Here is a 72089-nt window from a genome sequence, read left to right as displayed (position 1 = left end):
TCACAGGTGTTATCCTATAGTTTTAGACCATCACTTCAAAGATATCTTTAGGACACTTCCCCAAGTGCAAGTGCCTAATGAGTGATTCTGCAAAGTTGAAATTCTTCTCTTCCAGAGATAGATGCCCTGGCAGGAACTGTGACTAAACAGCAATAGGTTGCTCTAAATTCCTGCTTTATAGCCTCTTCTTCTCATATTTGGTGTCCAGTGGTTATCATGCCATTTTAAGAGTCTGTCTCTCCAAACGATAAGAGACTCTTAATCTCACAAAACAAACTGAAGGTTGCTGGGGGGTGGGGGGAGGCATAGGGAAAGGGTGGATGGGTTATGGACACTGGGGAGGGTATGTGGTATGGTGAGTTCTGTGAAATGTGTAAGCCTAATGGTTCTCAGACCTGTACCCCTGGGGCAAATAATACATTATATGTTAATAAAAATAATTTTAAAAAAAAGAGGCTGTCTTTCTTGATCTTCTTCCTAGGAAGATGGATGAGGTGACAGGCTGGCTACCATAGGGATTTAAAGCATGAACTTTCAGAGTCAGTTGGCCTGAGTCCAAATCCTGACTTTCTCCCTTAGTAATTACTAAACCTCTTGGAGACTTTGGACTTCAGGTTTCATGGATTAAAGGATGGAATCGTGCATTCAGTTATTTAATCCATGTTTATTGAAGTGCTCAATAAATTTGAATCTGTTGCCTAATTACCTACTAAGTAACAGACCTTGTTCTAGTCATCCTTTGATTGAACAAATGCTGACTGTGCTAGAATAATCCATGGAATAAACACATGAATGGGTGTGAATGAAAGAGGCGTAATCTCTGGTGGGGAAATCTGCCCCTTCTACTTTATGGTGGTGACTACTGAAAGCACCAAACCAACACTGGTAATAGTAATAATACGTATTTAGTGTTTACCATTAGGAAACATTGGGCTCAAAGATTTTATGTGCATTGACTTGTTGAGTCTGTGCACAACCTTATGGCATAAGCACTGTTATTATCTGCATTTTACAGATAAAGGAACGGCCTCTCAGAGATGTGAAGTGAGTCAGCCATGACCACAGGGGTAGTACGATATGCATATGGAATTCAAATAAGTCACTTTGAATCCAGAATTTAAGATCTCAGTCACCAGGTCTGAGCCAGAACCAAAGTTGGAAAAGAACCCAAATGGCAAAATCCTTTCTTTTTGAGGAAAAACATAAATTCAGTGATTTTATGTGACATGTGCAATGCCAGTTCAAAAGATATTATTACACTTGCCATATGGGAGGCCTTGTACTAGGCACTGGGGTCACATAGGAAATAAGAACATATGGATATGACTTTCATGGAAGTTGCATCCTAGTGTGTGTTCAGAGCAGAGTAAGCACAGAGAAACCCATTAATAGGCAAGACAATTTCCAACAGGGGTAAATGCTTTAAGGAAAATAAAATGCTGTGGAGTGATGGTGTCTGATAAGAGGTCCCACCTTGGTCTGGAGAGGCCTCCTTACAGAGATGGTACAGGGGAAAACCAAAACCACCTGTGGGAAAGGATAGTGCACAATCTTTAAGTGGGAACTGGAATGAACCTGGTCTGTTGGTGTGTTCCAAGGACAAGAAAGTGGGCTGGAGGGCCTGAAGGGGACATGTTACACATGGGGTCAGAAACCTGGGCACTGCCTTATGACACAGAGCCTTCAGGAGTTTGAATGTTATTCTAGTGTGATAAGGAGTCGTCATAGTAGAGTTTCATTGTGGGAGAAGTGACATTAGACATATTGCTTTGGACAGATTATTCTTGCTGCTGATTAGACTTAGATAAGAGCAAGAATGGAAGTTGGAAGATCTTTGATGAGGCTCATGCTATCTTTCTTTCTTTCTTTTTTTTTTTTTTTGGCCATCTTTCTTTTGAAAGTTAACAGGGGCTTGAATTAGAGTAGTATAAGGGATACAGAGACAATGATATTTAGTTGCACTGTTTTGAAGTGGTAGTTTACAGGAAAATTGCTTTTGGTTTGAATTTAGGAAGTGAAAGAGAGCGAAAACCAAGTTGGGCTCCTAGATGCTTGTTCTGATCAACTGTGTGAATGGTGGGGCCATTTACCTGAGAAGGAGAAGACAGAAGAAGTAGGTCAAAATAAAGTACAGATAAAGCATATAAGACATTGCTACAAAACCAACGCTTAGTATAACTGACACATAAAATGGAGTTCAAAAGGCTTTGTAAGGGGCTTGGTCAAAACTGAAAATGGTGAAAAGCAAACTGCAATCCAGAGGGGTCCAAGGAGATAAAGACTGGATTCCTTCCTCCCCATTATAGAACTTCTCACAGAGTAAATGATCCCTGGAACACTCCTTAGGGGCAGAGACAAAGGGTCATCCAGCTGTTTGGTGCAAAAGCAAACAGAATCCAAACAACCAGGGCTCCCCTACCTGCTGATCCTTGAGCTGTTTAAACTAAGGAAGGCCAGTTGGAGTCCATCAGGTTGAGGTCAGCTGAGTCCTTCTTAGCCTCCTGCAGACATGAGCAGGCACCCTACAATGAGTCTACCAGCTTTGAGAGAGGAGTAGCTCTTGGGATTAAGATCTATTCCCATAAGAATCTCAAACAGTGGGGGCTTAGTTGAGTGCATAGCATTGAACTTCTCAGCTGACACCATTAAAATTTTTTTTCCAAGTTTCTATCCTTTAGGGAATTTACATCTTGTTTACTCCTATGAGTTTGAGGACCATCTCCAAATATCTTCTTTCCTGACAGTCTAGCTTGTTATTAAGGCAGCATAAGTAAGGCACATTTATACTTGTCACTCGAAACATTTACCTGTTTCTTACAGCTCCATTCAGCTCTATATACAAAGAGTGTGAGGCTCACCTGGATGGAGACCTGGCTTTGATTCATTTTGGTCACCTTCTTTGTGTCAGCTGGTAGTAGGCTTTGGCCCTCAATTCCAAAAATACCTTTGGATAGGGGCATTTCCTAGGCTTATAATATCATCAGGATCATTTAAGATGTTCTGTGAACAGGGAAAGGTAAGATTTAGAATGATACCAGCTTTATTGGATTGAAAAATTTCCAAAATGATTGATGCCTCACAATTTCTATATGGCTAAGGGATTTTGTTACAAAAGATGGAAGAGCTCAATTTATTCGATCATTCAACAGATATTCACCAAATACCTAATTTGATTCTGGTACCGTTCTGGGCACTGAGGGTCTCACAGTGAGCAAGAGATAAATTTGGACTCCTGATAAGTTCCTGCCTGTCAGGAAGTTTACATTCTGGTAGGTGAAAGATATGAAATACTATTGAAAATTATTAATAAAAATTTTGAGGGCATGTGAGGACCTACAGGTACATGATAATCTCTCTGGGTATGAAAATTACTAGAATATCAGAGCCAGATGAGAATTTAGCTACCTTCCTGTCTCCCTCTCTAGCTTAATTTAGCATGAGAGAAATCCAAGGCAGAGAGGTCAGAGCACAGAAGGTATTGTTGCCAGTGCAGTGGGAATGTGTTCTTGGTCCAGTGCCTAAGCAGTACTTGGCTATGGAGATAGGCATCCTGGGTTCAAGTTCTGCCTCCACTACCTATCACCTGTGTGACCGTGGCAAGTTACTTAACTTCTCTGTTCTTCTGTTTCCTCTCCTATAAAATGAGGATAATAGCGTCAATATTTTGGTGAGGATATTTGTAAGTGACCGACACAGAGTAAGTGCTAAGTACATGTTAGCTGGTGTTAGAAAAATTAATATTGCCTGAGCTTCCCAGTAATCTACAGCAAAGTGCCTGTGGGGGAGGACAGTGGGGACTGCGTTCCTTCCAGCTCAGCCACAGGAGCAGCAGGTTCAGGGCCAGGTAGCTGGGGCTGGTGGGGATGCCATTCTCCAGCAGGAGTCGTCCAAGTCCACATACATACTCTGGATAGAAAGACGAGCCCTCAAATGGGAACGTAAGAATCCTAGATGTGGGGAGGAGGGAGGCCGATTCTGCTGCCTAGACTCCATTTGCCTCCAGCTTTTCCAACCTCTTTTCCCTGTGGAGGCCCTCCTGCGAGGTCTTCTGGAGCCTGGCAGCCCCCTTCCCACACTGCTCGCCCCCTAACAGCCTGCTCCCTTCTCTGCAAACCCCGTATTCCCTTCTCCCCACACCTCCCCACTTCCCCCAGGGGCCTTTTCCCCCACATGGCTGCACCCCTAGGCAGTTGCCCTCCTGCTGTTGTCACCTATCCCCCCTTCTCCTCGCTCCCCACCTCCACATTACCCGCCTTGACTCCTCACCTTGTATGGTGACAAAGGCAGCTCCTGCATAGATGCCCAGCGACACCCTTGTAACTGCTTGCTCCTGCTATTTTTGACAGCCCTGGACTGTCTTAATTTTATCCTTCTTTTTAATTTATATCACTCTTGGCTTCTTTATAAAATTGCCAACTCCTTGAGGGCAGAACAATGGCATGCCCACATCCTATGTGCCTGCTGCCTGTGTTAATCACAGTACAGGGTCTCCACAGTTACTTGCTGGGTCCTCTGAAGCAGGCATCAGACTCCTTCTGCAAAAACTGCTGTCCTGGATAGTGCTGGTGGCTTGGCACCAGGAAATTGCATCCTCTGCAGGACCTCTGGGAGATGTGGTGGATGGCTTGAGGTGGAGAAAAGGAGTCCCCCAAGAAGGACTATCTACTGAGCACTACCTCTGGGCCTGCACCAGTAGACAAATAGGCTCAAATCACTGCTCTCAAGGAGCTAATGTCATTTTCCCATTCTCCTTCCACTTTATCAGTGACAAAGACACACTTAAATTCATTCACTCACTTAGGATGCACTCTTCTAGGTTTCTGTATTAAAACCTATATTCTAGTGAGATGAGGTGACCAACAAAGAAGACAATTTCAGATGGCATACATCTTATAAAGGAAAGAAAACAGGTTAGTGGTTAGGGAATGACAGGCAATGGTGATAGGGGAGGGCATGTGGATTCTGTGAATGAATTGGAGTGGCTAGAAGGTGGCCAGGATGATAAGTATGTACCTCTAGTGCAAATACCGGGGAGATTCCAGGCAGGTAGGACATCAAGTTCAAGGTTGCTGCTGAGAGAGAGAGAGGAGGAGAGAAAGCGAGGAGGACAGTCAGGAGGCTAGTACCGTGGCTCCTGAAAGGTGACCAGTGACAGGCCTGGTTCTGATACCGTAACATACGTTGTATTTTTAAAGCCCAAATACACTGGTCATTTGCGAATAAAAGAGGTAATCCCTAGGGAGGGGCAAACTCATGATCACATGGTTAATTCGTAGGTGTGTAACTTCTATTTTATTTTATTTTTTAATGATTTCGCTGATCTATTTGAGAGAGAGAGAGAGAGTGAGAGAGAGTGAGCAGCGGGGAGAGGGAGAAGGAGAAGCAGACTCCCCATTGAGCAGGACACCCGATGCGTGGCTCAATCCTATCCCATGACCTTCAGATCATGACCTGCGCCAAAGGCAGATCCTCAACAAACTGAGCCACCCAGGTGCCCCTAGAATGCATAACTGTTAAGACAACCTTAGTTTGGGGCTGTGGTCACTGCATCACTCTGGCTAGAAACTCCCCATTGGGCTTAGACAGCCTCACACTCTCTCTCTCTTTAGCTCTGCCTAGTCCTGCTCCCAATAAATCACGTATCGTTAACACTAATTCTTTTAATGTAAGTCAGTGTTTGCATTTGTCGCAGAGGGAAGGAGACCCAAACCACTCTTGTGCCACCTTTTCCAGTTGTTTGAACAGAGTTCCAAGTTACAGGCTTTAATAATTCCAGCTACTTGTTTTTTGGGTCACAGTGGATAGGGAGCACTCGTGTGGTATGACAGTTGGATTCTGGGCAGCAGTTACCAGGAATGTTTTGAATGCTTGTCTGAGGCATAAAGATTATTGACTGTTTTTGTCACCAGGTAGGGATATTTTGTGGATTTGATGGTTGTTCTTAATTGGAAGATTTTGTTGGTCACATGAACATGGTGAAGCTCAACTCACCTGAAGCCTAGAGTTTAAACCTTATTTTGGGTAGAATATTTGTCTGGCAAATAAACTACTTCCTCAGCACATCAGAAAGGGCTTGAAAGGTATGGAAAATTACTACCCACCCACCCATTCACCCACTTCCATTCTGGGACAAGTGGAGGTGTGTATCCTGATAGAAGGAGTGGGGCATCAGGGAGAGGGAGTTGGTAGGACTTAGGGTAGAGGGGAGTGGCTATTTACCAACTGATACAGAAGTGTCTCAGTCTTTCAATAAATGATACACCTGCGGGGACTGTTTCCTATTTCTTTCTGCAGGACCAGTAGTGAAATCCAGACATCTTCCTTGAAGTGGTGTAGACAAGAACTCTGGTGTAAACCAGAACTGATATGCTGGGACACCCTGATAGTCTGTGACCTTGATCCCCTCATCTCTCAGTTCAGCTGTGTGGGGCCTGGAGCACAGAGTTTTCTGGTGGGTTCTCCTACATGATGAGCATCCTATACCATTCACCCTTGTGTTTCATATGAATATTCTAATTTTATGTTTGTGCCATTATAGAAAAATTTTGGGGTGGCATGCAAATATAAAATCCTTATCTGTGTTTTTTATGAATGATGGCAAACTTGCAAACATTAGTCAAACCTTCCTTTCAGAATATAGTGCAACATATTTAGGGCACATTCTTCAAGCTGGATATTTTATGTTTTCTAGAGATGAACCGAACTCAACTTTGCAAATGGAAAAAATGTCAATGAAATGCAATGGGCTTTCCTCTCTGATGCCTTCTCTCAGTATTAGACTCATTTCCTAGCCTCTGACATTCCCTTATATTTCCTGCAAGGAATGAGCTAATGTCTTTTTTTTTTTTTTTTTTTTTGGTAAGCTGGTCCATATTTCCGCGCCCCACCCCCCAACTTGACTGAAAGTATCCTTAAGACGCTCTGTCAAAGCAAGTCTCCCCCTCTACTCTCTTTTTCGGTGAGCTCTCTGGGGAGTGTGTTTAAGTCGGCATCTTTTGCCCTTACTTTCCTTTCCAGGTTTTGCAAGGGCGTTTTCTCCAATTACTGCTGGCCATCCCCACGCAGATTTTCTTTCAGTACCACAAGCTCAAGGTGTTTAAGAGCAACCCTTCCCTTTTGCTTCGTCTTCTACTTCTTGCCCCTTGGTTAATGTCACCACGTACAATGTGAACTTTGAATTGTCTTTGGGCTTCCCTAATGTTTAATTATGTGCCATATTCCATGGTTTTGGTCTCTACAACATGTCTTATTTATTTCTTTCCATTTCATTATTTATCCCACCAGCCAAATTTAGGTTCTCATTATCTCTCACCCAGTTATTGAATTAGTCATCTTGCTGGTCTCCCCTCCTCCATGCCACTGATCTTCCAATCTTCTCTTTATGTGGTTCCAGAAGGTTCCTTCAAGATTCCAGTTCCAATTACACTGCTTTCCAGCTCAAAGATTCCCTGTGGATCCATGTAGTGTACTAAACCAAGCATAGGTTTTCCAGCCTGGCATTTTAGATTTTTTTCAATGTGGACTCAGTGTAACTTTGCAGGCTTATGTACCATAGCTGTAACTAACTAATTCATTAAGACACTTACTGAGCACCCACTCAATGCCAAACAGTGGGCTGGATTGGTAATAAAATGATGAGAAACAGCTCCCATGGCATTTTCAGTGTGGTGGATATACAGACAGGGATAAGTTGTATCAGTGCGGTGAACAGGGCGTTGGAGCTTATCAAGGAAGACTTAATCTGGTTAGTTAAGTCTAGGAAGATGTCCCAGAGAAAACAATGTTTTGTACAAATAACAGAAAATTATGTTTGAATGTTGCTGAAAAGCCAAGGTGAAATAGACTTTTGAAGAAATGAATTTGAAAGGAAAGTGAAGAGAGAACTTGGCACACTATTCTATAATCTCACAGGGCTCCCATTCTATTCTTTGAGCAGGAGCTTGTTCCTGCTGTTAGGGCCAATTTAATGTTAAAACCTGTTTAATTATTAGGGCCTGCTTAGCCAGAGCGACTCCATATTGCCTGGGTAGTCATATTGCTGTTTACTTCCATGGACTTCATTCCAGGAATAAACGCCCCAGTAGTTCCTGGTATTGGTTCCTGGTATCGATTCCAGGAGTAAACGCCTTAACAATAGAAGCCACGTACCTTGGGTCTGTACCTTGTACCTTGGGTCTGTGGCTATGCCCTATAAAATCAGGCTGTGAGATCGGGAGGGGGTCGCTCTCTTCGGAGGCAGCCCTGGCCGGTCAGTCTGACTTCTAATGCCTGGCATAGAATAAAGTTTCACATAACTTTCACTTTGTCTCAGTCTCATTCCCCTGGCTGGTCAGTCTAACTTCTAATGCTTGGCATAGAATAAGGCTTTGCATAACTTTCACTTTGTCTCAGTCTCATTCCTTTGATAACGGACCCCAACACCTGCCTCAGGGCTCTTGTACTTACTTCTGATTATTCTGCTTATCAGGATCTCATGGCAGGCTCCTTCACATCTTCTCACACTCAATTTCCCCTGACATCCTGTTTATCATTCTCTTACACAACACCCAGTTTATGTTCGTACATAATCTTGCTTTTTCTTCCACTTACTTGTTTATTGACTGTCTTCTCCAGCAGAATGTAAACTCCAAGAGACCAGGATCCAGCTTTTCTCGTTCACATCATCTGCCCAATGCTTGACACATGGTAGGGGTTTAATAACTGTTGCCAAATGAAAGAGGATGACGAGGATAAATGTGTAAGTAAGTGAAAAACAGTGAAAGATAAATGTATCTCCAATGTTTATTCTGTTTTGACTTAATTTTCCAGAAAGTTAACAATGTTATTTTTCTCTTATAGCAAAATTCCCTTAAGATTCATTGCAAGATAAAGCTACTCCACAATTTTCACCAATTCTTTATTGAAGAAGAGAAATATACTTTTGTGGTTAGCCTAATCTGGGCTTATTTTTAAAAGTAAGCTTCTTTAGATTTACTTTGGAGCACATACAAAAATCAGATGGATTAATGGACAGATAGGTGGATGGATAGGTGCGAAATGAGATGAATTTTCTAAAATGTTAATGTTCAATTTAGGTGATGACTACTCAGATATTCACTGTAAAATTCTCTCAACATTGATGTCTGTTTGCAAACTTCCACAAATCATGCTAGGAGAGGAAAAAGTCCCTGAGTATATTCTTTCCATCAAAAGGGTTTAAATTCAATGCCCTATACCTTCTGCATCTTTAAGGTTGATGATTAGCATGGGACTAGTCAAGAGAGTCCTTTATAATATACTGATGACGTAACAAATGGTACACTTGTATTGGGTATGATTTCCAACAATGACAGTTGTACCTTCACATGGTTAACCAGGATTCTGGATAAATAGAACCCCTGGCTCTCTTCTATCTCTCCAGCCCGAGATATGGATGCTGGTCCCAGGGGATTTAAGATTAAGAGATAAATGTGGAAGGTGACTCATGGGTGTTACTTGTTGCCACAAGAGAAATCATTTTCTCACTTGTGACTCATAAGCTTCTTATTTGGAGAAAGGTGTCCTGTCATTATTAAAACAATTTAGTGTCTTTCTATCCTGAGGGTCTGTGTGACTCTATGGCCTCTCTTGCTTTTGGTAGGTCTTGGATGGGAGGAACCTCATTATAACAAAATAACAATAATGAGCACGTGAACGGGTGTTCTCAGTTTATGAAACTATTACCTTACTCATTTGTCCCAACCATGCTATGATGCACGTAGACCAGGTAACAGTAGGAACTACACCTATTTCACAGACTGAGGTATGAAGGGAATAAATGACCTGGCCAATTTATTGTAGGGTGTTAAGGAGCTGTAATTAGAATCTAGGTTCTATTATAGGAGACTTCTATTCCAGTCACCCTTACTTAATGCCCAACTGAAAAGGCATGCAGGTTCTTACTGCATCATTTTACTAAGAGGAATGAGGCTTTAGAGGAAATACGGTTTCAGGGAAGGCCACATGAAAATAGCCACAGGGAAGATGAATTTTCTTTGACTGAATTCATGTTAAATCACCACAAAACCTCAAATCCATTTCTTTATCCTGTTCCTATAGGTTAATGCAGTGCCTGTCATTTCTGAAAACTTAGATCTCAGCTTGAGTACTCCCAAGTGATATTTCTCTGAGCAGCATACCCTTTTAGGATTGATGAGTAGCTGTCAGTCCACAGGAATCCTTTCTGAGCTGGTGCTTTGCCTGTCATGCTGCTCCAGCCTTCCCTTCCCTGGGGTGCCTGTTCCTGCTGAGGTGAAAAGCTAACTACCTTGATGCTTATTCCATCAGCTCCTGGCAAGCTATTGGAGATATTCCAGAAATGCCAACTGTCCATATCAATTAATGTAATTCTCCTTTGAATTTCTTGGCATGGAAATTAATGAGCGTTGACTATGGAGTCAGATATCCCTGAGTCTGAAACTGTTCCACCACTTCTTACCTGTGACATCAGGCAAGTTGTTTGGCCTACCTAAGCCCCAAGTTTTTCACCTGTAAAATGAGATTAATTATAGGACTTGCCCCATGGTGCTATTGTGAGAATTAAATGGAATAATGCCATGAAGGGTGTAGCTCAGTACTTATTGCTTGGTAGATGTTCTCCAGTTTTGATAAGAATTCTAATAATTCAGAATTGGATATAGAAGTGCTTTTGATATACTTGACAAAATTTACCTTTTGATCTAATTAGGAAGGATTACATTCATGTACTTCTTTTTCTTCCCTCCCCCCTCTCTCCCTACTTCCCCTCCTTCCACACATCTTTATTGTGTGTCTCTAACATGTCAGGAAGTTCTGACTCTTATGGATATTGCAAACATGGGCAGAAGAGAAAAAAAAATTAAGACATCACACAAAAGAATGTAAAATTTTACCTGTAGTAATGGCTACAGAGCATATCACAATAGGCATTGACTTTGTGGAGAGGTTGCCCTGAGACCAGCAGTCTAGTGGCACATAACCAGGTGAGAAGGGAGGGCAGGAGGGTGACAGAGATGTTCAGATACTGTGTTCAGGAACAAAAACCCTGTGGCAGAGGGAAAGTGATGACTAGAAGAAACCATGGGGTCTGAAGCAGAGGGAGCAAGGGCCAGAGTGGCATAAGGTGGGGCAGGGTGCATGGGGATGGCCAATGTAGGCAAAGTCTGTTGGAAGTCCTGGGGTTTGGTCTTTATTTCAAGAGCAATGAGAATCCATTGAAGAGTTTTAAGTAGGGCTGTGACTTAATTCTCAGGATTGATTGACTGATTTATATTTATTTCTTTTTCTTTTTTAAATTTAAATTGAATTAGCCAGCAATATTACATCATTAGGTTCAGATGTAGAGCTCAATAATTCATCAGTTGTGTATAATACCAATTGCTCATCACATCATGTGCCCTCCATCATGCCCATCACCCAATTACCCCATCCCTCCTCCTAGCCCCCCCTCCAGTTACCCTCATTTGTTTCCTATAGTTAAGATTCGCTCATGGTTTTCCTCCCTCTCTGATGACTTCCCAATCAGTTTTCCAACCTTTTCCCTATCATCCTCTGTGCTCTTTCTTGTGTTCCACATATGAGCGAAGCCATATGATAATTGTCTTTCTCTGACTTATTTTGCTCAGCATAATACCCTCCAGTTCTATCCACATCAAATTAAATGTTAAATATTCATCCTTTCTGATGGCTGAGTAATATTCCATTTTATATATGAATTGCATCTTCCTTTTTAAAAAAAAATATTTATTTATTTGACAGAGAGAATTTGACTTCTTTGCCAATTTGAATGTCTTTTGCTTCTTTTTGTTGTCTGATTGCTGAGGCTAGGACTTCTAGCTCTATGTTGAGCAACAGCGATGCAAATGGGCATCCCTGTCATGTTCCTGACCTTAGGGGAAAACCTCTCAGTTTTTCCCAGTGGAGAATGATATTTGCTCTGGGCTTTTCATATATTGCTTTTTTTTCATATATGGCTTTTATGATATTGGGATATGTTCCCTCTATCCCTACACTGTGAAGACTTTTAATCAAGAAAGTATGCTGTATTTTGTCAAATGGTTTCTCTGCATCAATTGAGAGGATCATATGGTTTTTGTTCTTTCTATTATTAATGTGATGAATCATGTTGATTAATTTGTGAATGTTGAACCAACCTTGTGTCCCAGGAATACATCCCACTTTGTCATTGTGAATAATCTTTTCAATGTACTGTTGGATCCTATTGGCTAGTACCTTGGTGAGAATTTTTGCATCCATGTTCCTGAGAGATATTCATCTGCAATTTTCCTTTTCGTTGGAGTCTTTGTGTGGCTTTGGGATCAAGGTAATGTGGATTCATAGAAGGAGTTTGGAAATCTTCCTTCCAGTTCTGTTTTTTGAAACAGCTTCAGAAGACAAGGTATTAGTTATTTAAATGTTTGGTAGAGTTCTTCTGAGAAGCCGTTGGGCCCCGGATTCTTGTTTCTTGGGAGATTTTTGAATACTTCTCTAATTTCTTTGCCCATTATGCATTTGTTCAGGTTTTCAACTTCTTCCTGTTTCAGTTTTGGTAGTTTATAAGTTTCTAGGAATGCATCCATTTCTTCCAGATTACCTAATTTGTTGGCATATAGTTGCTCATAATATGATCTTATAATTGTATTTTCTTGGTATTGGTTGTGATCTCATCTCTTTCCTTCATGATTTTATTAATTTGGGTCCTCTCTCTTTTCTTTTTGATAAGTCTAGCTATGGGTTTATTGATCTTATTGATTCTTTCAAAGAACCAACTTCAAGTTTTATTGATCTGTTCCACTGTTCTTTTGGTTTCTATTTCATTCTATTTCATTTTCTATTTCATTTCTTGCCTAATCTTAATTATTTCTCTTCTCCTGCTTGGTTTAGGCTTTGTTTGCTGTTCTTTCCCTAGCTCCTTTAGTGTAAGGTTATCTTGTGTATTTGAGACTTTTCTAACTTCTTGAGAAATGTTTGTACTACTATGCACTTCCCTCTTAAGACTGCTTTTGCTGGGGCACCTGGGTGGCTCAGTGGGTTAAGCCTCTGCCTTCGGCTCAGGTCGTGATCTCGGGGTCCTGGGATCGAGCCCCACATCGGGCTCTCTGCTCTGCGGGGAGTCTGCTTCCTCCTCTCTCTGCCTGCCTCTCTGCCTACTCATGATCTCTGTCTATCAAGTGAATAAATAATTAAAAAAAAAGACTGCTTTTGCTGCATCCCAAGTGTTTTGAATAGTTGTGTCTTCATTTTCATCTGTTTCCATGAATTTTTAAAACTCTTATTTAATTTCCTGGTTAACCCATTCATCCTTTTAGTAGGATGCTCTTTAACCTCCAAATACTTGAGTTCCTTCCAAATTTCTTCTTGTGATTGACTTCAAGTTTCAATGTATAGTGGTCTGAAAATATGCAGGGAATGATGTCAATCTTTGGTACCAGTCAAGACCTGATTTGTGACCCAGTATGTGATCTATTCTGGAGAAAGTTCCATGTGCACTGGAGAAGAATATGTATTCTGTTGTTTTAGGATGGAATGCTCTATATATCTGTGGAGTCCATCTGGCCCAGTGGGTCATTCACAGCCCTTGTTTCCTTGTTGCTCTTCTGCTATGTCCATTGTTGGTGAATGGGGTGTTAAATCCCCTACTATAACTGTATTATTATTAATGTGCTACTTTAACTTTGTTATTAATTAGTTTATATAATTGGCTACTCCCAAGTTAGGAGCATAAATAGTTATAGTTGTTAGATTTTCTTGTTGGATAGTCCCTTTAAATATGATATAGTGTCCCTCTTTATCACTTACTACAGTCTTTGGTTAAAAATCTGATTTTTCTGGTATAAGGGTTGCTAACCCAGCTTTCTTTTGATGTCCATTAGCATAGTAAATTGTCCTCCACCTCTCACTTCCAATCTGGAGGTGTCTTTGGGTCTAAAATGTGTCTCTTGTAGACAGCATATGGTTGGGTCTTGCTTTTTTATTCAATATATTACCCTGTGTCTTCTGATTGTAACATTTAGCCCATTTACATTCAGAGTAACTATTGAAAGATATGAATTTGGTGCCATTGTGATATCCCTTGTGTGTCTCTTTGCTTACAGGATCCATGTTAATATTTCTTGCAGGGCTGGTTTAGTGATCACAAATTCTTTTAGTTTCTGTTTCTCCTGGAAGTGCTTTATCTTTCCTTCCACTCTGAATGATGGCCTTGATTGATAAAGTTTTGTTGGTTGCGATTTTTCTCATTTAATACTCTGAATATGGCATGCCAGCACTTTCTGGCCTACCAGGTCTCTGTGGATAGGGCTGGTTGCCAGTCTAATGTACCTGCCCTTGTACATTAAGGACCTCTTGTCTTGAGCTGCTTTCAGGATTTTCCCTTTATCTGTGAAACCTGCAAGCTTCACTATTATACATTGGGGTGTTGATCTATTTTTATTGATTTTGAGGGGGGTTATTTGTGTCTCTTGGACTTGAATGACCATTTCCTTCCCCAGTTATTAGTTATGATTTGCTCAAATATACCTTCTGTCCTGCTCTTTTTTTTTTTTCTTCCTAGGGGACACGAATAATTTAAATATATTTTGCTTTATGGTATTGCTGATTTCTCAAAGCCTCCCCCATGGTATTAATTGTTTTTCTCTCTTTTTTCTTGGCTTCCTTTCTTTTTATCCTTGTGTGTTCTACATTGTGGACTCTCTTCTGCCTCATTTATCCTCATTGTTAAAGCATCCATTTTGGACTTCATCTCAGTTAAAGCATTTTTAATTTTGGCCTGATTAGATTTTATTTCTGCCTGAGATTCTCTAGTGTCTTTTATCCTTTTTTATCCCCCAAGCTCAGCTAGTAACATTATAATCATTATTCTGCATTTATATATTATATATATAATATATATATAATAAGACCTATTCTAGATCTTATATTTTACTTATGTCTATATTGATTAGGTCTATGGCAGGAAAGTATTACTCCTGGTTCTGTCTTTTGTTGTGACTTTCTCCTTCTAGTCATTTTGTTCAGAGAAGAATAGATGAATGAGAGAACAAAATAAAAAGTATTGACCACGGAGTGCCTGGGTGGCTCAGTGGGTTAAAGCCTCTGCCTTTGGCTCAGGTCATGATCCCAGGGTCCCTGGATCAAGCCCCACATTGGGCTCTCTGCTCAACAGGTAGCCTGCTTCCTTTCCTCTCTCTACCTGCCTCTCTGCCTGCTTGTGATCTCTATCTGTCAAATCAATAAATAAAATCTTAAAAAAAGAAAGTATCAACCACAACCCTAGCAAAATACACACTAGAGAAATCTGAAGAGGTCGGAAACCAAAAAAGAAAAGGAAAACAAAAAAAGGGAAAAAAGAGAAAATATAATCTCCCAGGTGGATAAAATAGGGTGATCCACTTGGTCCTGGGTGTATTTGGTACGTTTGTTAGAAGACTTTAAGTTCCAAAATTACGAAGAAAGAAAAAAGATATGTATACAAAAATAAAATTGAGTACCATGATAGGAAGCCAAAAATGAAGAATATATCTATAAAATGTAAATGTAAAAATGAAAATTAAAAAAAAAAAGACGTAAAAACAAAGAGCTGGTAAAATAAGAAATCAGTTGAAAAGGAAAAAGAAGAAAACAGAAATAGAAACAGAAAACTTGAAGCTGAAAGAGTAAAATCTCACGAGAAAAAAACCTCAAATTCTATATATTATTATCCTTAGCCCAGGAGTTTTTCAGTTCTGTGTGTTCCCTAGAGTTGGTATTTGCCTGAGATCCTGGGGTCTTCTGGGGGAGGAGCCTGTTGCATTGATTCTCAGGTGTCTTTGCCTGGGTGGAATTTCACCACCCTTTGCCAGGGGGTGGGGCTCAGTGTAAGCTGCTTGGGGAAACTCTATGTGGCTTTTGTTCCCTGAAACATTTTCCCACTGGTTTAGAGGATGAAGATAAAAGTAAAAATGGGAGCACCTGGGGGCTCAGTTGGTTGAGTGTCTGCCTTTGGCTCCGATTGTGATCTCGGGGTCCTGGGATTAAACCCCATGTTAGGCTCCCTGCTCAATGGGGAGCCTGCTTCTCCCTCTCCCTCTGTGATTTCTTTCACTCTTGTTCTCTCTTAAATGAATAAAATCTTTAAAAATAAATAAAATCTTTCAAAAAAGAAAAAGTAAAAATAACAGGACCCTGCTCTCCAATCCTGGAAGCCGAATGATCTCTGCCCCTATTCTTCAGTGATCCCTCAGGGAAAAGCAGTCAGTCTCTTTTGTGTGTGCCAAACTCTGTAGACTCTTTTGGTGCACACCTACACCAGTCCTCCCAGGGACCGACAGTGGGGTCTCACCACAGCCCAGCCACCTCCTGTGCCCCGGGTTGGGGAGCAGTTGCCACATCTCATAATGGTTGTTTCTTGCTGGACCCCTGCTTAGAGAGCCATTCATGGTTTAGGGCAACACCTGGGTGGGAGGCCATTCCAGGGTTTGCTGACTGTCACTGGCTTCCCTGCTCCAGTGCTTGGGAGCTCTGCTGCACCCAGGCACCCCTGTTCTTTCTGTGACCCTGGGAATCCTGAAATCCCCACCACACTATCCCACCTGGTATTCTGCCCCACTTTGCCACCCGAGCACCTTTCAGATAAGGACACCCTCACTAGGACAGATTTTAAGGTTCTGATTTTGTGCTTTGCTGCTGTATCACTTTCCAGGGCTGGCTTATGGAGGTTCCTTCTCCCTTGCAGTTTCCCTTCCGATATATCCCTTCAGATTCATGTCTCTGTATCTCCTACCTTGCAAAAAGTGGTCGTTTTTCTATTTATATAATTGCAGCAGTGTTTTCCTTAGATCACAGATTGAATTCACAGGTGTTCAGAATGATTTGATAGATATCTAGCTGAATTCAAGGGACCAGATGAAATGTGGGTCCCCTAATCTTCTGTCATTTTCCCTCCTCCTATTATATTTATTTGTTTTTTTGAGAGAGAGAGCGAGAGAGCAAGAGGGGGTTAGGGGCAGAGGGTAAGAGTGTGGAGCTTGATGCAGGACTCAATCTCAGGACTCTGAGATCATGACCTGAACCTAAACTGAGAGTTGGCTGTTCAACTGATTGCTCCTCCCAGAGCCACTTTCAGGAGTCATTTAGTTTAAAGAGACAGAAGTCTGGTCCACCTTCATTCATGTGGCCATAGAGTAGAGCCTTACACTCTGGAGAACAGCAATAAAATACCCTGAGTACTGACCATCTAGATTCTAACTCAGTGCTCAGTGGTCTGGGAAGATGTGAACATTATAGGGCTTGGTTCTCCTTCTCTAGGAGGCTTATTGTAGAAGTAATACAATAAAAGAAGTAATAAAATGCCTCCCCAAGTAAAAATACCAGTCAGCACAGGGTGAGGAAGAGAAATCAGTTGAGATAGTTTGTTCAAGAAAATGACTGTTACACTGAGATAAGACCCACAAAGCAGGTTAAAATTAACTCCATCATAAATTTGTATTCTTTAGCAAATTTCTTGAACTGATTTCACGTGTTTCCCCTAGATAATGTGTCTCAATCTCCCAGATTTGTTTAGTCCCATAGTAACCAACTTCATTTGGGCAACTGCCAAGTGAACTAGTTTCAGCATTGATGGAGGGATGTCTTTGAGGTAGTGAGTCTGTTCAGAAAGAGGTCTGGTTGCTATTTCAAGAGACAAGGAGAAGAAACAGTGCTAAAGCATCTCTGGGAGTTGGGCCAGATACAGCAGAGAAAACCAACCACTGTACCCCAGAACCACTTACAACCCTGACTTCATTCAGGCAGGAGAAATCACGTGTAGATCCACCAGCACGAGCAGTGGGGGTTCTTGCCACATCAATTCAGGGCTTATATCATAAAGAAACATGAAGTCAGCAAAGCCTTTCTTCCTTTCTATCCTCTGTCCAACTTCCCTGTTTGCTATCATTAGCATCTCTAGGTTTCTTCCTCCTGAGTAGTTCTTGCTTTCTGAGCTTTGACATACATGAGTAACTCCTCTGGACCTTTGAGTAACCTCATGTATTGTTCTTCACTGTCCTTCTTGTACCACTCTGGCTTCTGCTCCCAATGCTTTAGCATCAGGGGCTTCTTTCAAGTCATCACACTTCCTTCTGCCTTAGGATCTTTGCTTTGGAACCCAGGGACTTAATTAAGAAACAAAGAAAAAGAGTATTTTACAGGGTTTGAAGAAGGGGAATGAAAAGCTTACTGGTAGCATTTCAGACAACAGATAACCCATAATGCTGACTTGCTTGGAGCTTCCGGTGGAAATTTGTGCTGTTTGTTTTCCCTCCCCACAGCTAGGGTCATCTCTAACATGAACCCACGAATGAATGAGCAAAAGCCCAGATGCTTGACCTCAGTATGGTGCTGAGAGTGTCCCCTACCCTAATCCTTCTAGCACTGAAACTTTCTTGTCCTAACATGTGCTTAATTCAATGCTCAGCTTGAAAATGCTTTGACACAGCCTGATGTCTACAGTACAGAAAACAAATCTCTTGTCTTCATCGGGGGTACCTAATAACAAGGTGTAGTAATTCTTCTCTGGTGGGTAGGGATTAGATAAATCAATCATACGATCAGGGACAATTTATACTTTAGCAGAAGACCAATAATTTTAAAACGTGGAGTCCTAACCTCCTTAATCAGTGGCTATTGGGCCTTGATGTAGGGAACTCCTTTAAGAGATTTTATAATTTAGAAGCAAAATTTATATACATAACAATTACACCTATGTAGGTACAATAATGAAAAACCAAAGTGAAGATTAAAACATTTAAGGAGGTTTTAACATTAATTAGACTTATTTTTTAAAGAAAAAGAGGCTCTGGGGTGCCTGAGTGGCTCAGTGGGTTAAAGCCTCTGCAGCTCAGGTCATGATCTCAGGGTCCTGGGATCGAGCCCCGCATTGGGCTCTCTGCTCAGCAGGGAGCCTGCTTCCCCCCCTCTCTCTGCCTGCCTCTCTGCCTACTTGTGATCTCTGTCTGTCAAATAAATAAATAAAATCTTAAAAAAAAAAAAAAAGAAAGAGAGGCTCACACATTTAAGTAAGGAATAAGCAAAGATTTGTATTTCAGCAGAAATTTCTTAAATACACCATTCTCTTCTAGGAACAACTGAAGTGTTTCCTGAAGTGCCCATCAGAGGTCTCTCCTTTGGTCCATTTCTTCCTATACCCACATCATCAGTTAAATTTTCTCTGGTTCTTGTGATTATGCCCCAATGATTCATTTGGTAAGACTAAGTTCAAGATTCTATTGAAGAAATAAAAGAATTTGGCTCCCATTTCCCTTTTGTCACCTTAACCACCTTGTGTTTCCATTGCTTTGCATTTGCAGAGAAAACCTTCAGGGAAGGGGTTATCATGTATCCTTGGAATTCACACTCCTGGCACCCTCGGTTATGCCAGTGGCACCAGCAGGTAAGCATACATTCATAAACCACCTTCAGAGATTCCCCTACATGTGTATTAAGGTTGATGCTCTTCTTCATGTTTCGTAGTAAGCATCCCTCCAGAGGGCTGCAGATTTCTTCAATGCCCTGAAGGAGAGACAAACAAAATCATCAGTAGGTGAGACTTTAATGTAAAAGGAGCTGCTCCATATAACATGTGCTCTTTCATTTGATTCACGGCAATGTTGTCACTTCCAGCTATATCTGATGGATGTTTTTTTCTGTTGCCCAGAAAAAGCAGTCAAATGCACTGCATTGTTTTTTAGCAGATGAGTTCACCTTTCCTATAAGGAGGAGATTGAGTTTATATTTCATTTTATTCTCTTTTGTACCCCAAAAATCAATTATTCTTTTTTCTAGTATTAAACATAAAGTCTCTAAGTCTCTATAAATTAAAGCATATACCTTTATATGAACCCATCCTATATCTACCGACCCATCATATTTTACAATGTGAAAGATACTTTTTTAGGCTTTGGGGATGTAGCAATGAGTAGGAGAGACATGAGTCCCATCTACCTGGGATTCCTGGTCTAGGTTGGGAGACATACATTAAACAATATATTAGCCACGATGTTATTTAGTCATGATTGTGATAAAGGTCACAAGTGAAGAGAAGCAGGTGCTGTAAGTGCAGATGAAGGGTTTGGTTCTGGAGGTGAGGGGAGACTGAGGTGAAGAAAAGGCATTTATAAGCCTTGAAAAGTGGATGGAAATTGAGAAGGTGATGTGAGGGGGGAGGTGGTGGGCTGGAAGAACATTCTAAGCAAAGAAAAGGTGGGAAAGGACAGGAAATGGAAAGGGGCAGGGAGTTTTGTAGCAACGGAAGAGAAACCAGATATCTGGAAGGCAGAAGAGGGAAATGGGAGTGGTGGGGAGTCTGAAACGGGAGCACTGTCCAGAGGTCAGATCAGGCTAGGCCTGGCCTTGTTGGCTTCATTCAAAACACCAGTATTTTCTTTTTCTTCTAATTGTAAAAGTAAGAGAAACTTATTACACCCAGATCATGGGCTTTTAGTGTTTTCTAGGAGGATGTGAATATACAAGATGAATACAGATTTTCAGTTCCAGCAGGCTTCTCTGCTCTTGGTCAGTTACCACTCTCTGATCCACACATTTATGTCCCTGGACCCTGTAGGCATCTAAGTTTGTAACTCTGGGCAAGATGACTGGAGAGACCTCCCACCCCTGGCATATAAATTATAAAGCATGATAAGGCTCTTGAAGGAATGCAGGGGTAAATAACACACAATCCTGGTCTTAAGAACCTTGAAATTTAGGAGGGCAGCAAGGCATTTTCACTAACAATTAATTACCTAGAAGGAAGTAGGTACACACTAAGAATTATTTATTATCATTGCATTGTTGATGTTGTTCCCTGAAGGTTCTCATGTCCATGCTGAGCACACAGATGTGCTTTAATAAATAGTTGTTGAGTAAATGATTCACAAGACAGTGACAGTCTGGGTACCAGAAGTGATGGGAGCTGTGAGTTGAAAGACTCTGTAATTACCTGATAATATCTCCAAATGCTTCCAGCAAGGGCTTACTCACATACGGCAATCCGTGCTTGGCACACAGTGACCTCACCAGGGGTGCCACCTTGTGATAATTATGGCGTGGCATTGTGGGAAACAGACTAGAGATACAGAGACAGAAAATATAAAACTTAGATCAAAAGAGCAAGCTGAAGGAGTTTTCTTTCCCCTATTACTAGATAAAACTCTATTAGCAATGCAGACCCAACCTTGACATTGCATAGTACCCCTGTTCCAGGAAGTTCAAAACTCTTGTCAAAACACTCTAAGCTTATCTCTTAATCCTCTGCAAGCCCTGTGGGTGGCAAATGTTTGGGAAGACCTAAGAGAACTAACTCTACCAAATATATTTATTTTTAGCCAGGTCAAATGAAAGTAGAGGGCTTTCTACCATTTTGAAATACCTACAGAGCTGGAGATAACCACCCCTCCACCATTCTGTCTCTCTCCCTCTATATGTTTAACTCCTGCACAATTAATATGTTGAGTAGTCAGTAAGTTTTAGTCAAGGTATGTGGGGAAAATTTCTAGGATAGGAATAAGAAGTGAGGAGAGATGGATTTTATCCAAGGCTTTCCCTAATCAGTCAGATGAAATTCTTGGCCTTTAACCTTTTCTTTGATAAAATATGAATAATAATCTTTGCTGTTTGCTGAGATTTTAAAGATTTTATTTATTTATTTATTTGAGAGAGAGAGAGAGAGAGGGCATGGGAGGGCAGAGGCAGAGAGAGAGAGGAGGAGAGAATCTCCCCCTGACTCTGGGCTGAGAGTGGAGCCCAATGTGGCACTTGATCCCATGACACTGAGATCATGACCTGAGCCAAATCAGGAGTCAGATGCCTAACTGACTGAGCCACCCAGGTGCCCCTTGCTGAGATTTTATTTTATTTTATTTTTTAAAAAGATCTTATTTATTTGTTTGACAGAGAGAGAGAGCGCGAGCGAGCACACACAGAGCAGGGGGAGAAGCAGGCAGAGGGGTGGGAGAAGCAGGCTCCGCAAAACAGGGAGCCCAAGGTGGAGCTCAATTCCAGCACTCTGGGATCATGACCCAACCCAAAGGCAGACACTTAATGACTGAGCCACCCAGGTGTCCCCCTTGCTGAGATTTTAAAGGACTAACAGGAGAAGGATGAGAAAATCCCATGAGTACATATTTTTCCTTCCTCTGCCTATCAGAGACAACTCAGGTACAAAGGTTGTGGAAAGTCTCTTCTTTGAATATTCTGGAGAGAATGACTTTCAAAGTACTATCATTTTCTCTTTCTTTAGTGTATATCCTCCTAACTGCCCGTTGGTGAAATATTTCCAGATATCATTTGGAAATTGTAGCAGGAACTGGATTTCATTGTTGATTAATTTGTAACCTCAGCTCTAATGATATAGATTGATATTAACATTAAATCTTAATTAAGTTTCAACACAACTTGGTTACACAAGTATTATGATTTTTCTTGGGTTTTGCCAACAAACCACATGCAAGACAAAACAAAACAAATCACCAATTCCTAAGTCTTTGGGAATCTAGAAACTGAGTCTTTGGTATTTTTTTCAAGAACTTCAATTTCTCACAATTGTTACACTTCGTTTTCTTTTTTCCCTTCCTTACCATTCATATTTTAGAAAGAAAGCAGCCTTTAAAGAATTCTGGTTCATTTTTTCTCTCTGAAATCTTGACTGTAGGGCTCTGCTCTGGACTGTTTGCGGGGGGCTATTCTAAGTGACAGCCCTTGCCTTTTACCATGGATTGTTTTTATTACTCACTGGTGCTCGATTTGGAAGTTCAGGTGCCCAGTGAACCAGTCATTGAAAAAGGACTGTTCAACATTACAGGTGGCCAAGACCTGCAAGGAAAAAGCTTATATTAGATGTAAAGTGAGCCCAAGTGTCAAATAAAATATTTATTCCTTTAATAATTCAATTGTTCAACAAGTACCTATTTAGTGTAAGAAACTATGAGGGATGAAAGATACACAGTGTGTGGTCTCAAGGAACTTATGATTTTAAAAAGTAATAAGACATTTTGCTAAGAAGTTTATACAAGGCAATAGATACGAAGAAGTATGTGGGACCTGAGGGGCTAAATCACCATCAGCTTTTGGAAATAGATGACTAGGTTGTCATAAATGAGGACTCTGGCAGAGGGAAATGGGACTGTAGGATTTTGGTAGAGATTAGAGGTGTTAGAATACCCTTTCTATAGGGCACACTTGGAGGACTTCTAGATGGGGAGTAAGGCATTCAATTGTTTCAACCACAGGTTCTGGGCATAGAAGTGCATTTCAGTGTAAGTAGTTTCCTTTGTAATCTAATATATTTTATTCTATGAATTTAAAACCTTTATCCTAGGAGAGGGTTCAAGGGGTTCTCTAGACTGCCAAGATTAAGAACTCTTATAAATGTCATTTTATTCAATGTCTTTCTAAGGTTTAATTCTAGTTGGGGTTGTTGCCATTTTGAATGTTATTTTTGTGGTTCGATGTCAGTGTTTCTCAAAGTATGCATTTAGCACACCTTGGGATTCTCTAGGATCCTTTCAGGGGATCTGTAAGGTCAAAACCATTCCCAGAATACTTCTAAGATAGAATTTGCCTTTTTCATTTTCAAAGTCTCATGCTTATACTGTGGATTTTTTCCCCCAGAAGCTTCTAAATATGGGATGACATCATCAGTCTGATGTTTAACGTGTATTGATGAGTTTTATTTTCATTATTTTAAAGTTAATTAATAAATAAATGTTTTAAAATTATGTTTTAATTTTAAATATAGTAAATATCAGTGGATATAACCTACATAAACAAAAGTTCTTTGACATTCTCAGTAACTCCTGAATATAAGATGGTTCTGTGACCAAAAAGTTTGAGAACCAATACTCTACGCTCTAATTGAAGGTCCACTGAATTTGGAAATGAGCTTGGGGAACAAAGTGTTATAATGACAGAATTCTCCAGTTAATCATGGCACAGAAAGTGGAAAGCTTAGGAGGCTGAGATATTCTGCACTGATCATAACCCTGTTAATCATTAACGGCATGCTCAGAGACCATGCCATGTCTTCTCTCTGGGCCTTTCTATTTATACAATGAAATGAGGTGAATTCCAGGGTCCTTCTAGGTGTAAAATTCATTTTGTAATTCTAGGAACTCAGATTCTTTTGAAAGGCTGTGTCGTATGGGGGATGAGTCAGTAAACTTTCTATAAGATGCAAGACAAATATTTTAATTCTCTGTCACACTCAGTTTCACTGTTGTAGCATGAAGGCAGGCATAGATAATATGTAAATGTACAAGCATGGCTGTATTCCAATAAAATTTTATTTATAAAAATGGGCAATGGGCTGTATTTGGCCCTTGGACTATAGTTTACTGACCCTTGGTTTAGAGAAAAGGCATTGAAATAAGACTGCCTATGTTTAAAACCTGCTTTCTACCACTGACTAGTTGTGTGATCTTATACAAGTTACTCAATTTCTTCATGCCTTAATTTTATCATCTGTGAAGTAGTAATAATCGTAGCATCTGTGTCATGTAGTTATGTGCAAAGCAGTGGACAGTGCCTGGCCCCTAGTAAGCATTCCATAAATATAAATTATTGTTATTTGAGGAAACCAGACTCTAAATCATGGTCTCAAGGATCTTCTCCTAGGAACTTCACATTACCTGGGTGCTGAACCAGTCCCGGTTCTCCTCTCTGGTAATTTTCATTGGTATATGGCTCATTTGGGTAACAAATATCGTCCAGGCACTTTCAAGAAACCTTTCAGAAAATAAAAGGAGGAAGTGATGACTACTTGGGGTGTTTCAATTCCTATCACTGGGCTTGTACAACTGCTGGCAGATCTGGTTGAGCATTGGAGGAAATGAAAGAGAAGGAAAGATTCCAATAAAATGGTGGTCCTTTGTTTCCCTCTTTGGAAGCCCTTTGTATATAGAGATGACACACTAGGCTTTGATCACTTGACCAGCTTTGCAGCCTAATGTATGGGAGCAGTGACCCCAAAGTTCACTGCAGCATTGGCCCAAGGATCAAAAGATACCTAGGATATGCAAAGTGAGTGATAATTTTGGCTTTGTCATCAGACAGAACTGGATTCAAGTTTTGGTTTGGCACTGCCACTGGCCCTTACCTGCTCTGTAACCTTGACAAATGATTTAATCTCCCTGAGCTTCAGCTCTCTTAGCAGAAAAATGATGGTGCTATCTACATTACAGGAATGTGCAAGGATTACATCAAATAGGATAATGCAGATAAATCCTTTAATCAAGTGCCTGATGCATAGTAGCTGTCAATATCCTCATTATTATGTAGGGTTTAGAATAATAATGTGAAAGAATGGGTGAGGAATCAATTGTAAAGTTGAAGAGAGCTCTTTAGTCATTTTGGTTTGGGGAAAATCTCTTGTCATAAAATAACTATTAAAATTCCTGTCCTTCCATTATGGAAGGATTTTGGTGTCCAGCTGGATTGCAATTCAAAAGAACTTGGGGATCAGATGGAACTCTGTAATTGGGAATTTAATATATGGAAAGAAAAGGGCAAGATTGGGTAAATCTTTTTCTAAGGAACTTTTCTCATTCAATCAATTCAACTTCAAAAAAAATATTTTCATGGAAATATCTCAGTTACAGAGAATGGGGCCTGTTGTCCCAATCTTATGATAATCCCAAACAGCTCAGATAAGGAACATAAGAGGATCATTTAGGTTGCGGGAATAAAATATTCTTGCTTTCTTACTTGACCCAATATATGAGCAGTAGGGTTCCGAAGATTCCATAGAAAGGGCCAAACATAATGAAATGGCGGATGTAAAAGCTGCTGACCCAGGCAATGTCCTGCAGAGAGAATGATTGACAGTTAAATGCCTGGACACAATTTCATTTCCCCTTCACCGGGCTAAGGCTAAGTCTTATGCCTTATTAGTCAAGGAAGCCACATCTGGAAGGGACTAAGCATTTTCATGTCCCCTTTTCTATTTGATCTAGCTTCAGAGGATGAGTCAAGTTACTCACTGCCCAACACCTTTGGAAGTACATCGATTGTATGGATTTTACGTTGAAATACAGAGGCACGAAGAGGGGGATCCCAACTGAAAAAGAACAACAGCAAAAAAATATGGTAAGTAAATGAGTAGAATATGACCCCAAGTGCAAGTCAGCAGAAGTCTATCTTCTTAACATGTCACTTCAGGAATGTTGCCCCTGAGAAGCGATGCAAAGAGGAGAACCACAACCACATCCTGGACTCCATGGGGCTCTTTGAGTCTCTGAGGCAGAAACAAGGATTTAGTTCAAGCTCTCTCAAGAAGACTAAGGAAGCTTTGAAAATTTGCATCATTCTTGATAGAGACATCCTAGAAAATCTTCTACTCTGAACTCTCATGCTTTCTAAAGGTACATGGAATCCTTCAGTTTATCACAATCCTTAGGATTGGGCCTTGTCACAATATGTCAAGGTGGTAGTAATAAAGAAGCAATATTCATTTTCTGACCAGATGGTTATTTGTCTGCTTCTCCCCCAGGACCAGTGAGGCTGACTAGAGCACGGTCTGATGGAGTCCCTCTGAGTTTTGACAACTCTGTATTTGATCAGACTTCAGTTAGAGTCTTCTTTCTTGACTAGATCTCACCATTGGCTTCAAGACTCTCAAATACAAACTCTTAGCACAAGTGATTTTGTCTATACCTCATACTGAGAGACTTGAACATCAGGAGCAGAGTTGGTTTTTTTTTTAAGGAGCAGAGTTTCTTGCAGTGCAAGACCCCACCTTTGGGATGACTCCAGCCCCTTACAGTTCTGCCTGAGAAAGTTCAGTACCACCAAAAGAATTTACTGTTTGTTCAAGCCAAAGCTGATTATAGGCATCAGACATTCCTTTTCTTAGAGTATATCTGTTAGAAAACTCACAATTATAAAATCCTTTCTTTGTCTCTTTGAAATGGATCTCCTACAACCCAGAAATCTCTTTATCAAGGACCTGGGAGTCATACCTTTGAATATAATTCTCCAGGATAGGCCCTGTCTCCCAGTATCTCTGTGGGGAGGGGGAAGTGGGACCCTAAGCACCAGGTAGCAGATACAGATGGCCTAATCACACTGACCAACTTTCTCTCCCCTCAATTCCTCTTGGTAATTTCCTTTAGCACACTCAGTGTTTAAAAAAGTCTTCCACTTTTTGTTTTAGCAGAACTGAGCTCAGTTTATACTGAAGTCCCTTTCCCCTACTACAGAAGCCTGAATAAATTTTGTCTCGTCACCTTTAAGAAATGTCCACCTCTGTTTCTCTTTGACAGTTTGAGCATGATGTACTTGTACCTGAGATACTAAATTGGCATTTGAAGGAAAAGGACAAAATGAAACAGCTCCCAAGGGCAGAGAATTCTGTGAGATGGGCATTCTGCAGTGAATCCACACCATCCATTTACTACTCATGAGCTAAGGTCATATTGCAGCACTACAGACAGGGAAGAAGGTTCAGAAAAGAAATTCCAATAGCTTTTTTTTTTAATGGACATACCTCTTGTTAGGCTACCTTTCAAAATGGGGCACTGATGTCCTCATTCCTCTTTTTGGTCATGGAGTAGAAGGAGAGGGTGGTTATCACAGGATGGGGCTTCAGAATTCCAGTGGTGGAAGGGGGCAGCAGTGGGAATTGACATTTTTGGTTAATATTGGTTAACCAAAAAACCAATAGACATTTTTGTCTATGTCCTATTGGAGCAACATTACTTCTGGTAGAGAACCACTGATCTACAGGAAATGTTTGGAACCTTCCATGATTTTGTCTTATTTCTCAAATGTGTAATGAGCATATTTTGGGGTTCTGTGAAAACTTTCTTTGTGAACTGCCATGAATTTGATTTTGGTTAAGAACAAAGCATTTTTAATTATTCTAAAGAACAAGCTCCCAGTTTTGTTATCTGTTTTTTTTTTTAATTTCTATATCATTGATTTCTGGTTTAATCTTTATTATTTTTCTTCTCCTGCTGTATTTAGGTTTTATTTAATGTTCTTTTTCCAGTTCCTTCAGGTGGAAGGTTAGGTTGGGTATTTGAGATCTTTCTTGTTTGTTGAAAAAGGCTTGTATTGCTATATACTTCCATCTTAGGACCACCTTTGCTGTATCCCAAGGGTTCTTTTTTTTTTTTTTTTAATACTTTATTTATTTGACAGACAGAAATTACAAGTAGGCAGAGGCAGGTGGGGGCGGGAGAGGGGAGGAAAGCAGGCTCCCTGCTGAGCAGAGAGCCTGATGTGGGGCTCAATCCCAGGACCCCTGAGATCATGACCTGAGTCGAAGGCAGAGGCTTAACCTACTGAGCCACCCAGGCGCCCTGTATCCCAAAGGTTCTGAACTGTTACATTTTCATTTTTATTTGTTTCCATGTATTTTTTAAAGCTCATCTTTAATTTTCTATTTGACCCATTCATTCTTTAGTAAGATGCTCTTTAACTTCCATGTATTTGTGTTCCTTTTAATTTTTTTCTGGTGATTGAAATCAAGAAATTGATCCCATTTACAATTTCACAAAGAACATAAGATACCTAGGAATAAACTTAACCAAAGAGACAAAGGATATGTACTCTGAAAACTATAGAACACCTATGAAAGAAATTGAAGAAGACACAAAGAAATGGAAAATAATTCCATGCTTATGGACTAGAAGAACAAATATTATTAAAATGTCTATGCTTCCCAGAGAAATCTGTACATTCAACACAATCCCTACAAAATACCATCAACATTTTTCACAGAGCTGGAATGAATAATCCTAAAATTTGTATGGAACCAGAAAAGATCCTGAATCACTAGGGGAATGTTGGAATAGAAAACCAAAGCTGAAGGCATCACAATTCTGGACTTCAAGCTCTATTACAAAGCTATAATCAAGAAAGTATGGTACTGGCACAAAAACAGACACATAGATCATAGAATAGAATAGAGACCCCTGAACCCTATGGTCAACTTATCTTTGACAAATCAGGAAAAAGAATATCCAATGGAAAAAGGATAGACTCTCCAATAAATAGTGTTGGGAAAATTGGACAGCCATATACTATGCAGAAGAATGAAACTAGATGACTTTCTTACACCAAACACAAGAATAAACTCAAAATGGATGAAAGATCTAAATATGAGACAGGAATCCATCAAAATCCTAGAGGAGAACATAGGTAACAACTTCTTCGACCTTGGCTACAGCAACTTCTTGCTAGACATGTCTCCAAAGGCAAGGAAACAAGACAAAAATGAACTATTGGGACTTCATCAAAATAAAACACTTTGGCATAGCAAAGGAAATAGTCAACAAACCTAAAAGGCAACCTACAGAATGGGAGAAGATATTTGCAAGTGACATATCAGATAAAGGGCTAGCATCAAAGGTCCATAAAGAACTTATCAAACTCAACACCCCCAAACCAAATAACCCAGTTAAGAAATTGGCAGAAAGAGGGGAGTCAAGATGGCAGAGAAGTAGCAGGCTGAGACGACATCAGGTAGCAGGAGATCAGCTAGATAGCTTATCTAACCATTGTGAACACCTACAAATCCAACGGGAAATCAAAGAGAAGAAGAGCAACAATTCTAGAAACAGAAAATCGACCACTTTCTGAAAGGTAGGACCTGCGGAGAAGTGAATCCAAAACGTCGGGAGGACAGAACACGGGAGGAGGGGCCGGCTCCCAGCAAGCGGCGGAACAATGGAGCACAAAAATCTGGACTTTTAAAAGTCTGCTCCATGGAGGGACATCGCTCCAGAGGCTAAACCGGGGGAAAGCCCAGGCGGGGTCAGCGAAACCCCAGGTCCCGTGGGGTCACAGAAGGACCGGGGGTGTCTGAGTGCCACTGAGCTCGTAGGTATTAGAGCGGGGAAGCCGGCTACAGCGACAAAGCCGAGGAGTGAGCTCTCAGCCCGGGGTTACCTTGAGCCGGTCGCAGGCTGGGTGGTCTCGGAGCTCAGCCGGAGGCCACGGAGATGAAAGTGCCCGGGCGCTTCTCTCCAAGTGCCAGCAATTGACAGCTTTCCTATTGGCGTGACCAGAGGCCAGGGAGGCGGGACAGTTGGGTGCTTTTCTCTGAAGGCCACTGAGAAGCAGAACCCCAAGCTCTTGGCTCCTCTGGGCGAGAGATTGGGAGGCCGCCATCTTCATTCCTGTCATCTGGAACTCTAGGGAAAGCGCTCAGGGAACAAAAGCTCCCAAAAGCAAACCCGAGAGGATTACTTAGCCCGACCCCTGGCAAGGGTGGTGCAATTCCACCTGCGGCAAAGACACTTGAGAATCACTACAACAGGCCCCTCCCCCAGAAGATCAACAAGAAACCCATCCAAAACCAACTTCAGTCACCACAAACAGCGGAATTCCACAGCAGGAGAAAGCAAATCCTACCTGGACAAAATGACAAGGCAGAAAAACTCACCTCAAAAAAAAGAACAAGAGGCCGTACTGAAGGCTGGAGACCTAATACGGACATTGGTAACATGACAGATCTAGAGTTCAGAATGACAATTCTCAAAGTTCTAGCCGGGCTCAAAAAAGGCATAGAAGATATTAGAGAAACCCTCTCTGGAGAGGTAAAAGCCCTTTCTGGAGAAATAAAAGAACTAAAATCTAACCAAGTGGAAATCAAAAAAGCTATTAATGAGGTGCAATCAAAAATGGAAGTTCTTACTGCTAGGATAAATGAGGCAGAAGAAAGAATTAGTGACATAGAAGACAAAATGACAGAGAATAAAGAAGCTGAGCAAAAGAGAGACAAACAAATACTGGACCACGAGGAGAGAATTTGAGAGATAAGCGACACCATAAGATGACACAACATTAGAATAATTGGGATTCCAGAAGAAGAAGAAAGAGAGAGGGGAGCAGAAGGTATATTGGAGACAACTATTGGAGAGAATTTCCCTAATATGGCAAAGGGAACAAACATCAAAATCCAGGAGACGCTAAGAACGCACCTCAAAATCAATAAAAATAGGTCCACACCTCGTCAAATGATAGTAAAATTTACAAGTCTTGGCGACAAAGAGAAAATCCTGAAAGCAGCCCGGAAAAAGAAGTCTGTAACATACAAGGGTAAAAACATTAGATTGGCAGTGGACCTATCCACAGAGACCTGGCAGGCCAGAAAGAACTGGCATGATATATTCAGAGCACTAAACGAGAAAAACACGCAGCCAAGAATACTACATCCGGCTAGGCTGTCATTGAAAATAGAGGAGAGATAAAGAGCTTCCAGGACAAACAAAAGCTGAAAGAATTTGCAAACACCAAACCAACTCTACAGGAAATATTGAAAGGGGTCCTCTAAGCAAAGAGAGACCCTAAAAGTAGTAGGTCAGAAAGAAACAGAGACAATATACAGTAACAGTCACCTTACAGGCAATACAATGGCACTAATTTCATATCTCTCAATAGTTACCCTGAATGTTAATGGGCTAAATGCCCCAATCAAAAGACACAGGGTATCAGAATGGATAAAAAAACAAAACCCATCAATATGGTGCCTACAAGAAACTCATTTTAGACCCGAAGACACCCCCAGATTTAAAGTAAGGGGATGGAAAACAATGTACCATGCTAATGGACATCAGAAGAAAGGTGGGGTGGCAATCCTTATATCAGATCAATTAGATTTTAAGCCAAAGACTATAATAAGAGATGAGGAAGGACACTATATCATACTCAAAGGGTCTGTCCAACAAGAAGACCTAACAATCTTAAATATCTATGCCCCTAACATGGGAACACCCAACTATATAAACCAATTAATAACAAAATCAAAGAAATACATCGACAGTAATACAATAATAGCAGGGGACTTTAACACTCCCCTCACTGAAATGGACAGATCATCTAAGCAAAAGATCAACAAGGAAATAAAGGCCTTAAATGACACACTGGACCAGATGGACATCACAGATATATTCAGAACATTCCATCCCAAAGCAACAGAATATACATTCTTCTCTAGTGCACATGGAACATTCTCCAGAACAGACCACATCCTGGGTCATAAATTAGGTCTCAACTGGTATCAAAAGATTGGGATCATTCCCTGCATATTTACAGACCACAATGCTCTGAAGCTAGAACTGAATCACAAGAGGAAATTCGGAAAGAATGCAAATACATGGAGACTAAACAGCATCCTTCTAAAAAATGAATGGGTCAACCAGGAAATTAAAGAAGAATTGAAAAAATTCATGGAAACAAATGATAATGAAAACACAACGGTTCAAAATCTGTGGGACACAACAAAGGCAGTCCTGAGAGGAAAATATATAGCGGTACAAGCCTTTCTCAAGAAACAAGAAAGGTCTCAAATACACAACCTAACCCTACACCTAAAGGAGCTGGAGAAAGAACAACAAAGAAAGCCTAAACCCAGCAGGAGAAGAGAAATCATAAAGATCAGAGCAGAAATCAATGAAATAGAAACTAAAAAACCAATAGAACAAATCAACGAAACTAGGAGCTGGTTCTTTGAAAGAATTAATAAGATTGACAAACCCCTGGCCAGACTTATCAAAAAGAAAAGAGAAAGGACCCAAATATATATAATCATAAATGAAAGAGGAGAGATCACAACCAACACCAAAGAAATACAAACAATTATAAGAACATACTACGAGCAACTCTACGCCAACAAATTTGACAATCTGGAAGAAATGGATACATTTCTAGAGACGTATAAACTACCACAACTGAACCAGGAAGAAATAGAAAACCTGAACAGACCTATAACCAGTAAGGAGATTGAAACAGTCATCAAAAATCTCCAAACAAACAAAAGTCCAGGACCAGACGGCTTCCCAGGGGACGTCTACCAAACATTTAAAGAAGAATTAATTCCTATTCTCCTGAAACTGTTCCAAAAAATAGAAATGGAAGGAAAACTTCCAAACTCATTTTATGAGGCCAGCATCACCTTGATCCCTAAACCAGACAAGGATCCCACCAAAAAAGAGAATTACAGACCAATATCCTTGATGAACACAGATGTGAAAATTCTCACCAAAATACTGGCCAATAGGATCCAACAGTACATTAAAAGGATTATTCGCCAGAAACAAGTGGGATTTATTCCAGGGCTGCAAGGTTGGTTCAACATCCACAAATCCATCAATGTGATACAATACATTAATAAAAGAAAGAGTAAGAACCATATGATACTCTCAATAGATGCTGAAAAAGCATTTGACAAAGTGCAGCATCCCTTCCTGATTAAAACTCTTCAAAGTGTAGGGATAGAGGGCACATACCTCAATATTATCAAAGCCATCTATGAAAAACCCACCGTGAATATCATTCTCAATGGAGAAAAACTGAAAGCTTTTCCGCTAAGGTCAGGAACACGGCAGGGATGTCCGTTATCACCACTGCTGTTCAACATAGTACTAGAAGTCCTAGCCTCAGCAATCAGACAACAAAAAGAAATTAAAGGCATCCAAGTTGGCAAAGAAGAAGTCAAACTATCACTCTTTGCAGATGATATGATACCATATGTGGAAAACCCAAAAGACTTCACTCCAAAACTGCTAGAACTTATACAGGAATTCAGTAAAGTGTCAGGATATAAAGTCAATGCACAGAAATCAGTCGCATTTCTTTACACTAACAACAAGACAGAAGAAAGAGAAATTGAGGAGTCAGTCCCATTTACAATTGCACCCAAAACCATAAGATACCTAGGAATAAATCTAACCAAAGAGACAAAGAATCTATACTCAGAAAACTGTAAAGTACTCATGAAAGAAATTGAGGAAGACACAAAGAAATGGAAAAATATTCCATGCTCATGGATTGGAAGAACAAATATTGTGAAAATGTCTACTCTACCTAAAGCAATCTACACATTTAATGCAATCCCTATCAAAATCCCATCCATTTTTTTTTAAAGAAATAGAACAAATAATCCTAAAATTTATATGGAACCAGAAAAGACCTTGAATAGCCAAAGGAATATTGAAAAAGAAAGCCAAAGTTGGTGGCATCACAATTCCAGACTTCAAGCTCTATTACAAAGCTGTCATCATCAAGACAGTATGGTACTGGCACAAAAACAGACATATAGACCAATGGAACAGAATAGAGAGCCCAGAAATAGACCCTCAACTCTATGGTCAACTAATCTTCAAGAAAGCAGGAAGGAATGTCCAATGGAAAAAAGACAGCCTCTTCAACAAATGGTGCTGGGAAAATTGGACAGCCACATGCAGAAAAATGAAATTGGACTATTTCCTTACACCACACACGAAAATAGACTCAAAATGGATGAAGAACCTCAATGTGAGAAAGGAATCCATCAAAATCTTTGAGCAGAATGCAGGCAGCAACCTCTTTGACCTCAACCGCAGCAACTTCTTCCTAGGAACATCGCCAAAGGCAATAGAAGCAAGGGCAAAAATGAACTATTGGGATTTCATCAAGATCAAAAGCTTCTGCACAGCAAAGGACACAGTTAACAAAACCGAAAGACAACTGACAGAATGGGAGAAGATATTTGCAAACGACATATCAGATAAAGGGCTAGTATCCAAAATCTATAAAGAGCTTAGCAAACTCAATGCCCAAAGAACAAATAATCCAATCAAGAAATGGGCAGAGGACATGAACAGACATTTCTGCAAAGAAGACATCCAGATGGCCAACAGACACATGAAAAAATGCTCCACATCCCTCGGCATCAGGGAAATACAAATCAAAACCACAATGAGATACCACCTCACACCAGTCAGAATGGCTAAAATTAACAAGTCAAGAAATGACAGATGCTGGCGAGGATGCAGAGAGAGGGGAACCCTCCTACACTGTTGGTGGGAATGCAAGCTGGTGCAACCACTCTGGAAAACAGTGTGGAGATTCCTCAAAAAACTGAAAAGAGAGCTACCCTATGGCCCAGCAATTGCACTACTGGGTATATATCCTAAAGATACAAACGTGGTGCTCCAAAGGGGCACGTGCACCTGAATGTTTATAGCAGCAATGTCCACAATAGCCAAACTATGGAAAGAACCTAGATGTCCATCAACAGATGAATGGATAAAGAAGATGTGGTATATATACACAATGGAATGCTATGCAGCCATCAAAAGAAATCAAATCTTGCCATTTGTGACAACGTGGCTGGAACTAGAGGGTATTACGCTTAGCGAGATAAGTCAATCGGAGAAAGACAACTATCATATGTTCTCTTTGATATGAGGAAGTGGCGATGCAATGTGGGGGGGTTGGGGGCAGGTAGGAAAAGAAAAAATGAAAGAAGATGGTCTTGGGAGGGAGACAAACCATAAAAGACTCAATCTCCAAAAACAGACTGAGGGTTGCTGGGGAGAGGGAGGACGGGAGAGGGTGGTGGGTATATGGACATTGGGGAGGGTATGTGCTATGATGAGTGCTGTGAAATGTGTAAACCGGGCGATTCACAGACCTGTACCCCTGGGGATAAAAATACATTATATGTTTATTAAAATAAATAAATAAATTAAAAAAAGAAATTGGCATAAAACATGAACAGATATTTCTCCAAAGAAGACATCCAAATGCCCAACAGACCCATGCAAAAATGCTCCATATCCCTTGGCATCAGGGAAATACAAATCAAAACTGCAATGAGATACCACCTCACACTAGTCAGAATGTCTAAAATTAACAAGACAGGAAACAGCAGATGTTGGCAAAAATGTGGAGAAAGGGGAACCCTCTTATACTGTTGGTGGGAATGCAAGCTGATACAGCCACTCTGGAAAACAATATGAAGTTTCCCCAAAAAATTAGAAATAGATCTACCCAAGACCTAGCAAATGCACTACTAGGTATTTACCTCAAAGATAAAAATGTAGTGATCCAAAGGGGCACCTGCACCTCAATGTTTGCAGCAGCAATGTCCACAATGGCCAAATTGTGGAAAGAGCCCAGATGTCCATCAACAGATAAATGGATAAAGAAGATATGGTATAGATGAGAATATTACTCAGCCATCAAAAAGAATGAATTCTTGCAATTTGCAATGACATGGGTGGAACTAGAGGTATTGTGCTAAGTTAAATAAGTCAGTCAGAGAAATACAACTACTATCTGATTTCATTCATATGTAGAACTGAAGAAACAAAACAGATGAACATGGGGGAAGGGAAGAAAAAATACAATAAGATGAAAATTGGGAGGGAAGCAAACCAGAAGAGACACTGAACTCTAGGAAACAAACTGAAGGTTGCTGGAGGGGAGGTGGTGGGTGGAAGGGATATTTGGGTGATGGACATTAAGGAAGATACTTGATGTAATAAGAGTTGGGTCATATATGCAACTTATATGCAACTGATGAATGAAAATTCTAACTCTGAAACTTAAAAAAACCAACAAAAAAAATCCAAAGCATTTTGTTTATGATATTTTTTTATCAGTATCAGAATTATTTAGTTATCCTATTGTCTTTCAAGCCTGAATCCACATTCATATCTAATAATCTATATCTATATATATACATATCTAGGTGTGTGTGTGTGTGTGTATATATATATATATATACACACACACACACACCTCTGTGATTTTCAATTACATTGGGTGCAACTATCATAAGGATTTCCAGTGACTTGTGTTTATGAAGTGGGAGTTCAAACATTTGCAGGATTAGTGAGCTTCAAAAGTTGAATAGACATGCCAACGGTTCTCCACTGAGAAACTGGACAAAGTACTATGTCTTAACAGTTATGCTCTTCTTGAATGCTTTTTGATGTCAATGACAGTAGCTTAGGAATTAAAAACCCTTTATCTTACAAAATACACTTTGAATGATGGAAGGTTTTAAGCATCTTTACAGTTGATTGTTTCAAATATTGGCTTTCTGTAAAAAACATGAGCATACTAATTTTAGGCTGTTTGTAGTAGAATATTAATAAATTTTACTGCTTGGGCCATTTTAAGTACTACTTTAAAAGTAAAATAGATACTGACATATATCTACATGTCTCTGTCCACCAAAATATCTTCTATAGCTGTAAGTAGGCCATGGGAATAACCCTCTCTCTTTCACACAGAAGTTTAAGAGGTGCCTTTTATTCCTGAGACTCTATATTTTCTGGCTGCACTCTGTTAATCCTTTGGCATTCTTTTCCTATCTCTTTTTCCTCCCTATCCAAATACCACTATTCTTTTCTTCTTGAAAGGTGTTTAGTCTTTCAAGGATGAGAGTATCAGATGCAAGATCTCTTGATTGGCACCCTGACTTCCATCTCTATTGAAGCATCTCATGAGATGCACATAAAAAATGTCTATTTGCTTTTCCATTTTCCTTTTCAGAGTTTTGCCCCAGGAAGCCTGAGATGAGACATGCTGCTTTTCCCAGTCATAAGACATAGGCTTGTCTGTGAGAGTGCAACAGTCAAGCTGTCTGGCTTGACTTGATGGTATGGTAAAGAAAGTGGCTTCAAGGAAACTCACCCAGGTAGAAGTACAGGTGCTGCTTTTCATAGTCAATGTATTTGATTTTCTTCTTGCCATACTGAAAATAGAGAGAATAAAACTAAAATAAGAGACAAGACTTCTGGTCATTACACTCAAGGACAATGCCCTGTGTGTTTGTGTGTATGTGTCTAAAATATCTGTAGAAAGAACCATCTGAGGGCACCTGGGTGGCTCAGTGGGTTAAGGCCTCTGTCTTCAGCTCAGGTCATGATCTCAGGGTCCTGGGATCGAGCCCCGCATTGGGCTCTCTGCTCGGTGGGGAGTCTGCTTCCTCCTCTCTCTCTCTCTGCCTGCCTCTTTGCCTACTTTGATCTGTCTGTCAAATAAATAAATAAAATCTTAAAAAAAAAATGCTTCCTCTAAAAAAAAAAAAAAAAGAACCATCTGGTCAGAGTTTTTTGGCTGTGAAACTTGAAGTACTAGAAGAACCAGGACTGTAATAAGAGGAAATATTAAGGCATCTTTTTGCTTTAATTAATTGTGGGCAATTCTTGCATTTGACTATGGGGATTGTGATTAACAAAAATTTCCAGGTGATGGATATCGGGGAGGGTATGTGCTACGGCGAGTGCTGTGAGTTGTGTAAGACTGATGAATCACAGACCTGTACCCCTGAAACAGATAATTCATCATATGTTAATAAAAAACCCACAACTATTCTTGTTAAAAAAATTTCCTAAGGAAGTCATTTTGAAACTTTTTGTCCTTATATGGAGTGGAGTGGTGATAAAAAGGAGTATTTCTGATGAATTTTACTAGCTCATCTTAACTGTGGTGTTTAGAATTCTGCTTAAAGCCAGTCTCCATCTCCATCCATTCATTCAACAGATATTTATCAAGTGGTCATGTGATAAAAGATATAGGCATGGCCCCTCTTATCTGTCCCATCTTTCCTCCTTTATGTTCTCATCATGGATTTAACACTGCAATTTACTATTTCTAAAGCATAATGATATTATGTATATCTTTTTTTGGGTGGTGGGGGTAGTGAGAGGAAGAGGGAAAATCTTAATTAGGGACCATGCCCACTGAAGAGCCTGAAGTGGGGCTTGATCTCACAACTCTGAGATCATGATCCAAAATCAAGAGTCAGATGCTTAAGTCAGTGAGCTACCCAGGTGTCCCTACATACAATCTTTTTTTTTTTTTTTTTTTAAGATTTTATTTATTTATTTAACAGAGAGCGATCACAAGTAGGCAGAGAGGCAGGCAGGGAGAGAGGGGGAAGCAGGCTCTCTGCTGAGCAGAGAGCCCAATGCGGGGCTCGATCCCAGGACCCTGAGATCATGACCTGAGCCAAAGGCAGAGGCTTAACCCACTGAGCCACCCAGGCGTCCCCCTACATATAATCTTAATACTGGGAATTTTATTCATTTTCTAGTAGTCTCTTTAGCATTTGCTCAGCACACAAGGACAGCAAATACCCTGAGGGGAGACATAGAGGTAATGGTTTTGTCTCCAATACCTAGTAAACATACAATGCATCTTTAATTGAAAGAAAGAATGAATGAATGAAAATTTACATCTCTGTATTTTTTTCTATAGTTCACTTGGTCACAACACTATGGGCAACATTTGATTTCTCTCCCCCTTTCTGTTGATATCTTCCCTCCTACCTATAAACTTTTTTTCATATTTGGATAGCAGGGTTGACTCTTTCTTCTCTACTGTCATAGATAAAAAATATCACGGTGATAATGTTATAAGAGCTATTTGCAGTTACTCCCAAACCTCCAGATATTTAAGTAGTGGGAAACATGGAAAAAAGAGCAGATGGAAAATGGCTCACCTAGATGGAGACTGATTTTGAGTATCACTCCAAAGGAGGGCTCTATGTCTTGCAGAACATGAGAATAGGTAGAAAGGTTGGCAGTAAAATGAGAAGGAAGGGAAAGTTCAGAGCTCTTCAGAACCATTTTTTATGTAAGACAACTGAATTTTAGAGTTTAAATAATTTTAAGCAATGCCTTAGGCAGTAGCTTTGAAATTATATCACATAGAACTATAAGGTCTAGGGACATGTCCCAAGAACAGCTGTAAATCTTGGAGTGGTGAGCTCCATCATTTGTAAAGAGGTAGCATGTATTGAACATATAGTCCTAAAGAAGGTACTTCTGGAGAGGGTCATCCTGCTTCATAAAATTCAGTAAGACAGATCCTTGCTCTGTGGGGATGATTACAGAAATCAGTGTCAAAAAACTAATGATGTGTTCTATGGTGACTAACATAACACAATTAAAAAAGAAAGAGAAATAAGTGTCACATTTTTGATGATGAGTATAGGAGTCCACAACCATCACAGAAGTCCAGCTTGGTTTTAGCCATTGTCAAAAGCAACTGATTCATGATCACAGTGAGAGACTTTTTTTTTTTTTAAATCTAATCAAAAGACTGGTTCTTAATTCACCTGGAGAAGGTTGGGTCTTCCAAAGCTGGGAAAACTTACTTTCAAAAAGTTGCACAATTTTTTGTTTATATGGTGCCAAGTGCAGACAGCAACTGACAGAGCTATACTCTTTTATTCTTAATAAAACTCCTAAATTCTTTTAATAAATAGCAGCCTCTTTCTAAGTACCTGACTCTCAGGATGTATCATTTTCCTTGGAGGAGAAATACCTTTCTTCGATTATCCTTGTACTTTTTTTTTTTTTTTTTTTTGAGGTAAAACTTTCTCCTAAAAATTTTGGTAGAAGTCCTTCACATGATGATTTTAAGTTGAGGTTAAGGAAAAAAAAAAAAAAAAAAAAGCACACAAAAACCAGCAACTGAGAAATGCTGGAATTGACTTTCCCCCTCCTTTTCCTTGTTTAAGAAGTCCAAATTAGTGGTGAGATCTCTCAGTGTCTTACAAAGCATTTGGGCTGTTCATGTATAAATGAACCAAATAAATACAAACTAAAAATACCAGCATAGCCTTTTCTAACTGAGCTAGAATTAGTTGAGAAATCTAGTTATTCAGGTATTTGTGCTTTAATGCTTACTGAATGTACCAACATGTTTTCTCTGAACGAATGACTCCATATCCTCATTAAACTTTGGAGAGTCATTGTCAACCTTAGTCACCTGGTTTCATTATCTAACATTATCTTGTGTCTCCTCAGAGGTAATGATGGCCATTGAGCAGGGGTCTGTCACCAGGATTGCTCAAGCAGGGTGATGAGTTATCATTTTTCCTGTTGTAGGAGGTTGGCTGGATGTCCTTCAAGGTCATAGAATCACATGCTCTACATCTATCTCTCTTCATACAACCCCAGATTCATTATTTCATATCTGTGTCCTGGACTTAAAAGAAGGAGACATGCTCTGAGAATGTGCTTGAAGTGGGAACCTCCTGCTTGATTTTTCCTGGACAAGATCATAGCTATTTCCAGGAACCACTTCCAGGAACATTTCTCATGTGCTTGGGAATTGTAAACCTACCTTGACAGGTTTTATATCTCCAACCAGGAAAAGTGGGCCTACATCAGTATCTGGGTCTTTGGGGTAGATGTTTGTTTTTACATGATGTTGGAAGTGTCGGCTATTCCACCATTCTATTGATAGGCCCTGAGGAGAAGAGAGAGTTTATTAGTGGTGAAATTTCTCTTCTGAAATGTCCTTCTTTGTCAGAGTTTACTGCATGCATCTCTAAAGTCAAGGACATCTGAGCTTCTTGAACTTGCCCCAGGCCATAGAATGACTCATTGGACAAAGGCTTTCAAAACCTACAAACAAATAACTATGTGGTCCAGGAACACACGTTCAGACTAATGCAATTCCTGATTATGAAATTTCATAAAAACCTGTTGCAATGAAAATTTTTTCCATCCGTCTTTCTTTAGGGGCGGCTCCTCATTTGAAAAAATTCTAAAGGTGGGTAGGGCAGAGAGTATTCTTATTATAGAAATAAAGAAAACTCAGCTCTAAAATTTTAATTAGCTTTGGGGGAACACAATGGTGCTAGGAATCCTGCTTTAATGAGTATTTCAAAGAATCATGGATCTGAAATGATTTCTTAGGGGGGCTTGACTCAGATGATTGCATGTTCAGGCTTCAATGCTCTCATATAAAAATAAAGAATAAAAATATTTGAATTGATGTCAACCTCAAATCATCTCTGATTAGGTTTTTTGTGATTTTCTCTCAATTACAGTCTGAACATTTTAATAGAGCTAAGATTTGGAAGTACGTCGATGTGGTTTCATGTCCTGGATGTATAAATACTGTTGTGTGGTTTGGGTAAATTTCACTCTCTTTGAGGCTCTAGTCCATCTTCAGTAAATGTAATATAATGACATTTACTTCCATTAGTTTTTTTGGGAGACATGAGGCGATATATGTAAAATGTTGGTACATTGAGATATTCAATTTCTCTTCTTTCCCCCTATTACATTAATCACTACAGAAGAATAAAGAGCATTTGTTTTTTATTGCATATTTGACCTCCTTCAGTAACTGGCTTATATGTATTTTAGATCTTCACTGTTCAATACAGTAGCCAGGAACCACATGCTGGTTATTGAGCACTTGAAGTATGACTGGTCAAATTAAGATTTGCTGTATGTGTATAATATTAGATTTTGAGACTCAGGATGAAAAAAGGAGTCTAAAATACCATATTAATGATTTTTCTATTGATTACACATTGAAATGATAACATTTTGAATACATATCTATGGGGTAATATAGGTACCTTTTTAAATTTGGCTATTAGAAAATTTAAAGTGATTGATGTCATTTTAATGTGGCTTACATTATATTTCTGTTGGACTATGCTGGTCTAGACACTGACATCCCCTGTAGAAGGGGATGGGTATGTTTGAAAATCTGCAAGTGTTAACATTGTCTTTCCATGGTCCTTGTTGAAGAGCCCTCTCTTAGCAAACTTTTCCTGACCCAATCCATCAGGAGAGATACTCTCTTTTCACCTCTAACACCCCCTACCATTCTTATAGTAAAATCTCTCTTCCTCCATTCCCGTATCTCTCCCCTGAACTCACACTTGAAAGGGCAGTCACTTTCCAAACATTTCCTTTTTTATGGCTCATGATATGTCAAACTCAATGTGTACTCATCAATTTTTATTCCCTCTTCTGGGGCTCCATTGAACTCTGCATTATCTCATCAAACTGATGTGGGAAACAGAGGCAGAAGAAAAATTATTAAATTTCCTTACCCACTGACAAGCCCTTGGAAAAGGCAGAGTGACATTCCTCTAAGGACTCAATTACCTCCACCTGGAGGATTTGCTAAGGGCAAAGGGCAATCCTAGCCTGACTGACCCCACCCCCTACCAGGCTCCTGAAGTCTACTTTAAAAATTCTTTTGAAAACTTTATCTCTAAACACTCCAACATAGTCTTGACAATCATTCTCAAGCATACGGCCCATTGAAACACATCTAAAGGGTCTCATGACAAAGGTTTTATTACCAGTAATGAACAACCTTTTTCCCAACAATAGCTAGCCCCTCAAGGTCCTGGAAACCTTGCTTCCAAAATTCCTTACAGACTTATGCTATCCCTGACCCCCTCCCAACTTACAAGTATATAATGGACCACTCCTCACAGTCCCAGGGCAGCAGCTCTTTCTGCCCATGGGTCCTGTCCCTATGCTTTAATAAACCACCATTTTGCACCAAAGATGTCTCAAGAATTCTTTCTTGGTCATTGGCTCTGGACCCCACCCCACCAAACCTCACTTATATTCTAAAACTCCATCAAAACAGCATACTGCCCACTCACTCTTACAGCTGTACATTTGTATTGACCCACTCATTATCTATTTTGAAGTAGATCCTATGCACCAGACACTGAGTCAAACATTGGAATACAAAGTCAGACATGATAAAATGGGTTTCCCTCATTTATGAAACATACAACCTTAATAGGAGCAATAAACACACAAGGACACTGTAATAAGCAGTGATTCACTTTGTTAATTAAGTCTTTTGAGAGCCAGCATTTTGGCCTTTTCCATCAGCTGACTGTACGTTTGCAGTCAATGACTATCTGTGGAAACTGGTAGTAGGAGAGACAAGTTTTGATTCATGATAGGTTGGGGAGCAGATCTTGACAGCTCAAGGTTCTGTAGCTTAGAACAATGGTCAGAATAATTGTGAGTGGAATTTAAAGCAGCTAGCTCTACCCTCACCCCTAGGTCTGGAAGTCACAGTTACTGGAACCAAGGGATAGACTGATCCACAGGGATGTGAAGATTATTAGCTGCATGCAAATAGGCTGCCCCATACCAAATGCCATCTAGAAACTACCCTAAAAGTCATTTCTCATTTCCAAGTGAGGTCCTTTTTCCGTGCAGTATGAGGAATCCAAGCCTTGGCCTGAAGCCATTTTTTGGCTTGAATTCAAATCCCTGCTACTGGATGTGTGGGGCCTCGGACAAAATCTTCATCTGTGAAATAAGTAAGAAGAGGATTATAGGAAATAACATGCCTGACTCCTCCCTCCCAAATTATTTTCAGATGTAGTCATAGAAACAGGATAGGCCAGTTTTCAAGGTAGGTCTTAGTATCAAATATTTTGTCTCTTTGTCCCTATAATATACTTGATTCTTATAGTTTTCAAACTGTGCATACTGGGTGTTGGGGGAGGGGAGTTGAAAGATACACCACAGGGAGTCCATTTAGATTTTGGCATTGCACAAAAATCCAAAATGTGTGCAGATATTTAGCAGTGTGTTTTCACAAGGGTTCTTTTATTGCTATGAAGACCAGGCATACACATTTACTTAGTGCAGTGAGTGAAAAAAAAACCCTCCCCCCCAAAAAAAACCCAAAACAAAACCCAACTCAGTAGCTGTGCTTTTCCAGGAGGAGGGTAAATTGACATGAAATCAAGTTTTTTAAAACTTAAAGTTGTAATGTATGTAAGGGCCTATTTAGCCAGAGCGGTCCCACCTCGGTTGAACAGCCATTTTGTTGTTTATGCAATAGAACTTAAATTGACACTGCACCCCCCGACCCCCCAGGGGAACTTATTTAAAAGCAAGTCCAGGAAACCAGTCCCAGGTAACAAAGCCCAAATACAAGGGTGGGTCAGGTCAGGTAGAGATAACAGCCCGAATGCAGGGATGAGTCTGGTCAGGTGGAGACATCCAATCAGTAAAACTTACATACTGTCTCCCTAGCTACCATGGAGTGTGGGCCCTGCCTTTTGGGTGCCAATTCTCACCAAGGTGATAGGCTAGTTCAAATGTTTACTATGGGGTGAATTGTAGTTCAATTGGCCACCCATGTGTGACCTAGCATGACTGTGCAGCTTTCTCTGTGTATTGCAATCTCATTGGCCACCTGTGTGTGGCCAAGCTCAACCACATGGCCTTTGCTCTATAAAAGTTAGTCTGTGAGGCAGGGAGGTGTCACGCTCTCTGTAAGAGGCGTGGCCCAGGCGGGTCGGTTTGATTCTCGATGCTTGGCATGAAATAAAGCTTTGCTTGACCTTCGCTTTGTATCAGTCTCACTCCTTTAATCATGGACCCATTATTGAGGGACCCAACATTGGGGACCCAACAATGTATATAGAAGGTGAAGTTGTTGCTGCTTATATTATAATTTTCTTTGTTATCTCCCTCCTGCCTGCCTATCTTTCCTGAATAGTTTTCTCTCCTGCACAGAGTGAAGCCTATATTCATTTTTCTCAAAATTCACTCACTAGTTTTGCCTGCAAAAATGCAAAGTATACTCGATTTGCTTTTTAGAGTATTTCCCATTTACTTACTTCATTCATGAGTCATCAAGGTTATATTCACTTCAACTAGTGCAAAATTGTTTCTGGCAACACAATTTACAGAGAGAGAGCAGTGTAAGAATTTGAACCAATGGGAAAGCAGTGACTTTTTAAAAGCACCAGAGAGGATGGAGCTTGAAATATTGCATATACTGGCACTGAGTCAACTCTCAGTTATCTCCAGGCTACATGAGTCCCCCTTTTCCTCTGACTTCCTCAAAACAGAGAGAGTTGGAGAGCCCATTACCTAGTTCTCACAAGGACAGAAGAAACTATCTTTGCTTTTATTCTGTGGTAAAGATTCTGAATGGATACAGAAATGTTTTGTCAATCCAACACTGGTGGATAGAAGGCAGAGCAGTGTACCTGTAGGAATTTTCCAGTTAAATAAGACTTGGCACATAAAATGACAATATATTATTCATTCTAACCAATTTGAGTAACAGACATAATTCTAATATGAATCTAGATCCAAGTCTGTGCTATTTAATCTACTTAAACTTAGTTTGCTCAACCAGAAAAAGGATTGATAAGGCTGTGATTTTAAGTGTCTTCCCATTCAATATAAAACCACCGTGTTAAAGCAAAACACATAGGCTCTGAATAGTGTTTATGAGTTTTTCCTAAAATGACCTGGTTCAAATGCAAGATTTGGCTAAGTGGAAGGCTCAGAGGCACTTCCTCCCTTCTGGGCCAGAGTACATAGTCAATAAATCCTAGAATGTCGGGGCACCTGGGTGGCTCAGTGGGTTAAAGCCTCTGCCTTCGGCTCAGGTCATGATTCAGGGTCCTGGGATCGAGTCCCAAATTGGGCTCTCTGCTCAGCGGGGAGTCTGCTTCCTCCTCTCTCTGCCTGCTTCTCTGCCTACTTGTGATCTCTCTCTCTGTGTCAAATAAATAAATAAAATCTTAAAAAAAATCGTAGAATGTCATAGAAAAGCACAGATTCAGTTTAAGTCCTAATCTTAGAGATGAGAACACTGAAAACCAGAGATAGAATATGACTCAGTCAAGATCACACAAGGAGCCTTATCATAGCCAGGCTAAAACCCATTCCTAGCAGTCCTGTACTGCTACCTTGGTTTACAAAACCATCCAATCATCCATCCATCCATGCATCCACTCAACAAATGCTATTGAAATTGAAGGCCTACTATGTGCCAGGAACTCTGCTAGGTGCTGCATTGCAGTGGCACATAGCACAATGTGCCTGCCCTCCTGGATCTTATGTTTGAATTGGGAAGGGAGACAAGGTCAACTGTCACCATCACCACTGCTTTTTCTAGCAGTCTGGGGTTTGTAGTCCTTGACTCCTGAGTGGTGCCATCTGACCTTTCTGGTCCATTCTCTTTTTTTCCACTTTTTTCTATTCTGCTGCCTTTCCTTTATTTCTTCACACCCTATTCTCCCAAAACTAATCAGTCTTGCTGGATTCCTGTAGCTTTCTTGCAGTAAATGTTCAGACCCCTTCTATGAACGCTCCCATTCATGATTTTACAAGGCACATCTTCATTTATAAAGGCACAATCCTTCTCCTGTGAGGTGGTTTCTTAATGGGGCTTCAGGGATTGGGCCAAGAGTTTATTAGGGTAAGAAAAGATGTTGGAACTTCCTAAATAAAAATAAACTTATCTCCATAAAAATTTAACATCCCGATTTTAACATATGTGCTATAATATTATATACATATTAGCATATATATAGTATCTACATTATTAGTATATTTACACTTATTTGTAAATCTATTTGTGCACAAACATTTTTTACTGAGCTCACAAACTTGGAAACCACTGCATTAGTAAATGATGTTTGAGAATCCCATCACATTCCCCTAACATCCTGTACCTTGAGATGACTCATCAGAAATTTCTGCATCAGGTGGTTCCACTTGGAGTTCGTTAACACAGAACGGTGTCCTGAATCATGCTGCAGAATAAAACTCTGAGTCTAGAAGAGAGAAGTTGTTGTTAGAGAAATTGGGGGAGAGTCAAGAAGAAATTAATAAATAATTCTGCTTGTAGACTCAGGAGACCTCTAGAGAGGAATGGTGGGGGATCTCATCTGACCCCAAGATATGTTCACTTTCTATTTCCCACATGTTGGATTCCTTCCCAATTGTGTGCCTTTGTTCATGGGGTTCTTACAGCCTAGAACATTTTCCTTGCCACTGTCAAAATCTTCCAGTGAGAAATAGAAAGAGTATGGCCTTTGGAGTCATGCAGATTTGGGTTCTTAACTGTTCTTCACCATGTAAGATTTGCATGGATCTTGGCAAGATACTCAGTAGCTCTGAACCTTAGCTCTTCTTCTGATAAGTAGGGATAATAATACCTTACTCATGGACCACTGGGTATCTTAAATACCAGTAGAGTGCCTGGCTTATGCTAAGCACCAAGAAATGTTTATTTCCTTTCTTAAAAGCAAGTTGACTTTTCAAGAAAAAATTAGCATAAACTTCTGGAGTTAACATGGAAAACTTTCCCAGATATTCCAATGAGAATTAAATGCCTTTTTCTGCTTTAACAGCACATGCTTGTTCCTCTCCTTAGCATTAATGTCATTCTGTTATGTAGTATATTTAGCAATTTGAGCATCAACCTCCTGCACTTGAAGACTCTTTTCCCAAAGGCAAGAACTGGGTGCATTTCTTTTCACGTCCACAACACAGTGTTGTGCTCACAGAAGGCCATGTTCAGAGATTCATACTTCATTCAACAAAGATTTATCAAATGTTCTGCTATGTGCCAGTTGTTGATTATAATGATGGTGGAATCCATATGTTCTTCTTTAAAAATTTAAATTCCAGTTAGTTAACACACAATATAATATTAGTTTCAGGTGTATAATACAGTGACTCAACACTTGCATACAACCTCCATAGTGCTCATCACAAGTGCCCTCCTTCGTCCTCATGACCTATTTTACCCACCCCCAAACCCCTCCCCTCTGTAAACTATCAGTGTGTTCTCTATAGTTGAGATTCTGTTTCTTGGTTTGCCTCTATCTCTCTATTTGTTGATTGGAAGACCAACACAAGATAAAGGTGAGTGTTATATGGCTGAGAAAAGACTCCAGTTACTGAACTGGTATGTAGAGAATTGGGTGAAAAGTAGCATGTGTCATAAATTAAATATTTCCTATGTGCTAGTCACCATCACTGCTAGGCATTTTATACGTTAACTTGTTTAGTCCAGAATATTTCCATAAGCAATTATTATTCCACTTTTACAGAAAAAAGAACTGGGGTCTGGCAAGTTGTGTCAGATGTTGACAAGTAGCTTGCCAGGAAGCATCAGGCAACAGCTGATGCCAGTCTAGAGAGAGAAGGAAACCTTCTGAACCTTCCCTCTAAGCCACCACCTGAGCTTGGGCTACCTGCTTACCTGGGAAAATAAGAGAAGGAAGGAAATGAATATCGTCACAAGCCAGCCATTGCCAAAATACCACACCATTAGCCAAGCCAGGGTCTCTGAAATCAAGATCTGGGCCAACTGAAGGAAGAAGAACACCCAGTTGGCCTTGAACATGTTCATGGCCTCCAATGTTCTTCTCAGTTCTTGGAAATCTTCCACCAATTGGGCCTGAGAAATAAATATTCATGGAAGGAATTAGTTCTCTTAGGGAACACAAGTGAACACAATGAATAATCTATTTTATAAGCTTATTAATACCTTAATTTTAATGTATAGAAATTTATTGATATTAATATGTTTAATTGGACAAAATTAAAAACATAAAGCCATGAGCAAACAAAACCTTTTAAAAGGTTATGATTACATATATATGTATATTATAAAAATTATATATATATATATATATATATCTATATATATATATCTTTTTTTTTTCCTGGAGAAGAGAAAGATGAATGGTGATTTGTAAACTGTCCTCAAACTGTTTTGGAACTCAGAATTGGGTTTGTTTTGGGGGGTGGGTGAGGCTATTGTGTCTAACAGTTACCATTTATTTATCTATTTATTTATTTTCCTTTAAGATTTTTAAGGGCTGTGCATCCTGACACATAGCTGTATGGGATGCACGTGGACCTGAGGGGTAAGTGTAAGTGTTCCTCTGAGGTCTGCCCCAAACCTGTTATGTGTCCTCAGATTCTACTGCTTCTTGGCAAGTTTGTGTCCTCATTTCTTAAAGCAGAAACATAATCCTTATTCTATCTTCCTCACAGTGATGTATGGATCAGCACTCAGTAAAAATTATTTCTTAACAATTAAACTGAATGTAAACAGGTTTTAACAAAACAACTTGCCTAAAAAGAAAAAAAAAGAAAAATAAATGCTCGATGTTAGTTAAAATCTCTGTAAGCTTTATGTAAAATCATCCAAAGGAATGTTTAATCTTACAGAGACCCTGTCCTTTGGAAGACAGTATTCAGGTAGCCAAAGTATTAGAGAAACAAAGAGTGGCACCTTCCTTTGGGAATACCTAAGGGCTGGGACCAGAAAGAAGAGACTTGGAGTCCCAGTTCTTTGACCCACCAACTGTGGGACTTCCAGAAAGTAATTTATTCTCCCTGGACTATAATTTCACCAAATTTAAAAGGGGCTGCTGTTAGGATGTATCCATATCTTTCATTCAATAGCAATTTAGAAGTCTCTACTACATGTCTGATCCTGGGCAGGTGGGTGCTTGAGGACAGAGGGATAAGCAAAACACACATATTTCCTGCTCTCATGGAATTTACTTTAGCAGGAAACATAGATACAGACATCAAACAGCTATAAGCAACCACTGAAAAAAATTGTATGTGTACATTGCCTGGCACAAAGCAGGTACTTAGAGACGTGGAATTATTGTTTGGTGCAGGACCAAAAATTTCATTCTTTTCTCACACAGAGGTTTAAGAGTTTGAGGGTCCAAGGAGGATAACATTGTTTTGAAATATGCAGAATCTACTCATTCATGGTACAGCAGGTTCACCCAGGCATAATGAGTGGTGTCTCACAGAAAATGATCAGTTCTTGGATATATCAGGAAAAAGTCAACTGGCTCTTATCTCCACCCGTCCACATGCTCCTGGGTCCCAAGACCTCACTCACATTTTTGTTTCTCTCCTGGCTGGGCTCTTCTGGGGCAAGCTCTCCGATAAGCAGTGGCTTAAGGTATTTTTTCACAATGTCAAGTTTCGGGTGCATGGCTCTGAAGACTTCCTGTAAGTCAGAGAGAACTGTTGGATGTCTAAGAGATACACACTTACCTGCAGAATAGTCCCCTTCTTTACCTCATCCTGCACCCATCTTGGGAATCAGTAGACTCTGTTATGGAGGATTTCTTCTATCTCCAGGTGGATGTTTCAAGTTGAAAAATCAGAATTACTCTTGGAAATCCTCTATGAAAGCCTATTGCTTGAGACCCACCTACTTAGCACACTGCTTCACTAGCCAAGCCCAATACATCCAGGACATTCCTGAGCATTGAAAGAGATCACTATTTTATTGAGCACCAGAAGTAGTCAGCTTGAGTTAATGAGCCATGGTGACTCTTTTTTTTTTTTTTTTAAGATTTTATTTATTTATTTGACAGACAGAGATCACAAGTAGGCAGAGAGGCAGGCAGAGAGAGAGAGAGGAAGGGAAGCCTGCTCCCCACTGAGCAGAGGGCCTGACGAGGGGCTTGATCCCAGGACCCTGGGATCATGACCTGAGCTGAAGGCAGAGGCTTTAACCCACTGAGCCACCCAGGCGCACCCCATGGTGACTCTTTAAAGCCCAATGTCAGGCTTGGTGGAATTTGCTCACACTATCTGGAGCACACATAAAAGATGGAGAGGAGAAGGGAGTTGAGGGAAATTGGAAGGGGAGATGAACCATGAGAGACTATAGACTCTGAAAAACAATCTGAGGGTTTTGAAGGGGCGGGGGTTGGGAGGTTGGGGGAGCCTGGTGGTGGGTACTATGGAGGGCACATACTGCATGGAGCACTGGGTGTGGTGCATAAACAATGAATTCTGTTCCGCTGAAAATAAATTAATAAAAAACCCCAAAACCACAAAACAAACAAAAATCCCATCTCCCATCAAATCTCCCTCTTGGTTCTTGGCCAAAGCCAAGAAGACTGAAACCTTTGAATTACATTATTTCTAAACAAGGATGGGTTAAAGTTGGCAATGGTACTGTAGGACAAGAGCACAAGAGAGCATGGGAGTGCAGCTCTGAGGTCTGTGTGCGTCTAAAGTAGTACACTCTTGGCACAGTTTGACACTGAAGGGGTCTCGTCACTTTTTCTAAAAAATTCTAAGACAATCTCTGCAAAGCATTGTGACAGCCAGGCATAGAAGAGAGGTGACCAACTGCATTTTTTTTTCCCCCCACCTCAGCTCCATGTTAAGTAGCACTTCGTAGAGGCTATGAGAAACAGTGGTGGTTCCTATGTCCTGCTTATATTTGGAAGTAAGAAATGTTCTCTTCCACCCCAGGGATTTAATCAGTTTTTGGGGAAGGAGAATTTTCCAAGAGGTAGATGCTAGACTTTCTGCTAGTGTGGCTTTGGGGACAGGAGTGATTAAAAATGGTGAAATATAACCAAGATTGTAACTTGAATGCATGGAAGTCTTACATATGACTCTGAAGCACTGGTTGGTGTTCCAAAGCATTCACCAAGAAAGTGGACCCTGGAGTGGCATTCCTACCTCTAAATTCTGGTTTCTATTTACTATCTGTGTAATTGTGGACAAGTCCTGTTACCTGTTTGTACTTCAATTTTCTCTAACATAAGGGTGATGATAACAGCTAACCAATTCATAAAGTTATTGTAGGGATTAAGTGAATCAACTTGAATCCAGTTGGCATATAGTAAATCCTCAATACATATCAGCCATCTTTTTTTTTTTAAGATTTTTATTTATTTATTTGACAGAGATCACAAGTAGGCAAAGAGGCAGGCAGAGAGAGAGAGGAGGAAGCAGGCTCCCCACTGAGCAGAGAGCCCGATGCGATGCGGGGCTCGATCCCAGGACCCTGAGATCATGACCTGAGCCGAAGGCAGAGGCTTAACCCACTGAGCCACCCAGGTGCCCCTCAGCCATCTTTCTTGTATGTATACTTCTGGTTCTAAGAACTTACTACGCACCTTCTCTTCAATACAGCAATACGTAGATTTTCTTCATATATTCCAATGCCTAATGTAGTATGAGCTCTCACTTATTTTAGTGAATATAATGAATCCTCCATCTTCAAAGTGTAAAGCAACTTTAGATACATCTATGAACTACATACAAGCCTACTTAGAAGGTGTTTATATAATGAATAACATTAACTAGAGGGGTATAATATCAACTCTTTAGACTTCCATCACCTAAGGGTCTCTAGATTCAATGATGTAAAAAGGGCTTTGTATTTGCTAGAACCAGTCTAGGCTCAACTGTCCATTCTGCTTCTGCATACTTCCTCTGACCCCCTTGGGAAAGTCTACACTGTATGATTTCAAATGTGTTTCTTAGCTGTTATATTCTACAAGTCTAAAACTTAGTTCCCCAAACCAGAAAGAGAGCCATTCAATGATTAAGAAGGTGATTAAAGTATTTTAGGATTGTCCATAGTGAAAAATCCTATTCTACTTGTTGTGTAAGAGCACATTAGGATGGAAAGCATTCTGAGGGATCAAGCTAAGAGTGCAGAAGAAAGGTAAGCTGTTGAGATTTCAAGTTACTTTGAGCAGTCATGCAGAGTCCTTGAACAATGTGCTGACAATACCATTCTTCTGGGTTCATTGGGGTTTTTTTGTTTGTTCATTTTTTTGTTTTTTTCTGACTTCCAGCAAGATTTTCAGGTAGTATTATGATAAGAGATCCTGAAAACCTACAGACTTTTCCAGAATAATAGGCATTGTCTTGCTTTGTGGAAGTCTTTTCACTGTAATGATGAGCAGTAAAACCCAGGAGTTCAGGTAGTCTTAGATTATTCAATTTAAAAGACTTTCCTAATAAAGGCTGGATATTGTGTAAGTTGTGAAATCCTCTTTTGAAAGACCTGTAAAAGGAGTCTATATTATTAACACTATTGGCAAGTATAATCCTGCTAAAGGATATAGGGGTAATAATATAATCCTGCTGAGGAAGAGGGGATTAAAAAGAAGGGGAGAGGAGATAGTGCCAACAACTGTTGAATGTATCCTATGTACGGGGTACCCTATGGGCCAACTCATAATCAACACCTTAGTTCTACGAGGCTCCCTCTCGCCTTATATAAAGATAAAGACACCAAATCTCAGAGGGGAGAAACATCTTGTCCGCAATGCCACAATAAATTGGTAAATAGTAGAGCTGGGATTTGAACTAAAGGCTTCGTGACTTTAAAGCCATGAAGCTGTAAAGGTTTATTCCAGCCTTAACATGCACAATTCTTTTTCTGAAAGGCCTTTCAAGAAAGAAATGATGGCAGATTGTTTTGGGATGATGCCAAAAACCAGTATCTATCTGCTGAGCAGATGGTAATGATGTCTTTACACATTAGAGTTTTTTTTTTAATTTCTTTTCAATTTTTTTTCTTTTCTTTCTTTCATTTTTTTTTAAACCCTGTTTCCATTTCAAATACAATCTCATTTCCCAACTTTATACATTAGGTTTTAATCCCCTAAATCATTTTGCCTGTGGCTTCAATTTACCTCTTCAGGCTTAACATTCACCATTACCCTTCATGAACCATCTTGTCCACCAGATCTTTCCCCATTCAATAAACACTCCATGCCTCTCTGTTGTTCAGAAGCTTTTCATGTTGGTTCCTTTGCCTTGACTGCCTTCCTCCATTTTCTTTCTCTAAAAACTCCTCCCTACCCTTCTAGATTCAGATTATAGTGCCTCTCCTAACTCACTCAGGAAAGTTTTTTATGATCTCCCCTGGGCTCCCATAACTCCAATAGCTTTTCAAATTATAGTGTAATGAAACTGTTATTTTGTTCCTTCTTTAATGGTCTTCATTTTTTTTAATTGAAGTATACTTGATAAGCATCATTATATTAGTTATAGGTATACAATAGAATGATTTGATATTTGTTTGCATTGCAAAATGATCACCACAATAAGTCTAGTTAACATCTGTCACCTTACATAGTTCCCCCGATTGATTTTTTTTTCTTGTGATTGTGATTGTGATGATAACTTTAAAGATTTAATCTCAACAATTTTCAAATATACAATACAGTATCATTAACTATAGTCAACATGCTGTACATTACAGCCCATGATTTATTTATTGTAACTGGAAGTTTGTACTTTTGAACCCTTTCACCCTTTTGTCCCATCTCATACTTCCTGCCTCTGCTAACCACCAGTCTGCTTTCTGTATCTATGAGCTTGACTTTTTGTTTTCTTTTTTAGATTCCACAGATAAGTGAGATCATATGGTATGTGTCTTTCTCTGTCTGATGTATTTCACTTAGTATAATGTCTTCTGGGTCCATCCATGATGTTGCAAATGGAAAGATTTCATTCTTTTTTAAAGGCTGACTAATCTATCATCTATCTATCTATCTATCATGTTATCTTTATCCATTCATCTGTTGGTGGGCACCTAAGTTGTTCCTATGTCCTGGCTATTGAATATAATACTGTTACGAGCCTGGGGGAGCAAATACCTTTTTGAGTTAGTGTTTTTGTTTTCTTCAGACAAATACCCACAAATGGAACTGCTGGATCATGGGGTAGTTCCATTTTTAATTTTTTGAGGAGCTTACATGCTGTTTTCTATAGCAGCTGCACAAATGACTTTCCTATCAATAGAGTACGAGAGTTCCTTTTTCTTCACATCTTCATCAACACTTGTTATTTCTTGTCTTTTGAAAATAACCATTCTAACAAGTGTGCGGTGACCCCTCACTGTGGTTTTGATTTGCATTTCCTTGGTGATTCAGGTCTTGTGCTCAAGTCTCTAATCTATTTTTAACTCTAGGGTATGGTGCAAGAGAGTGGTTCAGTTTCCTTCATTTGCATGTAGCTGTCCAGTTATTCTAACACCATTTTACTGAAGAGACTGTCCTTTCCCATATTCTTGGATCATTTGTCATAAATTAATTGTCCATGTGTGTGTGAGTTTATTTCTGGGTTCTCTATTTTGTTTCATTGATCTATGTGTCTGTTTTTTATGCCAATACCACACAGTTTTTATTATTATGGCTTTGTGGTATGTATTGAAATCAGGGAGTGTGATGCCTCTAGATTTGTTCTTTCTCAAGATTGCTCCCCTCCCAGAGAAGATGCAACTATGATTACTGATTATTCCTTTCTTTTCGTCAACAGCTTAGAAATCCTGGCTGCTTTTGTGGTGGCTGGGGGTGGGGAGGGATGCCGTGCTAGGGCAGCGGTCACTATGTGTAATGGAAGAAGAGGAAGAAAAGCAAGACATGGCTCAGCACTCTAAGACCCCTTCCTTTCCTCCCCTTTCTCTTTTCTCTTTCTCTACCTTTCCTCTCCAACCTCTCCTCCTCATGCCATGATAGTCACTGATGTTAATTGAGCATATACTATGTGCCAGTATTGTGCTAAGCAGAGGAAATGGCTAAGCTGGGATGCCCATTCTGGCTGGGTATTTAGTCCTGATGTGAATCCTATTTTCACTCCACCTCTGTGCATATCCTCTCCACCTCCTACCCTAGCCTCACCTCCCTTGGCTCCATACCACCCTTTTGGAGTTGCACACAATACTCCTGTCTTCCACATGGTAGTCCTCTAAATAGATGAAATGGACTTTTCTATATTTCCTCTAAGTTTTTCTCATCCCTTGTCTGTCAAATTGACCTTTGACCCACACAAGAAAGTGCTCGAGTTTCTCAGCACCCTTCTTAAGAGTGTGGCTGTCCAGGGGCACCTGGGTGGCTCAGTGGGTTAAGCCTCTGTCTCCGGCTCAGGTCATGATCCCAAGGTCCTGGCATCGAGCTCCGCATTGGGCTCTCTGCTCAGCGGGGATCCTGCTTCCTCCTCTCTCCCTGCCTGCCTCTCTGCCTCCTTGTGATCTCTCTCTGTCAAATAAATAAATAAAATCTTAAAAAAAAAAAGAGTGTGGCTGTCCAGAGTTAAGGAGGATACTTAACTTGCTTTGTTTGTTCTGGACATGCTGCTGATGTGCATGCATCACAATATTGCATTTGTTCTTTTCCTACTGTTGCCTTACATAAAATTTGTGACCAAGTAGTGTTTCATGTCATGCCCTCCAATAGCTTTGTAAATCTCATTTCAATAATTGCAAAAACAGCCCATCATATAGATATATTCTTAATTATATAATCAATCCTACTTGGACTTTTCCTGTAAGCTCTTCTCAGGTAAGAAGACTAGGCCTAGAGTGTAATTATTAGCATCGTGTCATTATTATTTTAAAAAAAGATTTGTTTATCCATTTTGGTGGGTAGGGGAGGGCAGAGGGAGAGGAAGAGAGAGTCCTAAGCTGACTCCTTGCTGAGTATGGAGTCCGACACGGGGCTGGATTCCATGATCCTGAGATTACAACCTGAGCCAAAACCGAAAGTCGGACACTCAACCAACTGTACCACCCAGGTGTCCCATCGTGTCTTTAGTTTTAGATCACATAGTTCAAAAACAGTAAGATAACTTGTATATGCCGTAATAGGAGCTGATGTACCCATTTTGTTTTATGGACTCATTTGTCTTCTTGTTTGTTCTTTGGAGAAGATTACAACCCATATCAGAATAAAGTAATAAAAAAATAAAAAAGTTTAATCTGTGCCAAACACCACAGGCACTGTTGACTTTCACAAGGCTAAGATGAAGGTATTATAATCTCCACTTTCTAGATAAAGGAGCTGAGGGTCCAAGAGCTTCTGCCATCTCCCCTCAAGGCATTCTCAGTAAGTGGTAGAACTCAGATACAAGCCAGGCCTTTTTCGTTCCTAAGCCTGTATTCATACTCCTTAGGCTGGACCCTTAACAAAGGTTTTAGAATGGCTGGCTACATGAATGAATGAATTAATCATCCTATGGGAAAGGCTATCCTTAGTCACCTTTTGTGAGGAGGATGGAAGCTTGGAGAAGAGTTTCCATGTAAATAAAAGAAAGGTGTCCCCTCTGGGCACCTTTGGGTCCAGGGCCAGCACACAGAGAGACCATACTTGCTTTGGTCCACAGTTGCCTTTCAGGGTACAACCTGTAAACACCTCTTAAGTTGTAGAGTAAGCATCTGACTGCAGGTCCTATATACATTCTGCTCTCCTTCACTAGGGAGCACGATGCTTCCCCACCATGGGTTTCATCTTTCCTCAATCACGTGACACCAAATACAACCAGAATTTCTAAACTGGTGCTAAACAGGAAATAAAATTACACCTGTGAGGCTAGGGATGCCAGTGAGATAAATAATAATAGGTACAATTTAATGAAACTTTATTAAGTGTCTGGCATTGTGCTAAGCACTTTATAAACATTAGTCCCATTTACCATAAACCCGTCAGACGGGTAAGGTCATTCCCGTTTCGCAAATCATGAAGTAGAGGCTGAGACAATTTCAATAACTTTCCCATGTTCACACAATCACTTCCAAAGTTCAGGCTCCCTGAATTCAGAGTAGCTATGGAATATTACATTTGTCAGAATTCTTTCAGAACCTCCCATTCTTCTCAAGCCAACTTCCTTTGCAAGAATCTTTTCTCTGAATATTTTTGGATTTATTTACCTTATGTCTAAGGTACATGGTTGACCATGCTCAGGATTTTCATTCTTAAGATATGAATCCTTAGATGGCATGAGTTTTTTCCCCTGAAGTTCTGATGGTTTCTTTTTTCTTTTTTTATTACTCAGTTCCTCCTTGTTGGCTAGAATTGAATGCATAATCATAGTCTTTTCCTAATTTCTGGGAGATAAACATCATCAGGAAGTTACATATTTATCAGCCCAGCTGTCTCAAGCTGAGTGATTTTATCAGTGATTTCTAAGGTGGCGGAAAGCCCACATCTTTGGCAACAGATTGTCTGAGCTGATTCTGTGATTTGGACTAGAAAATCACCGTCCTTAATTGTAGGTTTGCATTATTGTTATTAACATTTTATACCTATCAGATGAATCACTATCTGTCTTTTACACACTTCATTTATAAGAGTCTGAGAAATTTCTCCTTAGGCACAGACATTCTTTCCCCTCGATTTTACTCATCCATTTGTTACTTTCTTCTTAAAAGACAATGACAGATGGTAGCCACACTTCTGGTGAACATAGCATAATATATAGCGCTGTTGAACCAGTACGCTGTACACCTGAAACTAATTTTAACACTGTGTCAACTATTCTCAAAAAACAAAGCAAAATAGGCAGTGACTTTAATTCAAATCCAAACAAAACACCAAGAGCAGAACAAAATCCAGAATATACAAACAGTATCCACTGTCAACATCTGAGCTCATCCCCAAGTAAGAGTTAAACTTGAGGCTTAATTTGCTTTCAGGTTCTTGCCGGATAGGAATCCTGTAAAATTGGTTTGGGAGGAGATAGGCAATTGTGGAGTTTGAGCACACACACGCACACACCCACCCACACACACACACACTTTGGGGAAGAGAGCCAAGTCTCCGTCACCCAGTAGCTGGAAGAGAGAGGACAGAGCTCTGAGTTCCTTACCGTGGCATCTTCACCAGCGTAGTGGTTGAGGACCTTGTGCCCACCTGGGTGCCTCTTGGCCCATTCAGTAACATCGTAGACCTTGCGATTGATCACCAGCCACTGATCAGCCTCATGATTGTGTCTCCGGATCTCCTGCCAGCTATATACCTTGAAGACTTTTCTGGGTATGTCACATTTCTCATCTGCCTCCTGCTTTACAGAATCCTCACCTCTCCCAGTTGTTACTGGTTTCGCATTTGCTTGTTGCTCCTCATCTAGATACTGCTGACTCTTTCTCCCATTACCTGCTTGCTTGTCTTCAAGCGTCATTGTCCTGAAATCTCAGGGGTCGACTCCTGAAATTCTAATCCTTGCCTCTGAATGGATCATAAAATGACCCTTTTCCTTCTTTCTTATTCCACTACAATGTGATGTCTGCCCGGAACACTTCTTTTTAGCCTAGTTACCTCTTCACAAACCTGACAGTGTGTACGTCCCCAGCTTCTCACGTCTCTGTCTGTCCTGAATCTTTTCTGCACTGATAGAGGCTGGGGGGTGAGACCAACTGTCTCTCCTCACTTCTCCTTTCTCTGCTGGCGGGTGTTTTAGAAACATCCTTCTTCAGCATTAAATACCCCTTAGGAAGGAACTTGAGCCAATCAGTCTCAAAGTTGTGGCCCGCCCCAGGTTGGAGGGACAAGCCTCAGGCTAGTGAGCTGTCCTCAGGTTACTGGGCTACACTGTTACCCCATGGGGTTAGGTTCACTAGGTCTCTGGCATGCTTGTGGTTGGAGGCATTAGGTTTGTTAATTCCCCATGGGAAAAGCAAAACCTTTCAAAATCTCCAGGATGGCATGAATGCTTGGTAGACTTGGGAAGTGTTCTTTGTTTTTTTTTGTTTTTGTTTTTTTTTAAAGATTTTTTATTTATTCATTTGACAGACCAAGATCACAAGTAGGCAGAGAAGCAGGCAGAGAGAGGAGGGAGCAGGCTCCCTGCTGAGCAGAGAGCCCAATGTGGGGCTCGATCCCAGGACCCTGGGATCATGACCTGAGCCGAAATCAGAGGCTTTAACCCACCGAGCCACCCAGGTGCCCCGGGAAGTGTTCTTTGTGACAGCTGTTATTTCTCCCTGAGTTTTGCAAACTTTTCTAAAAACAACATTTTTAAAAGAATGATTTAGATTTACCAAAAAAGCCAATGAGCAGAAAACTAGTTTTTCTCTTTTATCGTTGAAGGCTGTCTAAATCTGTCGTACTATTAAAGGGAACAGCAACTGATGTTTGCCAGAAGACACGATGGTTTACAAAGCCTTCATCACATGTTATATTTGATTTAATCCTCACATTAGTCTTTTGAGGGAGGTACTCTTAGTGTTGCATTTTCCAGGTGAGAAAACATGAACCGAAGACCTCAGGTAACATGCCGGAATCACTTCATTGATAAGTAAATTGCTGTAGAATTCAGAATTTCCAGATCTCCAACTTTTCACCTTTCGTTCTTCAAACCTAGGGTCTAGACATATATGATAGTAACTTAACTAATGTGGTTTAGAAATGAGGCAGAAGGAGAGCTTCTGGGATAATATAGTGGTGGTGGTGGGGAAGGGTCTTAATTTCAAGAAAAGAAGCAGCATGAAATAACAGAAAACATCCATTCTTATATTTGGGAATCAGTCCTAAGTAAATCATCAATAATTCAGCCCAAGATTTATATGCTAAGAGCTTATTCTAGTACTGTTTATAATTGCTAAGAATCAGGGATGGCCTAAATGTCCAGGAATAAAAAGAAGGCAAATGAACTATGTATATTTTGAATATTATATAGATATTTTAAAAAGTAGTTTTTATAGAATTTTTAAATTCATGGGCTTATGTATACAATATAATGAAAATAATCAGTTGATGAAATTCTATTTACTGAATAGTATATGGTTGGAAGGGAAAATGTTAAAATGTTGCCGTTAGTTTGGATTATAGTGTTATTGAAACATTTTTTAAATCTTTATTTTTAGTAGCATTTCCCAGATTTCTATCAATGAATACATGTTACTTTTATAATTTAGAAAAAGCAGATTTTTAAAAAATAAGGATCCAGAAAAAATACGTAAAGCATGAATTTTGGAGCTAGATGAATCTGGGATCATATTTCTGTTTACCATTTCTTAGCGGTAGAGCATTATGCAAATCACTTACTTTTCTGGGCTTTAGTTTTCCCATCTGTAAAATGAAAGAAGCACTATTCTCAGTATTACAATGAATTAACATAAACACTATGGTATTTACAGAAACCCTCAACGGTTTCCATGACTTTTGTATGGAAGTTTCATGAATCCAACATATATATATACTGGGTATTTGTACGCTCTACACATACCTTCAGGCAACCTGCAGAATTTCAGTGTAATTGAAGTTTGAGGGCAACAATCTGTTTGGAAATTGGTCAGGGGGCTGGTAAATGGCTTGCCTAGGGAAGTAGGCTGGCCTTTTATATAAGCTTGAGATAATGTCATTTTGCTGTATATAGAATGTAAACACACTGATGGGAAGTATGGGTGTGTGTTGGGGGGGATGATTAAGGATTTTCCCATCCCCCCAAATGGTGTTGTGTTGGAAACACTTGGCACATAGCAGGACTTCTGTAATTGCTGGTTTCTTGTCTGTACTTGCATGGGTATTGAGTGTAGCTACTCATTTTTTCAAAGCTTTTGTATTTGCTTGTTTTGGAGGGAGGAAGCCTTCTTATAATATTGGAAATAAACTCTGGATTCAGAAATACCTAAGCTGAGTATTCTTGCACAAGATTCTTATGATCTCTGTGCATAGGTTTTCTTATTCTACAAAGTGGGGTGAGCGAAAACCATACTTATGAATTTATGAAGAAGATTAAATTATATTATGTATTGGAAGAAGCTAGGGTAGTGCCTAACACCTGGACAAACTGAATAAATGTTATATTTGCTATTACTCTTTTTTTTTTTTAAAGATTTTATTTATTTATTTGACAGACAGATCACAAGTAGGCAGAGAGGCAGGCAGAGAGAGAAGGGAGGAAGCAGGCTCCCTGCTGGGCAGAGTCCAATGCGGGGCTGGATCCCAGGACGCTGGGATCATGACCTGAGCCGAAGGCAGCGGCTTTAACCCACTGAGCCACCCAGGCGCCCCAAGAATCATTTTTAAAAGAAATTCTACAGTAAGTGCTAGTGCCACTTGCTCTCCTGAGGATTCAAGCTCTATCACTAAGGGAGAAAGAAACACTTGTTTGAAAACTGCACAGAGAGCACGAAAACTCTGGTCTTAGCAGAACTAATCACACCTCTTTTATGCTACTTCCTTCTTAAAAGCTGATCATCTTTATTGAAGTCATTTATCCTCTTTGAACCTCAGTTTCTGCCATTGTTAAATTGGGTATAATGATACCCATTCTGCCTATTTTTTAAAGTGTTGTGAAGTTTAAAAGAGGTAATGAAATTGGTGAGTGCTATGAATTCTGTAAGACTGATGATTTACAGAACTGTACCCCCGAAGCAAATAATACATTATATGTTAATTAAAAAAAAAGAGAGAAAAGGATAACGAAGCTGGAAATGTGGTTGTAATGCAGAAACTGTGATTATAACCATTGTGATTTTATGCTGAGTGAAAGATTTTCCAGTTTTCCGTGAGATCCATTCCAGCTGGATCCATCGAGGCACAGCGAAAAATGAAACCATTGTTATTAATCACAATATCATGCAGCATGGTGGACTGACTGTAGGGGATTCAATTCTTTGACTTGCCAGGATTAGTTGCTATCTAGCCTACCTATTTGTTTGTAAAGTGCTTAGAGCTCCTGGAGGACTGACATTATATAAATGCTTGTGAGTGTCACTGTCAGGATCACCTGCGACCTGCTTTCCTCAGGGGTTCATTTGGCTCAGGGTATGCTCTGGCTCTGTGAATGGAGTGACTGTATGAAATGCATACCCATTTTCCCAGGACAACTGTTCCGAAGTTCTTTTCATTTCAACAGTTTGAAAAATATCTTCATTAGCTACTGGTGCTTTGGCTTTGAAGCATCTCATTGCCTCAACGCTGACATTCAGGAAGAACTGCCCGAGTTGCAGACACTTCCAGCACCCACCTGGTCCCCTGTCAGTTGCTGTTTGGCCGGCCCCGGTCCTGCCAAGGGCCGGGTTATTGTGCAACAACATGGTCTATTCTTCTCATAGACTCCGCGGTGGTCTCCCCTATCTCACGGGGAGGAAGAAGATGGTTCCTGAGAAGGAGAACATGAACACCCATGAATTCATGTTCCAACAGTCAAGGAAGGAATGGGGAAGGACAGAGGACAGAGCAGGGATTAAATTCTAAGGTCCAAGGGGGGCAAGTGCTTTTGCCTGTTTGAGTCTCATCCCCCTATTTGTACAGTCTGTCTTGAAATTAAGTTCTCACCCAATATTTGTCAAGCACATGAATAAACACACAAACGAAGGATTAGGAAAATGGACTGAGTTTCAGGATTGCCAGGGGCCTTTAACTGGTCTCTAATCTACGTCATTTATAGAGAGAACACATGGCAAAACCAGACATTCATTAAGTGTTTGCATGGGTCCGTCATCTTTACCTCTCTCATTTTACTTACTTCTTACCAGAGTGGCATGGGAAGTGCTATGTGCTCTATTTCTCAGGTAGGAGAAAGCAGATTCAGAGAGATTGAATATATTCAACACTGTGCCAGGGATTCTGTGGCTCAAAAGTGGTGGAGATCGAGGTGATTTGCTTCTACTCTCTAATATTAAAAAAAAGATAAATGCGTGCCCTAGTGGTCATGCTTAAGGTGGCTTCACGTCCCTGGTCACCACAATTTTGTTTTACTATCTCCTGGCGACTTTGCTTCCTGCTGAGTAATAGTCAATGCCGTCTCATGTCGACGTCAGCAGACACTGTAAGTTTACTGTGTGGTTTCATGAGATCCTTGGCCATGGTCCCCAGGTTCACTGAACTTTGTGTGAGGTCTTTTGTGCTCCAGGAGGCAGAAGCCATGTTTGCCAGTGTATACCTGCAGTACATGGGTGAGGTCGAGTTTGTGGGGAGATGTGATTGTAACACGTTGATTTATCCCATAGCTGATATCTTTTTCTAAAAAAGATTTTATTTGTTTATTTGACAGAGAGAGAGAGAGAACATAAGTAGGCAGAGAGGCAGGCAGAGGGAGAAGGAGAGGCAGGTTCCCCACTGAGCAGAGAGCCGGAGGTGGGGCTTGATCCCAGGACTCTGGGATCATGACCTGAGCCTAAGGCAGATGCTTAACTGACTGAACTACCCAGGAGCCCCCACAGATGATATATTTTTTTTCATTTTATTATTTCAGTGTTCCAAGATTCATTGTTTAGGCACCACACCCAGTGCTCCATGCAATACATGACCTCCTTAATACCCGCCGCCAGGCTCGCCCATCCCCCCACCCCTGCCCCGCCCAAGCCCTCAGTTTGTTTCTCAGAGTCCACAGTCTCTCATGCTTCCTCTCCCCCACAAATTTACCCCACTTCACTTTTCCTTTCCTTCTCCTAATGTCCTCCATGTTAGTCCTTATGCTACACAAGTAAGCGAAACCATATGATAATTGACTCTCTCTGCTTGACTTATTTCACTCAGCATAATCTCCTCCACTCCCATCCATGTTGATACAAAAGTTGGGTATTCATCCTTTCTGATGGCTGCGTAATATTCTGTTGCATATATGGACCACATCTTCTATATCCATTTGTCTGTTGAAGGGCATCTTGGCTCTTTCCACAGCTGATGTTTTGATACTTCTCTCCTTTTCTTTTTCTCTATCCCAGGCTAGCCTCTTTTTTTCCTCTTTCCCTCTTTTCTCCATTCTCCTTTCTTCTTCCTTTCTGCAGACCTTTCAGAGATTCATAACTATGTCTGTCCAGGTGAAGAGAAAACTAGCATTGTGTTTCATCAAGATCTTGATGGTACTTCCCCTAAGTCCGTGTGTATGAGAGTGCGTGTGTATGAATTACAGTGAAGAAGGAAGATTTGACCTGCCAGAACAAGTTGCTCGGGGGCAAAATCTAGATAGGTCCTTGTGGATGGACATAGGAATTCACTATGGTGATTCATATGATATGTGAGTAGAGGAGGCTCTGGAGGTGTTTTGAAAATATATATTAAAATAATTTTATTTTAATAAAATAATTTATTAAATTTATCAAAATCATTTTATTGGTTATCTCGAATTTAAACACCCTTATTTTCAGTACCACTATTATATAAGGCTTGAACAAAGCATTAGGAACTTACTAGTAGAGATACATACTATGCATCACAGAATAATGTAACTTTTATAGGAATTAAAGTGGCAAAATTTAACATTCTGATGAAATGGAACACGATGGCTATCTCTGTGAAAGAGTTAACTAAATTTCAAAAATAATGTGGATGTCAGTGATCACTGAATTCCTTGGTTTTATTTTTTTTAAATTTTAAACATATTTTATCTATTTGACAGAGAGGGAGAGCAAAAGCAGGGGGAGTGGCAGGCAGAGGGAGAGGAAGACGCAGACTCCCCTGCTGAGCAGAGAGCCCGATGTGGGGCTCAATCCCAGGACCCTGCGATCATGACCTGAGCTGAACGCAGTCTAGCTCAGTCAAACTAACTGAGCCAACCAAGTGCCCCTGAATCTCTTGGTTTTAAAGAGAGATAAAATATTTTTATTTACAGAGAGTTTTTGAAGTCCATAGTTGACAATCACTTAAGCATAGAGTCACTTGTTTTAATTCCTCCCTCAAATTTGTATTTAAAAAAATCTGAAACCTACGTAAAAGTTGAAAGAATAGAAAAATCAATACTCATACACTTGCCATCTTGATTCACCAACTGTCAGAATTTTACCACATTTGCTTTATTTCTTTCATGGATGTATAAGGACTCTATCTATCTGTCTGTCTATATATCATCTATCTACTTATCAATCATCTATCATCTATCTATTAATCGATCATCTATCATCATCTATGTATCATCTATTTATCTATCATCTATCTATCCATCCATCTTTATTTATTTATATGAATAAGTACTCATGGATTATTTTTAGATTAGTGGACTTTAATCCAGTCCTACCATTATTCATTTTACCAATTTTACCAATTGTGGCTAAAGAAAGCTGACTTCTTGTCCTACTGATATATTCCCATCAACTCTTGATAGGCATCTTTACTTCCTGGCACACAAAGATGTGCCAGTCTCATTTTCCCTGCCCCAGCCCTGGAAGTAGATGCTTGGTTCATGTTAACAAGACATTGTATTGTCATGGGACTGGTGGCTGCCTGTTCAGAGAATACAAAGATGGGGATGGTTGTGCTATCTTCCATAATTGTGGATGGGGATGGTTGTGCTATCTTCCATAATTCAAAATGCCTCAAGAAAAACATAATTTTACCCCAAGATTCATGAAAAAGGTATGTGTCTTTGCTTTTTGCTGCTGCAGCCCAAGTCATGATAACAACTACTAGCTAATGAAATTTTGACGCGGAGTTGAAAGTTATATAACCTTTTTAAAAAATTCTTGAATTGAAACAACTTTCCCTGAGGCTTGAGCCACAGATGTAAAAGAGTCTCATGGGGGAAGCTGAACATGAGGTCTGTGTGCCTGCTGTCCTTGATGGGGATGGAAGGAGTGGCATGGAAAAAATTAAACAGCTAGTAAATGCAAGGTCAGGATGATACCTTGATGGGATATGTGTTTTATTTAAAGCATAACTGGTCGTCACTAGGAGAATTTAAGTAGCTGAGGAACATGATCTGATTTGAGATTTTCCAAGGTCATTCATTTGGATACTGCATAGGAAGAGGGGAGAAGAAACATTAAGTAGAGAGATCAGTTAGGATGCCCTCATGGCCCTCGTCAAGGTAAAAGGTGATAGTGGATTGGATAAGAGGAGTGACAGTGGAAATGGATTGTATGACTGAATTTATTCTTCAAGATTCTTCTCTGATATATTGCTTTTCTAACTAGGAAAAAAAAAAAAAGGAAAATTTGAACTTTCAGAAGGCAGCTCTTTGGGCGCCTGGATGGCTCAGGGGGTTTAAGCCTCTGCATTCAGCTCAGGTTGTGATCCCAGGGTCCTGGGATCAAGCCCCGCATTGGGCTCTCTGCTCAGCAGGGAGCCTTCTCCCCCCACCTGCCATCCACTTCTCTGCCTACTTGTGATCTCTCTCTCTGTCAAATAAATAAAATCTTCAAAAAAAAAAAAAAGTCCATAAAATTAAAAAAAAAAAAAAGAGACAGCTCCTTGGTTCTACTTCCCTGCTCTCTCACATTGTCTAATGCTTAACCCTATCAGAACCTGTATTAGATTAAATTACATCTAATTGCCACTTTACTTTGCACATCAAACTAGTCAAATATCATTAGTTTCATATGGTTCTATGTAATAAATAAACCAATATCTGTTGAACATATACTTGCTGAGCATCTATCTCATGCCACCCTTGTGCTGGGTCTGACCACCTTGTACGTGTCTATTTTTAATTGCCTGACTTTGTTAATACACAGGGACACCCCACCAAAGGGCAGAGAACATGACCTTTATGCCTGCATTTCCAGCCTTCTGCACAATGACTGGCAGATTTTAGCAGAAAGAGCATTATTTGTAAAGAAGAAGAAAGCCTCAAAGGGTTGAGGGTCCTTGGCTAACCCAGGAGAAAATGTAAATAGAATTAACAAACTGTGTGGTTCTGGGATGGCTTTTCCGGTTCTATATGTTACTGTCCTCACTGTGGGTCATTGATTAAAGAGAGAAAGGAGAGGAAGGAGTAGAAAGAGTTCTGTGCTTGCTACCCAAACCTGAAGGGACATGGATCTCATCTCTTGAGAAGGGGCTCTAAGCACAGGCAGGAAATAGTTCTAAAAAAAAAAAAGGCTTGTCTGCACCAAGTGTGAAAAGTAAGGAAACATCAGGAAAAAAAAAAAAGTTAAGTTTATAAATTCAGGAAGATTTCCTGGATAGAATTCTTATAGTACTACAGTGACTGAGATCACAGTCTCCATGAGAAGATGGTGATTTCTATCATGATTAGTATTATATCCTCAGGTCTAGCACAGTATACATTTTGTAACTATTTGTTCAGGGTCCCAAGCAGAGGAAATATCTGGATGAAGGAAAGGGACAGCTCATCCCAATTACCTTGATCCTGGAAGGTCTCATTTCTCATGCTGGAGTCCAACGGACTACCATGACCGATTTCATCATTTTAACTTAGAATCTTTTGCTCTGAAAAATATGGCAAGAGTTTATTTGGGTAGATTAGATAATTATGGGTTCCCTAGAGAGCCATTGTAAATGTTGAATTCTGGTTAAAACCCTCTGGAAATTCTGATTCAACTAGTCTACAGCAGTGTTTCAGAGTCTGCATTTTCCTAAAACCCCCAGGTGATTTTACCAGCCAGGTTCTTAGGAACCATGTCCTGTGGTTCCATGAATCCCCACACACTGTGACTCACTCACCTCCCAGTTCTAAGATAGGTTATTTACTGTATAAAATAGGTGTTTTAGGTAATGTCGATTTGCTATTCATTCAGTGAATACTTATGAAATATTAAATATAGGTAAACCATGGCAAAAAATCGATTGCTTGATCTGCTTTAAAAATTTCCTAACAGGCGCGCCTGGGTGGCTCAGTCGTTAAGTGTCTGCCTTCAGCTCAGGTCGTGATCCCAGGATCCTGGCATCAAGCCCCGCATCGGGCTCACTGCTTGGTGGGGAGAGCCTGCTTTTCCCTCTCCCACTCCTTCTGCTTGTATTCCCTTTCTTGCTGTATCTCTATCAAATAAATAAATAAAACCTTAAAAAAAATTTCCTGACAGAAAAGCAGTTACTACCCACTTCAATGAACAAAAAAGAGTACTACTTTGGGGTCAGAAGTTTCATGGTACCATCTAATCAGGACATAAGAAAAATTCCTCCTATATATGTGAAGTCATAAATTCCACAATACAAGAAGGTGGAGAGTGAGAATTTTTTTAAAAAGCTATTTTCATTATCTCAAGCTGGAGTCATTTATCCTGAACTTTTCTGCTTGCTTCTCAGAGGTGGAGTACAGATGTAGTCCAAGATAAACTAGAAGATGAAACTCTGACCATAAAGGTAAATCATAGTTGTGAATTATGAAGTTGGATATGTACTTGGAGGTTTTGAAAGTCATGGGACTGGTGGCTGCCTGTTCAGAGGGTTGGTGGCTAACTTGGGATAAAGCAAATGTTGAGCCGGGCATCTGGGCTTCTAGTCTGAGTTACTGATTAGCTGGATGCATTACAAAGCCATTTTCCCTTTCTGGATATCACATTGAGGGATTGTATCAGATAAAGTTGTTCTCAAACATAAGGGTTTGGGGATCCCCAAGAATGCTGAATTAGAAGCCAAAGCTATCACTTTGACTGATCATTTGCTATCTAGATATTTAAGACCACAAACACAAAACACTTGAGCACCAACATTGCATGGCAGAATTTGCTAATAAGGTAGTCATCCTAATACAGATATTATTTTTATAGGTTGAACGAAAACAAAATTTTTCATGAGGTAGTTAGGAATGCCAAGAAATTACATTGGATAGTATCTGAGATTCCTTCCAGCTCTCAGGTAAAAAGAAGCCATGACTGTTTTCCCGGCTGTGATAAACTCCTCAGTTCTCTTCTCTGACCATAGCCAAAATGTACTTCTGATTCTGCTCTATCACACAGAGAGATTAATCCTACAGATAACATAAGATTTAAGAATAGGCACTCCTTCCCTTAGAACATTCTAGTAGGCATTTTTCGATGATCCATAAGAAAGGGTACATGTGCAATCTGCCACCGCTCGTTTACCATCTGTTACCCTGTTGCAATTTCTGTGTTGCTACACTAGACTATGTGTGGACTCACTAAGGGGACACTGTGCCTTGCTTGTGCAAACCATCCTGCCTTCCTGCGGGACACCTGTTCATCCTTCAAAACTCAGGTTAAGCAGCACTTTTATTTTTTCATGATCAACCTTGCTCGAGCGAGGACTTTTTTGTGTTCTCCCTGTCCCTTGGGCACAGTGTGATTATAGCTCTTGTCACATCTTAATTGCATTGTCCTTGTTGTCTCCTCCATGAGACCAAAGTCATTTGAGGGACAAGCCATTATCACTCCTGCATTTTTCAAACCTGGCACTACATAGTGCTTCGGACTTGATTACAGGATGAATGAATGGATCAACGCATAAAGAAGACCCATGTTCTACTCTGTCATATATCCTCTGTGATGGAGGTGGCAAGTCTCAGTTAAAACACACTCCAGGCTCACTTCCCATCTCAGCAGTGCTGAGCCTTGTGAATCCTTTCAGTGTCATCTCTGATTGTTCCCTCCCACCCTCGTTAGAAGTGTCCTATAGTCTTATCAGAACCTCAGGTGAACTCTTTTTTTTTTTTTTTGGATATGATATCATAGTCTTGTGTCATCTTCGTCTTTTTGGATCTGATGATAATTGCAAAGTTTGCAAAACAAATTCTCAGGAAGGGAAAAGGTGATCTCCGAAGGCCTAATAAACTCTTCAGATGACAAGACAAACTTTGGGTTTCTAAGAGGTGTTTGCTGCTCCAAATGGCTGTTTCATGCCAGGGCAGGCTGATTTCAGTCATAAATATTCAGCTCTGCAGTTGATTTTCTGATTTTCATAGTCCTCATTACTTTTTATGGCATCAATATTATGTTCCAAAATGTTAATTGGAATTTCTCAGGCAGTCTTCACAGCTGGCCCTTAGCATGGTTCTGTAAGAAAGATTCAGAAGAGGCAGGAACCTGCTTAAAGTCACACAGCTGGAAAGTGAGGTGACCAGAATGTGGACATGGCTGCAAAACTGGTTCCAGCTGAAGCTCTATTTTGTCACAGTGTCATTTGGCTATAACTAATCTTATTGGTGTCGATGTATTATTAAGCTGTACTCTAGTGATCCTCCATCTCTCTCCCTCTGTTTGGGCAGAGCCTTTGAATATTTCCTAAAGGAATTTGTGTTTAATTTCTGACCTATTGTCCGTGGCCTGATCCCAAACTGGAGGAATGAAATATTGAGGACCTCCCCTTCCTATCCTTTTACCACCTGTGGTACCAAACACTCACTGTGCCCCTGTGAGTCTGTGAGGTCCCTTAGGAAATGCCAAGATACATAGATTAGTTCTTCCCTTATAGTATATAAAAGGAACAAAATAATTTCACAAATAATGACAACACAAGGCAGTTAATATTGTCATTCCAGTGTGGGGAGTGAAAGTTGGAAGAATTCTTATTTGCTTGCCATAAACAAGGAAACCTTCCTAAAGGAGGTGATATTGAATTAGGCCATGAAAGATAGAGAAGCTCCAATGGCAGCACTCAGGGAGAACACTAGGGCAGAGGTAATAAGCAAAGATCTATGTAAAGACAAAGAGCACAGTGTGAGAATGAGGAACACTCAAAATTCCCGGGTCAGAGCATGAATGGAAGCAGGACTGGCAGAAAAAAATGGGAATTAGAGTGTTAGTGTTGGATTGAAAAATGCTTTGAATGCCAAGTTTAGGTGATTAGATCTGAACATTCTTAAAGATTCTGGGAATTCTACGATCTAATTTGTATAGGGGAGCCTCAAAGTTGACTGTGAAAGAGAATGTTTTTATAAGAGCTTTACCTGGAAGATGGTGAATTGGGCAAGACACTGTGGAGGGCAGACTGGAAAGGGGAAAGACTGGAGGCAGAGAGAACAATGAGATAGTTTGTGCAATGGTTTAAGGTGAAAAGTAATGAGGGTTTGAAAACAGATGAGGATGGTGGGAGTGAAGCAGGAGGAGCCTGATATCGCCTTTTCATTGTGAACACACACGTTATCCCTTGACTCCTTCGTTGAGATATCAAAGAATAATATTTTTAGTAGAAACTCCAGTTGGTAGAATTAACAGCTGCAAAAGGTTCACATTTTCCTTCTCAAATTCCACTGTAGTAAATGGTACATTTGTTACCCTGAGCGGGTTCTACAGATCTCTTCTCTGTTTCATAAGGTGGATAGATAATATAAACGTTATGTTGCATTTAAAAAGAATATCAAATATCTGAAGGAAAACTTACTAAAGATTAGGGATTGGCATGATACGGTATATCAGAAAGAGTCCTAGCATAGGAACCAATAGGTTGGAGTTCTTGCAATGATGTGTCCCTATCTAACTGTGGCTTTGGGCTAGCCATTTACTTTTTCTGAGCTTCAAGTCCTCTCAGACTAAATGGTGGTCTCTGTAGATTATCAACTTTTCCCTGTATAGAGCCCTTGATTCAAGTAAGTCCTTGTGAGGAACCCAAGATATAAAACAGGTACATGAAATATGCGGTG

General features: G+C 40.1%; 1 protein-coding gene across 1 annotated transcript; it reads right to left on the bottom strand.

The window, feature by feature from the left end:
* Positions 1–19030: 19030 nt before the first annotated feature.
* LOC308350716 (fatty acid desaturase 2-like protein FADS2B) lies at positions 19031–59045 on the bottom strand (the record flags this gene model as incomplete). The annotated part of the gene is made up of 12 exons (XM_080816224.1): positions 19031–19521; positions 20948–21073; positions 22739–22818; positions 24633–24729; positions 25708–25805; positions 25983–26059; positions 37417–37477; positions 40861–40986; positions 47009–47110; positions 48547–48744; positions 50218–50328; positions 58734–59045. The coding sequence occupies 12 exons, from the start codon at positions 59043–59045 to the stop codon at positions 19470–19472; spliced, it is 1440 nt and encodes a 479-aa protein (XP_080672350.1). The 3' UTR covers positions 19031–19469.
* Between the last annotated feature and the right edge of the window lie 13044 nt (positions 59046–72089).

This window comes from Martes martes (assembly GCF_963455335.1).
Source record: "Martes martes genome assembly, chromosome: 10".
NCBI classification, from domain to species: domain Eukaryota; kingdom Metazoa; phylum Chordata; class Mammalia; order Carnivora; family Mustelidae; genus Martes; species Martes martes.
This window is presented reverse-complemented; position numbering and strand designations above follow the sequence as displayed.